The following is a 72,089-nucleotide window of genomic DNA, read 5'->3' on the forward strand; positions in this document are numbered from 1 at the left end:
CTTAACATACTCCTTTTCCTATTTGGGACCAGTCTATTGTTCCATGGCCAGTTCTAACTTGTTTCCTGAGCTGCATACAGATTTCTCAAGGGGCAAGTTAGGTGGTCTGGTATTCCCATCTCTTTAAGAATTTTCCACAGTTTGTTATGATCCACACAGTCAATGGCTTTGGCATAGTCAGTAAAGCAGATGTTTTTTTGCCCAGTTTTATTAAACATTTTTACTTTACATTGGAGTATAGCAGATTAACAAAGTTGTGATAGTTTTCAGGTGAACAGCAAAAGGGTTCAAACATACATATACACCTATTCCTTCTCCCACAAACTCCATTCATATACAAAAATAGACATTTTGATATCTAAGTTTTTTATGATAAGTAGAACTATGTCTATTTAATATGATAAATTTTAGGAAGGTAAAGGACAATGAATTTAAGAATAAGCTTTTGTTAATTTATATATCACTAAATGTATAATTTACCGTTAACTTTATTTTCATGTTAATATACCCTCTAGGAAATATTTTCTATTCCTGAGATGAAGTAATCTGGATTCAAACTCTGGAGAATTCCACTACTGAATCGGAGTGCTAACATCCTAGAGTGGGTCAGGTGACACTATGGTCAAGTCAGAAACAGTAAAAATAAACTCAAAATCTATGATGCCACTGCTTTTAAACAATGATATACATGATGTAACCATGCTATAAATATATTGCTCATTCAAATTATTAAATCATCAATGCTTTAAAAAATGAGATGCTTCGTTGCTAAGTTGAAAATATTATTCTTGATCTTTGTAACAATTTCCAATAGAGTTGGCCATTTCACCCTCAAAACTCTTTTAGATAATCATGGTTGACCTGCTGAATGACCATTATATTTCACAAAGGAGAATGTGCCAACATCACTTTTTTATTTGTAAATGGATCATTGATATGCCTCAGTTCAGTTCAGTCGCTCAGTCGTGTCCGACTCTTTGCAACCCCATGGACCACAGCACACCAGAACTCCCTGTCCATCACCAACTCCCGAAGTTTACTCACTCATGTCCATCGAGTCGGTGATGCCATCCAACTATCTCATCCTCTGTCATCTCTTATCCTCCCTCCTCAATCTTTCCCAACATCAGGGTCTTTTCAAATGAGTCATCTCTTCACATCAGGTGGCCAAAGTATTGGAGTTTCAGCTTCAACATCAGTCCTTCCAGTGAACACTCAGGACTGATCTCCTTTAAGATGGACTGGTTGGATCTCCTTGCAGTCCAAGGGACTCTCAAGAATCTTCTCCACCACCACAGTTCAAAAGCATCCATCTTCAGGGCTCAGCTTTCTTTATAGTCCAACTCTCACATCCATACATGGTCACTGGAAAAACCAAAGCCTTGACTAGATGGACCTTTGTTGGCAAATTAATGTCTCTGCTTTTTAATATGCTGTCTAGGTTGGTCATAACTTTCCTTCCAAAGAGTAAGTGTCTTTTAATTTCATGGCTGCATTTAACATCTGCAGTGATTTTGAAGCCCCCCCAAAATAAAGTGTGTCACTGTTTCCACTGTTTCCCCATCTATTTGCCATGAAGTGATGTGACCAGATGCCATGATCTTAGTTTTCTGAATGTTGAGCTTTAAGACAACTTTTTCACTCTCCTCTTTCACTTTCATCAAGAGGCTCTTTAGTTCGTCTTCACTTTCTGCCATAAGGGTGGTGTCATCTGCATATCTAAGGTTATTGATATTTGTCCTGGTAATTTTGATTCCAGCTTGTGCTTCATCCAGCCCAGGCTTTCTCATGATGTACTCTGCATATAAGTTAAATAAAAGAAAGAAAGTGAAGTCACTCAGTCGTGTCCAACTCTTTGCAACCCCATGGACTGTAACCTACCAAGCTCCTCCATTCATGGAATTTTCCAGCCAAGAGTACTGGAGTGGGTTTCCATTTTCTTCTCCAGGTGATCTTCCCAACCCAGGAACTGAACCTGGGTCTTCCGCATTGCAGGCAGACACTTTACCATCTGAGCCACCAGATAAGCAGGGTGACAATATACAGCCTTAACATACTCCTTTTCCTATTTGGAACCAGTCTATTGTTCCATGGCCAGTTCTAACTTGTTTCCTGAGCTGCATACAGATTTCTCAAGGGGCAAGTTAGGTGGTCTGGTATTCCCATCTCTTTAAGAATTTTCCACAGTTTGTTATGATCCACATAGTCAAAAGCTTTGGCATAGTCAGTAAAGCAGATGTTTTTTCTGGAACTCTCTTGCTTTTTTGATTATCCAGAAGATGTTGGTAATTTGATCTCTGGTTCCTCTGTCTTTTCTTAAACCAGCTTGAACATCTGGAAATCTATGGTTCATGTATTGCTGAAGCCTGGCTTGGAGAATTTTGAGCATTACCTTACTAGAGTGTGACATGAGTGCAATTGTGTGGTAGTTTGAGCATCCTTTGGCATTGCCTTTCTTTGGGACTGGAATGAAAACTGACCTTTCCCAGTCCTGTTACTACTGCTGAGTTTTCCAAATTTGCTAGCATATTGAGTGCAGCGCTTTCACAGCATCATCTTTTAGGATAGCTCAACTGGAATTCCATCACCTCCACTAGCTTTGTTCATAATGATGCTTCCTAGGGCCTGCTTGACTTCACATTCCAGGATATCTGGCTCTAGGTGAGTGATCATACCATCACGGTTATCTGGGTCATGAAGATCTTTTTTGTACAGTTCTTCTGTGTATTCTTGCCACCTCTTAATAACTTCTGCTTCTGTTAGGTCCATACCATTTCTGTCCTTTATTGAGCCCATCTTTGCATGAAATGCTCCCTTGGTATCTCTAATTTTCTTGAAGAGATCTCTAGTCTTTCCCATTCTATTATTTTCCTCTATTTCCTTGCAGTGATCACTGAGGAAGGCTTTCTTATTTCTCCTGGCTATTCTTTGGAACTCTACATTCAAATGGGTATCTTTCCTTTTTGCCTTTGCCTTTCACTTCTCTTCTTTTCACAGTTATTTGCAAGGCCTCCTCAGAGAACCATTTTGCTTTTTTGCATTTCTTTTTCTTGGGAATGGTCTTGATCCCTGTCTCCTGTACAATGTCATGAACCTTCATCCATAGTTCATCAGGGACTCTGTCTTTCTGATCTAATCCCTCAAATCTATTTCTCACTTTCACTGTATAATCATAAAGGATTTGATTTAGGTCATACCTGAATAGTCTAGTGGTCTTCCCTACTGTCTTCAATTTAAGTCTGAATTTGGCAATAAGGAATTCATGATCTGAGCCACAGTCAGCTCCCAGTCTTGTTTTTGCTGACAGTATAGAGCTTCTCCATCTTTGGCTGCAAAGAATATAATCAATCTGATATATAATATAATCAATATGCCTAGAGAAAAACAAACTAAAGTGAACTGAACTAGATTGGGTAGTTTCATTTCATGGAGAAATAAAAGCTAAAATTTACATTTTCATTTCTAGTAGAGGATTTTGTTACATAGTGGCTAAAACCTTAGTTGACAGAATAGAACATCAAATCATGTAAGTCAACATGCACACCATGTGGGCTAACAGCAAAGCAGGCAAAGATGTGGCTTCTCTCACTGGAACAAATCAGTGGGATTTAACTGGGAGACTAAATTGAGATTTACTTTGTACATAACTGATACACTTGAATCTTCCTTTGACATTTCTTTTGGTTCCAATTTTTTGAGCAATTTCCTCACCAGCAAATATAAACCATAAGCTGTATGCAACTCTGAGTAGTTAGCTGTATCTATAACTATGAAGCTCTGGAAAATGATTCTATTTCAAAGGCAATAAGCTTTGAAATTTCCCACAGGATTCCAGAAACAAGTTGTTACAAGATAAATTGGTCTAAGATAATTGAAAGAAAGTTGGGCACTAAGATTTACAGCCAATAGGTGCAAAGATCAACAGAACAGATATTCCTTCAAGTTGAAGAATAGATTCAGTGTTTATAAAGGAGTATGTTGTAGAACAGCTTATAGAACTTTCAGAGTGGATGCTAAAATAAAGAAGATATCATTTTTATTATGAATGTACAATTATGCCCATATGTGTATAAATATATATGTGCATTATATTTATTTGTATATAGAAAGAAAGAGAATATAACCATTTTAAATAAGAAGATGGCATAATTATTCCTATTGACATAATGGTCTTCTGTGGTAGCTCAGATATTAAAGAATCAGCCTGCAATGTAGGAGACCTGGGTTCGAACCCTGGGTCAGGAAGATTTCCTAGAGAAGGAAATGGCAACACACTGCAGTATTCTTATCTGGAGAATCCCCTGGACAAGAGGATCCTGGTGGGCTATAGTCCATGGGGTCGCAAAGAGTTGGACACACATGCATTGTCATAAAACTGTGGCAAACTGTGTACCTCTTAAATAATTGTACCTTATAAAATGGACTGCATGCATGCATGCTAAGTCACCTCAGTCATGCCCGACTCTGTGCGACCCCATAGACGACAGCCCACCAGGCTCCCTTGTCCCCGGGATTCCCCAGGCAAGAATACTGAAGTGGGTTGCCATGTCCTTCTCCAATAAAGTGGACTAGGTTTTGACTAACTTTCAACTTACTTTCACCATGCTTCATTTCCATAAATAATGCCAGTTATTTAAGTATTTGGATAGTGAGAAAATGAGATGAAAGATTTTGGAAGGAAATATGGAATGACTCACTGAATAGTCAGAGAAAGTGAATAAGACAGCTAGGTCATTATAGGACCATTTTACATAATGCAACAGCAGTACATTTTTAAACAATGGTGACAATGCTGATAGATCCTAAATTGGAAAAATTAATAAAATAATGACAAGTGATGTTTTAGTGATATATATTAGGATTAGGGGATGCTGTCTAGCTACACTACAGATGTGTAAAGAGATTTGTCACTAAATCTAATGAATATTTTTATTAGTGGTTAACTCACTCTTTCCATTTGTTGTCTTTGATGAGGACAGCATACTGAATCAAGGGACAGCTAGATAGTAGAAAGCCAGAGTATTGAGCAACATTGACTTATTCGCTAAACAATCTATTACCTGGTAGGTCTCTGGTGCTGAGCTCCTTGCTACAGGTGTAACCAACAGGGAGTAAGACAGACGTGGGGCCCTACCTCCAGCTGACTCTGTAGAGTGTGGGGAGGGAGCCACATGTAGACAGCTCCCACATAGTGTGCTGGGTACTGTAGCAGAGGGTACGCAGTCCTGTGGGGAATGAGATGAACGGCGTCAAACACACATTCTTCAGGGCCTACCGGGCATTTATGGACAAGCTGGAGTGAGCCAGGAGGACAGGAACGTGGCATCTGCACCTGTGCTTTGCTTAGCATTACTGCTGACCAGGTGCTATGAAAATCTTCCCACCCAGAAGGACTGAATTCTTTATCATGAATTTAGAAATAGGCAGGAAACAGTACTGTAAAGGCAGTGTCATTGGGGGGTTATTACTCTGCTCAACTGATGCTCTGATAAAAAGGTGAATAAGAGTAGAGACAGTTGCCAGCTAGAAGCCAAGGGTAAAAGTTCAAGGCCTCCTTGGCAGGGTATAAAGGGGTATTCATCATCTGCAGCAGAAAAGTAGAGAACGCTCCTGTGAATATCAAATTCTCAATCAAGGTAGATTACCCATATGAAGACTAGGGTCCTACTCAGAAAGCATGGCGTTGGTACATGTATGAATGGGTAAAAAGTCTTGAATCTTTCATTTTCCCAGAACTCTGTGAGCTTGCAGAAGTCACTCACTTTTATGCACTAAGGGCTGGAGCTCTGCCATTGCTGGAAGATGATGCAAGTGTCTCTTGTTTACAAGATGACATTCACTCTGTCAAGACATGCCCACACAAGGCCAGTGCATGGGTAAGTCTCAACGTAACCTGGTTGGGGATGCGGTGGGTCCAGTAAAGGAGGAAAGGCCCTGTGAAACCGCAGGACCCAGACATCACAAACTGGCAGGAGATGTGAAAGTGAATACAGAACTGAATTCTGAGGGTACTGGATGAAGAGAGGTCTAACTTAATTTTAAATAATAAGTATGTTATTGATATAAGGGGGTCCTTTTCAGATGTATGATTTAATACCCCAGCAAGGGCCCTCGAAAATGAAGCATACAGTCTAGAATATCCCATAAGGGTGGAAAAATTGTGATCTATATAAGAATAAATGCTGGCCTGATTTGGTGTGAGAGACTGTGGAAATCTGAATTAAAGGCAGAGGTGGGCAGGTTGGTATATAGGTATTAAAGTGCTTTTAATAAATTTAATTATTAACTTAATAATTAAATTTAATTTGTTAATTTAATAATTAAAGTGCATGCGAGGCTGAAAATTTACCCAAGACTATATACTTCATTATACATCCTAGATGAGGCACCATTTTTCAAAGCAATGGTGAGTTAGTATTGAGAAGGAGTGCAATTATCAATTTATGATAGGGCTGATGAGGAAGACACCATTGGAAACCTGGGCTTGCAGATAGCAAGGAAGTATATAGAAGCTGTCCCCTGCACCCCCCACTCCCCACCGGCACCAAAGGAGGCCTGACTGCAGTATTTAACTGTGGAGGCAATTATTGCAATGAAGGGAAGCCAATAACCTACAACAAGTATAGAAATACAGGAAACTTAACAATGCATGCATTCCTCAAGCAACAAATAAGGGTACTGCTCAATCTGTGAGACCAGAATTAAGGAAGGACCAACAGGTTGCTGAGGATGATCTCTCTAATTAAAAAAATAATAATAACATCACAATTATTTCTTCTCTCCCACCCTTCTTCCTTCCCTTCCTTCTCTTTTTCCTTAGATTTTTGATAGACTCTACCCACTGAAGCAGAGGCTGGTTCCCCAAAGGACTACTTTTACATGTTTTCTGCCTAGCATAGTGATAGGGGCCTTAAGATTTGGCTATTCTTTCTTTCTGTTGATTTTAATTATTTCCCAGTTCAAAACCTATGTCACCTTCATCCTCTTCACTTCTGAGGCCTATTATTTCTGAGTATTTATTCGTGTTGTATCCTTAGGTCTCATCTTCCCATTGGTTGGAGTGTGTGAGGTTAGACCCTTATAAACTAAGGAAGGCAAAGGTCAGCTGATCCCATATAGACTTGCAGCCTACACTCTCTTCCATCTTTCATACTTTGATGGACCCCAACTCTCTACCATAGCTGCTGTCTCCCTGCCCAAATCTCTCTGGTATCCTTCAAGACAAGTCATCTGTCTTCTACCCTCACACATGCTGTAGGTTACAACTGTTCCACCTAAATGAATTATCCCCCTCCATATCTCCTCTACTGCTCTCCTTGTTCTTGAGGAGATATATTGAAAAGATTTCTTACCCTCTTGCCTATCTCATCAGATTCACAAAAATAAGTATTTTGGGCGAATTAGACACTCTCTTCTAAGTGACTGTCTTTTTCAAATCTCTGCAAAGCCCTTAGTAAAGCAGAAACATGAAAGAGAGCTGATCTTTCCTTCCAGAAGTGAATATGTGGATTCTTGATAGTAAATAAAAGGAGGAGGGAACTGTCTAGGGCAGGAACCCAGTGTTCTCAAACCTTAGGTTGCATAGGACAAGACTTAATCCATATAGGTAAGCACCCTCCTCAGAACTTTGAGGTTTCAGTGTTTGAAACGCAACACTTGGTGATATTTCAGATTTAAAATAATGCAGATAAAATATATTTCTGAGGATGGAGGTATATTTTGGATAATGAAATGAAAGATCAGTGTCAATTCCAAACTGAGGGCATGGATAGACCCACCCATTGATCTATATTGAGCAAATGTACCCTGTAAGACAGTGTAGATAAATTGGGGTCTTCTCCAAAGTCTATTCTTCAAGGAGATTCTCAAAAAAAGTTTCACAGGGGGAGTTTATACTAGAATGAAATTTTATTTCCCACTTTCTCTTCTAAAGCTGTGTGCTCACTCACTCATACTTCCAAACAATGGCTGTTGCAATCTAGATTGATAAAAGTGTTTTCTTATAGGACAAGCAGATAATTTTAGTAAGTAACTTATTTTGTATTTTATATCTATAAGTGCAAAATGGGATGAGGCAAGCTACTTTACTCATTTACTCCTTCTATGGACAGGACTTTGAAGGATGTAACCTCATGATTCCAATCGTTATCCAGGAGAAACTTAGGCATTTTTGGACTGACACCATACCCAGTGGCTGGGGGGCAGGACAGAGAGAGAATTTGTATTGTGTCAGATCCAGGGATCTGTCAGATCCAGGGAAACTGTGAGGAGGGTGAAGGACAGAGGGGTGTCAGAGAAAGTTTTCCCTAACAACACTTTAAGAGATATTGATAGATTTCAGGGGAATAAAGAAGAAACCATTTTGCACCGTATCTCTTGTGTGTGAATATGATCAATCAGCTCATTAGCAATGATTTCATTTCTGGTACTGGACCATCTCTATTTGACTTTGAAATGTTACCATAATTACCAAAATAAAATAAACATCAAGTTTAATGTTGTTAGATCATTATACAATAGGGTTCTCTCACAGCATCTAACCAATATTGGCTAGAATAGCAGACGAGTGTCAGTTTGATTTGGGTTTTCTGCATTCAGAATGATGTTTCTGCTTTTTGCCTGGCAGATGTAGGCAGCATGACCTGAGTCACTTCTTGATAGTGTAGATGATTGACCCATTGGAGTCATGTCATATTCAATCCAACAGCAACTCTCCCATATCTCCAGTTTAAATGAAGAGATTGCTAGTCTTTCTGATTCTATTGTTTTCCTCTTCTTTTCACTGTTCATTGAAGAAGGCCTTCTAATCTCTCCTTATGATTCTCTGAAATTCTGTGTTCAATTGGGTATATCTTTCCCTTTCTTCCTTGCTTTTTTGTTTCTCTTCTTTCCTCTGCTATGTGTAAAACCTCCTCAGACAACCACTTTGCCTTCTTACACTCCTTTATCTTTGGGATGGCTCTGGAAACTGCCTCCTGTACAATGTCATGAACCTCTGTCCATAGTTCTTCAGGCACTCTGTCTACCAGACCTAATCCCTTGAATCTATTAGTCTCCTCCACTGAATAATCATAAAGGATTTTATTTAGATCATACTTAAATGGTTTATTGGTTTTTCCTAGTTTCTTCAGTTTAAGCCTGAGTTTTACAATAAAGAGCTCATAATGTGAGCCACAGGCAGCCCCAGGTCTTGTATTTGCTGACTGTATAGAGCTTCTCCATCTTCACTTGCAAAAAGTATAATCAATCTGATTTCAGTATTGACCATTTGGTCATGTACATGTATAGAGTCATCTCTTGTGTTGTCAGAAAAGTGTGTTTGCTATGACTAATGATTCTGTTGACAATACTCTGTTAGCCTTTGCCCTACTTCATTTTGTACTCCAAGGCCTAACTTGCCTGTTACTCCAGGTGTCTCTTGACTTCCTACTTTTGCATTCCAACCCCCTATAATGAAAAGGACATCTTTTTTTGGTTTTAGTTCTAGAAGGTCTTGTAGTCTTCACAGAACCATTCAGCTTCTTCAGCATGAGGAGTTGTGGCATAGACTTGGATTACTGTGATGTTGAATGCTTGCCTTGGAAACAAACCAAGATCATTCTGTCATTTTTGAAATTTCAGACCCTTTTGTTGACTATGAGGGCTATTCAATTTCTTCTAAGGGATTCTTGCCCACAGTAGTAGATATAATGGTCACCTGAATTAAATACACCCATTCTGGTTCATTTTAACTCACTGACTCCTAAGATGTTGATGTTCAGTCTTGCCATCTCCTGCTTGACTCCAATTTAGGTCCTTGATTCATGGACCTAACAGTCCATGTCCCTATGCAATATTGTTCTTTACAACATCAGACTTTACTTTCACTACCAGACACATCCACAACTGAGCACTATTTCCACTTTGGCCCAGCTGCTTCATTCTTTTTAGAGCTATTCATAATTGTACTCTGCTCTTTCTCTGAAGCCTACTGGACACCTTCTGACCTGGGGGGCTTATCTTCCAGTTCCATATCTTTTTGCCTTATCATACTGTTCATGGGGTTCTCATTGCAAGAATACTGAAGAGGTTTGCCATTCCCTCCTCCAGTGCACCATGTTTTCTCAGAACCCTCCACTCTGACCCATCCATATTGGGTGGCTCTGCACATCATGGCTCACAGCTTCGTGAGTATGCAAACGCCTTTACTGCAACAAGGCTGTGATCCATGAAGGGGACCTCTCAAAGTCACGTGAAATGTGCCTCAAAAACAATAGAATGTAAATTCTTAATTTTTATTATTCTCCTTGATTTTACTACTGTCTTGGATACTGCAAAATCTCACTGAAATGATGAAAAGAAAATATCCCTTAATGCTTTCCTAGTATGAGTGTTCTGAAATGCTCTATGTCAAATGTTTGTGCCTGTGTAAACATTTTCCAAAATTTTTTCGGAGGCTTTGTTGTTGTTTAGCTGCTAAGTTGGGCCTGACTCTTTCGCGACTTTATGGACTGTAGACCACCACGCTCCTCTGTCTGTGGGATTTCTCAGCCAAGAACACTGAAGTGGTTTGCCATTTCCTTCTCCAGCAGGGGATCTTCTCAACCCAAGGACTGAACCCATGTCTCCTGCACTGGCAAGCAGATTTTTACCACTAAGCCACCAGCTAAGCACTGAGGCTTTGATAATATGCTTTAAAATCTGGGCTCCTCTAAAAGCAGACCTGAGATAAAGGTTTACATGGAAAGGATTGAACTGAGTAGGAATGGGGGAGGGGTGAGTGAATGGGAAACTAGGACAGGCCATTAAGAAGGTGTGTGATTATTTGGCATCTCTAGAAATGGATGATGCAAATCAGTGAAATCGTTGGGAGACTCCATCTAGCTCTTTCCACCTCACTTTTTTTTTCTTTTTTGTTTCTTTTTTTTGCCACACCATGCAGCTTGCAGGATTTCAGGTCCCTAACCAGGGATCGAACTTGCAACCTTGGCAACGAAAATGTAGTCTTATAGTGTCTTAACCACTGGGCTGCCAGGGAATTCCCTCATCTCTCATTCTTCACATGTGCTGTTTACTCTTTCTGGGATGCTTCCTCGCTCCCCTTTCCTAATTGGCTAAATCCTGCACCACAACAGTCTCAATGGATTAGTTTGAATGTCATTGATGATGGACAATCGTGAACTTCTCTGTGGCTGTTTTGGTGTCCTCCTGACATCTCCATGGCAAGTTCTTTCCCTTCTAGCTCTTATCACACTTGTAATTGCCTGGTGACTAGTGGTTCCTGTTTACTTCCCTCACTAAGTGAAACTTACTTAGTTTCAAGTAAGTTTCAAGCATGGCAGTTTCCATGCTTGTTCTATGTGCAACAGTTAGCATCCTCCTTGTGTGTATCAGTACTCAGTAAGTATTTTTCTTTTTCTTTCCATTTTTTTAAATGATAGAAGGAATGAATGAAAGCATCATTTTTATCTCTTGTTTGTGAGCTAAGTTAACGTACCTACATACAAGTTAATGTGACTATAAAAATAAGACTGTTGATATAGTTATTGATATGATGCAGTCATATTACCTTATAGCCATATTAAGTTGAATATGTATAAATATCATCTATAATGAGATAGCTGTATATCCTTCATCACATTTCATATTGTGAAATTCATTTTCCACTGTCTACTTTATTTCTCATGATATGTCTATCTATGAAACTGTACCTAATAAATTATAAAAAAACATTTTCGTTGTTGTGCCAATCTCATTGCATAAAAGATGTCTGTTAACTAAATTGGAAGGAAAGTTATGACCAACCTAGGCAGCATATTAAAAAGCAGAGACATTACCTTGCCAACAAAGGCCTGTCTAGTCAAGGCTACAGTTTTTCCAGTGGTCATGTATGGATGTGAGAGTTGGACTATAAAGAAAGCTGAGCACCAAAGAATTGATGCTTTTGAACTGTGGTGGTGGAGAAGACTCTTGAGAGTCCCCAGGAGATCTAACCAGTCCATCCTAAAGGAGATCAGTCCTAGGTGTTCATTGGAAGGACTGATGTTGAAGCTGAAACTCCAATACTTTGGCCACCTGATGCGAAGAGCTGACTCATTGGAAAAGACTCTGATGCTGGGAAAGATTGAGGGCAGGAGGAGAAGGGGACGACAGAGGATGAGATGGTTGGATGCCGTCACTGACTCAATGGACATGGGTTTGGGTGGATTCTGGGAGTTGGTGATGGACAGGGAGGCCTGGCGTGCTATGGTTCATGGGGTAACAAAGATTCGGACATGACTGAGTGACTAAACTGAACTAAATTACTAAGCACCCGTAGGCTGCCACATTTTTATTTTTATGTTGAAATTTCTAAGATAATATGCTCCTAAAATAAGTTAAACTTTTCCCTCCATGTAGGTAAGAACTGAAGGCTAGATACAGGCAAATATTGGGAAGATACTGAAGGACTTCTACGTGTATAATTCTATTACCAATCAAAGTATCTATCAGCTTAAACAGCATGGTTCTAATTCTGCCTATAGGTAAAGTATGATGTGCTTAAAATTAGTACAGATCAGTGCATTTCAAGGCATCTTATATTTAAACTTAGCATCATAGTGGAAAATTTTAATATCTTTTTAAGGAACAACAGTGAAAAGGTAAATCTAAATATCTTATAACTGAAGTGGTCAGCTTAAAAGAAGTGTATAATGTGCGAGTCGGCAGTTAAGTTATATTTGGGGCAAAATGAGGACTGCAGCCTGGGAAGCAGTACTTCAGATAGCTCTGAGAGTCTGCTCCAAAGAGGCAGGGGGAAGGTCACTGTATATGTGATTTTGGTGAAGGTGGAATACATGCAATCAAGCACACATTTTTCCAGAAGTTTTCTGCTATTTTGGTGAAACTTTCTGCTAGTCATAAGGAACAGTCATCACCATAAAGGATTTTAGTGCTTTTTTAGATATGAGGAAATAGAAGAATTGGGCTCATAAAATCAGCTCCTGAGAAAATCTAACTATCTGAAGGCCTGCCCTACCAGTCTCCCCCTCAGCACAGAGAGCCTCACTTCTGCTCTCCACCCTGATCTCGTTTCATGGAGTGTTGAAGCTCAGCAGCTGCAGAGGCACATGATTCAGTCCCTGTAGAGGTAGATGGTAAGTGTCCATTGTTGTTGTTCATTTACTCATCTGTGTCCAGCTCTTTGCAACCCCTTGGACTGCAGCACTCTAGCCTTCCCTGTCCTTCACTCTTTCCCAGAGCTTGTTCAAACTCATGAGTCAGTGATGCCATTCAACCATCTCATCCTCTGCTGCCCCTTTCCCTCTTGCCCTCAATCTTTCCCAGCATCAGGGTCTTTTCCAATGAATTGGCTCTTTACATCAGGTGACCAAATTATTGGAGCTTCAGCTTCATCATCAGTCCCTCCAATGAACACCCAGGACTGATCTTTAGGATAGACTGGTTGGATCTCCTTCCAGTCCAAGGGACTCTCAAGAGCCTTCTCCAACACCACAGTTCAAATGCATCAATTATTCAGCCCTCAGCCTTCTTTACAATCCAACTCTCACATCCATACATGATTACTGGAAAAACCATAGCTTTGACTATACAATCTTTGTTGGCAAACTGATGCCTCTGCTTTAAAATACGTTGTCTAGGTTTGTCATAGCTTTTCTTTCAAGGAGTTAGTGGCTTTTAGTTTCGTGGCTACAGTCACCATCTGTAGTGATTTTGGAGCCCCCACCCCCACCCCAAAATAAAATCTCTCACTGTTTCCATTGTTTCACCATCTATTTGCCATGAAGTGATGGAACCAGATGCCATGATCTTTGTTTTTTGAATGCTGAATTTTAAGCCAGCTTTTTCACTCTCCTCTTTCACCTTCATTTAGCGGCTCTTTACTTCCTCTTTGCTTTCTGCCATTAGGGTGGCGTCATCTGCATATCTGAAATTATTGTTATTTCTCTTGGCAATCTTGATTCCTGCTTGACCTTCATCCAGTCTGGCATTTTGCATGATGTATTATGCATATAAGTCAAATAAGCAGGGTAACAATGTACAGTCTTAATCTCCTTTCCCAATTTGGAGCCAGTCCATTGTTCCATGTCCAGTTCTAACTGTCTCTTCTTGTCCTACATTCAAGTTTCTCAGAAAGGTGGTCTGGTATGCCCATATATTTAAGATATTTCCACAGTTAATTGTGATCCACACAGTCAAAGGCTGTAGCATAGTCAATGAAGCAGAAGTAGATGTTTTTCTGAAACTCCCTTGCTTTTTCTATGATCCAACAAAAGTTGGCAATTTGATCTCTGCTTCCTCTGCCTTTTCTAAATCCAGTTTGTGCATCTGCAAGCTCTCAATTCATGTACTGTTGAAGGCTAGCTTGAAAGATTTTGAGCATTACCTTGCTAGCTTGTGAAATGAATGAAATTGTGTGGTAGTTCAATATTCTTTTGCATTGCCCTTCTTTGGGATTCAAATGGAAACTGACTTTTTCCAGTCCTGTGGCCACTGCTGAGTTTTCCAAATTTGTTGGCATATTGAGTGCAATATTTTAACACCATCATCTTTTGGATTTGAAATAGTTCAGCTAGAATTCCATCACCTTCACTAGCTTTGTTTATAGTGATGCTTCCTAAGGATCACTTGACTTCACACTCGGAGATGTCTGGCTCTATATGAGTGATCACACTATTGTGGTTATCTGGATCATTAAGACCTTTTTTGTATAAGTCTTCTGTGTATTCTTGCCATCTCTTCTTAGTATCTTCTGCTTCTTTTATGCCCATACTGTTTCTCTCCTTTATTGTGCCCATCTTTGCATGTTATATTCCCTTGGTATCTCTAATTTTCTAAAAGAAAATTTTAGTATTTTCCATTCTATTGTTTTCCTGTACTTCTTTGCATTGTTCCCTTAAGAAGGCTTTTTTATGTCTCCTTGCTATTATTTGGAACTCCGTATTCAGATGGGTATATCTTCCTTTTCTCCTTTGCCTTTCAATTCTCTTCAAGTGGCCATGGCAAATGCCAATTTGTAGTTGACAAAGTATAAACATGAATTGGATTAAACAAGTCCTCTTAAGTATAAGAGCCTAGTTAAAGATCTACTGATCAACAGACTCCCCTGCAGGGGTTTCTTGCATACTCACATTCTGCGTCTAATGCTGGAATCCTGACTCAGCATGACTGGGGCAGATCCTGACATTCTGTAGTTTGAAACAACTTGAATATGGTTCTGAATATCTGCCAGATTTATGGTCCTTGTCTAATAGTTACACATAAAATTTGACTATTTATATATATTTATGCAAGCATATTTTCATAGGAATACAAAGAAGAAAGAAAGGAATACCAGAATGGTTATTAAGAATACTTATCATAAGTCCTTCTGTTGTTTAAGTGAAGAAATAATACTCTCCAGATCTGATTATCACTGTAGAAAATAGTACTAAAGATTTAGTTTCTGGTTGTACAATATTACCCTTTTAGTTATTTGCATTATTTTTCTAGTGCCTTCACTTTTAGCTAAAAAATAGTGAAAACATATCTAGAGGCTTCAAGTTAAAATTTTAAATATGGCTTACATTATTTGCACTCAGTTAAATTATTTGAATAATTTTTTAAAACAAATTTCACAATACTGGCACATTCTAAGAGCTGCTCACTCAGTAAGCACACATATTTTATTTCAGAAATACATGTAGCAGGATTTTTTATTTATTTTTTTTTTTTTTAGAAAACAAGTGTGATAGAAATATACAAATGATAGAAAAGAATAGTACAGCCTATTCTTTTGCAATGCTGTTGTGAATTCTTTTGGGGGCTTTTTCACTGCTGATTTTTACAACAATCTCCCATTCTGTACCAAGTGCAGCTAAATAATGGGAGAATATTTTTTGAGAAAGTGGAGGAATGATTCCTGGAGGGAATCACTGCCGACAAGAGAACAAAAATAATGATTTTCAATCTGTAAATGCATTTCATAATTCATGATTGAATCCAATTATTCTCCAGCTAAATTTAGTACATGTTAATAAGGTAAGAAAATGTTATTGTAGGACTGTGTATTGACATCTTGGTGCTTGTCAATTCTTCTGGGTGATCATCAATATAAACAAGGGATGTGAAGACAGGCTTCCTGCATTTGCTATAATGAACACAGAAACATTCACATACTCCCACAAGACTGGTTGGGCTGGCATTAGGAACAGACAATGTGGTGCTTACATGATATGATTTCTGGAGAACCCGAAAACTTATTTTCCTTTTTTCTTCCTCTTGGCTTCCTAGAGTCAGTGTACTGTAGTGTTTGTGTATGCAGATGCTGAGGAAAGTGGAACCAAATTCTAGTGTAGACGTTAATTGTGGAAAAAATCTTGAACAAATTGCGTGAATTCCCTGCTTAAAACCCTGCACCAGGGTTTCCTTTTATGTGAATTACATCTACTTGAAAATGTAAATATCTATAGAGATAGAGTAATTAAATAGTTTAGAAATCCCACTAGGGAGTTAAAGACAAAAAGGAATTTTAAGGGAGTTTGAGAGTTTGTTGTAAGCTGATGACCACTCCAGAAAAGAATCCAGTAAAACCTAGCAATAATCTAAAGTACAAGACAATAGATATGGGGTCTGAATCTTGTTACATGAAGTCAGGGAGTTAATGGTCCTTGAAGTAAGTAAGGCAGGAATATAGGTGAGAGTTAGAAAAGGGACATTACAGTGAAACCTGAGATGAATTACCATTCTTAGTGAATGGCAACATCCTTTTGCTAATATACATATGACTTAAATAGTGCCATGCGTAGTGCAGGGAGCCTGACTTGGTGCTCTGTGACAATCCAGAGAGGTGAGATGGGATGGGGGTTATGGACAATATTCAAGAGGGAGGGGACATTTGTAAACTTATGGCCGATTCACGTTGCTGTATGTCAAGAACCAGTAAAACACTGTGAGTCACCTATCCTCCCATCTGAAATAAATAAATAGAGCCACGACTGTCCCGATTAGACCACACAGGGTCAGAAGAGGAACTAATGATGTAAGCCTTAATGTCTGCCCCAGAATGAGGAAGAAGGTGGTCTTCTCCCCTCCCAGTTTTTCTTGGATTTTAAAAGTGTAGCCTTCTTTGTTCTCAGGGTTGCATTCCCTTTCCTGCCTCTTGTTATCTCTCACAAGCTTCCTAGGCTAATAAACTCACTCTTTGCCTATTGGTTTGCCTCTCACTGAATTCTTTCTGCATCAAGACAAAGAACCTGAGTGTCAGAAAGTCCTAAGACCAGGCAGGTAGTTTCAATCAAAACATAGTGGGTTAGAGTCCCCTCCTAAGTCAGGGATCATGGGATCAGTTCCCAATAAGAGGGGTAGCTGGGTTCCAGTCCCATTTAAGAGGAGTATGGTTTCAGTACCTCCCTCCTAGAAGTATTATGAGGATGGCAGGAGTCAACATAGCTAATTCACTATTTGAAATAACACAGGTCATATGAAGAGTTCAATAAAGAGTCAGTTCTTTTTTTTTTTTTCCTCTCAACCTTTGCTACTTGTTGACTGATCCTTGGTTTAAATTTCCCATCTATTCTGGTAAAAATGCACCATACTAGGGTTGGCATGCTAAAACTTGTCAGTCATTTACACCTTTACAGAAATACATATATAAAATGCTTCCTGCATTTAGTTTCTGAGGAGGGGTTGGGGACAGAGAATAAAATCATGGGGCAACCATTTGCAAGATGAATTCATGGATGTCAGCAAAGAAGAAGAAAAGATGAGGCCACAAGTATCAAGGAAACCTGAGGCCCATATGACATGTTTGCTCTGGGCCAGTGTCTGCGCTTTGTTATAAAAAGTCATGATATGGACCATGCTTACTGCACTCATGTGCCAATGGCATGGGTAGCAGTGCTGGCTTTCCCGGTCCTCTGAACACTGCATGGCTGTTCCCAAGAGGTCAGATTCTAGGCCCGATTCTCCAGTTCCACATGCTGAGAACTTAGTTATAGCTGCACTGAAAGAGTAGAGACCCACGGACTAACTGCTGCTTTTTCTTTGGCTGAGCCTTGTGACTAGAAGCAAAGATATTTGATTTTAGGCATCTGATATTTTCTCACTGACTCTCACAGAGTCAGTTTCCTCACAGAGAAAATGGGCCTTAGAATCAAAGAAAATCAGTAGATACGTAAGATTTAACCAATGAGTGTTTTTTTTTTTTACATAAAATTGCCTTAGCAGAAACATTCTTCTTTTCCCACGAATTAGTCAAAGATTTATTCAAAGTCCAAGATACTAAATGTGAAGGTGGTATTTTATATCTTGATAAAGTTGGCATTTATTTACTTGTTTCAGGAAGTCCACTTTTTTTAGGGTGGAGGAAAATGGGGCAATAAAGGATGAGATGGTTGGATGGTATCATTGACTCAATGAACGTGAGTTTGAGCAAACTCCAGGAGTTGGTGATGGACAGGGAAGCCTGGCGAGCTGCAGTCCATGGGGTCACAAAGAGTCGGACACGACTGAGCGACTGAACAACAACAGCAATGTTTTTAGAAGATAATATGCAGGACATGGCTTGTTTTACACTAGTTACTTTTTTCATATCTATACAAGATTCAGCAGTTGGCTTATTTTAAAACCCACAACACTTACCAGTTACTTGAAAATACAAATTTAGCAATTTTTCATTGGATTTAAATAGCAACTTTTTCCTGTGTATGGAGTTTGGGAGCAAGATAATAACTGTTTTTACTTTCTCTAATTTTTTGATATAGTTGAGCAATAAATACAGGTTTTATATAGATTAAATACTTACATTATAACAACAACAAAAATCCTGACCTAGAGAATATTTGTTGCCAAATAGGCTCTTCTTCCAAACTAAACTTTCTGCTCTTTGCTGAGATAAGGTTTTGCCATGGCTTTCTTTTTTCTCCACATCTGAGCAAGAAGCATTAAAAGTTTTTGTTGCCTTGTTATAGATCTTTTTTTCAAACATATTAACACAGCTATCAGCTTTGGAAGACAGATAGCTTTCTCTCTCCAGGCTGCATGGCAGGTTTGTTTCCTGGCCAAGATACTAAACAGAACATCTACCCCAGGACCGGGACTGTCAGATGTGCTAGCAGCCTTCACATAATCTGGGGGTGTCCTCAGCGTGAGGCACACCCGCCGCATGAGAAGCTTCCACTGGGCTTCTCTGCATCACCTCCACAGCACTTGGAACTGATGCAACAGGAAATGATGCTACTCGCTGGGTCAGCTGTGGTTTTCCATCTTCTGCCTCATCTGTGAGACTGGCAGGGGTAGGTTGCATGGTGCCTGACTTGATAGTGTTGACAGAGTCCAAGCTCCTACTGCGCTAGGCACAGCAGGACAGTAAATCCACGGAAGAGTTGTGGGACTAGGAATAGCCATTTTACTAGGAAAGTCAGAAGGCCAATAAGATGGTGAACCACTGTTTTTGGATGTTAGGTTCTCTTATAGAGCAAGGAGAGTGAGGGAAGGAGGGAAGGTAAAACAGGCAATACATTTTGCAAATCTTTTCTGGTTCCAGCCAGACTCCTAAGGGGATATGTTAATTCCTTCTTTCCTGCAACCATTCACAGGTGGGCATGGTCAGGATGTTTCCTGTGGCCTAAACAAAGTTTAACTCCAGATTTGAAAGTCTGGGTTCCCAGAGATGGGCTATTATTTACACTTTAAGCTGTAGGCAACATCCCTTTAGTGAGTAACTTGTAGCAAAAGCAATAGAACACAAAGTTTAAAGTAAAAGAAACAGATCTAATAATGAGTCAAATTTGTTCTCTATTAGTTCATGAAAAAAAAAAAAAAAGACCTTTATTAATCTGCATACTTCCAAGTTTACCTTCCTGGAATTTGGATGAAACTTTCCTTCAATGTTTACCTCTGAATCTTTGTTTTTTTGCCTTGAAGAGTGCCAGGACTGAAAAATAACCAGCAGGGTATCTGTGTGAGAAAATCAGGAAAGAAATGCATAGAAAACATAACCTTTCAAAATATGATCTTGCCACATAAATTGTGACTTATACATTTTCTGTACAAAATCACATAGGTGTATGTCTTCCTACCTAGATTCCTCCAGAGCACCATTTCTTGTTTCACAGAAAGCTCATATATCTTTGCAGGTTCCTTTACCACTTTCTTTTTTCTTTATTTTCTTTCTTTATTTATTTTTTTTTTTTTTTTTTGATGTTGCAGTCCTTTGTAGAATCATGATTCTAATGCCAGACTTGTGTGAAATACCAAACTGGATTTTGTGGAGCATGACTTCTGGAGTGGTTAGTGAGATGAAGGAAGCTAAGCCACTCGTGGGGTGAATCTTGTCCCATGAGAAAGTAACACAAAAGAGTAAAAATGGATAAGTTACCTTCTTTCTCTTCCTTCAAGGTGTGGATCTTTTTGTAGGCCTTCAAACAAAGTGCCTTGTACTGCTGCATACAAGTTAGGAGCCACCTGTATGTCAATAAAGCAGCTCATGAAGCATTAGCTGGTGTTGTAAAATATCTCTTCTTGATTTGCGTCTTTCCTGGCTTCACTTCCTTTTCCCCTAACTTTCACTGACTTGGGCTTGTAATTCACAAATAAAGAATTAACCTTTTAATCCACTCTTAGGCACATTCTTGGGGAGAACTCTAAGACACCAAATGTGCTTTCCAAGCTAATCAACGCTACTAGAACATTTAGACTCTTGGAAGGCCAGATCCAAACGTATGAGCATCAGAGAGAGACAGGAGCTCCTGTGTATGGCGAAGTGCATTAATAACCAGCACCTGTGCTCTCTTTTCATACCTAAGGACCTTTAGTTTACTAATTAATTAAAATGAGAATGCCTCTCCCCTTGAGGTAAGGCAAAACTAAATCTTTCCCCAAAAGTATAGTAGTTCTTAATGACCACAAGATATCATGATTAAAATTGCAAAATAAGATAGTGTATCCAAAACATATCACATGGAGTAGCCATGATTTTAAGGACAAAATTGTTGCTGGAAAGGAGAAGAGTTTGTGTCAGAAACACTTGGCTTTTTCCTCAGAGTTTCTATTTAATTTGAGGTGTTTGTTTTCAGCATTCATATAGGAAAATATATTTCAAACAAACAAATCGGTGTATTTTGGAGAAAATTGGCAAGATAAAGGCATGTGTTATCCAAAATAATAACAAACATGGTATGCTTTTCTGTTTCATTGAAATATATGAAGCCAGACAAAAAAAATTATTTGCTCATCTGTAATCTTGTGCTAGGTAACTCAAGGGTAAATTAACATGGGATTTTTATTATGCTGCCTTGACAATTGTATAAATATGTTTAATGGCGATAACACCCAAGTTTGTGATTTTACCATAAAGGAAATACAAATATTTCCTTTGGTTTCAGACAAGAAATTAAGTACTTTTAACCTAGTGCACAAGTCTATTTATGACCCAATGGCTGCTCATATCTCTGGTGCCCTCCCATCCACACTCTTTACTTTCCCCCAGCCCTTTTTGCTCCTACTGTTGTAGGAAAAATGGAATGTGAGATGTCCTGCCCCAGGTCTCAGGTGAGGCCTAGGATGGGTCACCAAGTGAAGGTCCTTGGCTTCATGCAGGAAAGAATTCAAGAGCCATAGTAAACTGAAAGTAGATTATTCAGGGAAATACATATTCCATGGAGCATGGGCCATCTCAGAAGGCAAGAGGTGGCCCCAGGACCTCCCCTTTTCTGGGTGGTCTCAAAGTGAGGGCAGTTCTGAGGTGTGGGGGTGGTTAGTTTTTATGGGCTGGGTAATTTTACAGGCTAACAAGTGGAAAGAATATGCTGATTACCTTGGAGAAGCGGCAGGGGTTTCCAGGAGTTGGGGCAACACCCAGTTTTTGGCCTTGTGTGGTTGACCTTGGAACTGTCACGGTGCTGGTGGATATAATGCTAATGTACAATGAGCATATAATGAGACTCAAGGACAACTGGAAGTCAAATCTTCTGTCGTCTTGGACCCAGCATGTTCTAACCAGTTTTTGTGGTATCCCATTCTCCTGAACGGTTGTATCCTGTCCCCTTCCTTTCTGTCTCACTACAATCCAGCCAAATGCTCTGTTGATCTCTAATTCTTTTTCTGAAATGAATTTTCCTTTCTGTATTCCTAACTAACTGCTTGTTGTTGTTCAGATGTTAAGTCATGTCTGACTTTTTAAGATCCCATGGACTGTAACCTGCCAGGCTCCTCTGTCCATGGGATTTCCCAGGCAGTAATACTGGAGTGGGTTGTCATTTCCTTCTCCAGGGGATCTCCCTGACTTAGGGATCAAACCTGAATCTCCTGCTTAGCAGGTGGATTCTTTACCTGCACATTCTTTAAGTTTCAGCTTTAAGAGAGTCATGTACAGCAAACCTCTACTGATCCCTCTGACTTTCTGCTGTGTAGTTAGATTAGAGTCTTCTGAGCTGCTTCTGTTCCAGAGTGTGTGATAGTTTATAGTTAGTGCTTGTTTCAAGCAGCAAAGTCATGAACATGAAAGAGTTTAGAGACTGCCTTTTCCAAATTATCTAGGCAAGAGAGTTCTGTGTGTTTCACAATACAGATTTAGCAGAAGTATCTCTCAGTGGCTGGAGGGTAGTGGGGACCTGGAGGTGATGAAGCTGGTGGAAGCTAGCTTCTCCTCACTGTCTGTTACCACCACACCCCTAAGCTAACGTGGGTGCCACCCCCACATCCCTCACCAGTAGAAATTCAGGTTTCAATATTGGCAGAAAAGAACAGGATTGATCAAAAAGGAAAAGTAAATATGAAAGTCATTCAGCAATAAGAATAGTTCGAGTCAGCTTACAATATTGGTGGAAAATAAAGAGATTCAACTAGAGAAAATGATTTGGACACTTGAGTTTCAGGAAAATTGTGGGTGGAAGTCCTGACAAGAGTTTCCAGAGAGGATGGAATTTTAGAGAATTAAAATGAAGAATTTAAGAAAACTGTTGATATCAGTTATGGATTATAATTTCTCTGTGTCTTTCAAAATTCCCCAGAGTTTTTTTTTTTCAAATTAATTTTTTTTTCTAAAGCAACATATGAAACTAATTTTAAAAAATACATAGAGATGAAAAGTAACAATCCTTTGTTGTTGTTGTTCAGCTGCTAAGTTGTGTCTGACTCTTTGCAACCCCACGGACTTCAGCATGCCAGGCTTCCCTGTTTTCATTATCTCCTGGAGTTTGTTCAAACTCATGTTCATTGAGTCAATGATACCATCCACCCATCTCATCCTCTGAAACCCCCTTCTCCTCCTGCCCTAGATCTTTCTATCAATAGTCTTACTGATTTTGTTTTATTTCTTCTGCTGATGTTCAAACGTATAAAAAATAGGCTAATTCAACTGTCTTTTGAATTATCTATTTTTCCTAGGCTCTTTAAATAATCCTCAGTCTTTTTTCCTACAAATTAAAGATGCTTTCTTTCCTTTTTGCAGAGCTGATATAGAGTAGAGGCTGTATCTTACGCCTTGGACTCATTTCCTTGGCTGTCATTTGTAAAGCCTATTGCATGAGATTGAACTTGTTTCTCTGTCCTCCAGCTGCTCCTCTTTCCTGCCATACACACAAAAACCTTTTTTTTTTTTTTTAAATTCATTTTCCTGGGTGGAAAAGGGATCATCTGAGATTCACCTTTACTCTCCTATTACTAATTAAAAGTTTTATTTAACATCAGAGAAAATAAGGAAAGCTTAAATTAAGGATTATATAATGGAGCTGCTTGACTATACTCTTTAAAAAAATGACAATGTCAGAAAAACCAAACACAACTGAAGACCTGTGCTGAATGATGTGGACTAAAGAAAGGTAACAACTTTAGGCAATACGTGCTTCTTCTTGGATCCAAGATTTTAGAAGATAAAGCAATAAAGAATATTACTTGAGCAATTAGAGGAATTTTAGCTTGAACTGAGTGTTAGGTTATTTGTATTATGTTGAATTACATATTATGTTAAATTTCCTGACGTGATGGACGTAATTTTGTTATGTAGCAGAACACATTCATTTTTAAGAAATGTTGAAATATTTCGTGGTGAAGGGTCGTGAGGGCTGCAAGTAAATGCATTTGAATGGCATGAAACAGTCATTTATTGATTAACTCTGAAGTAACAAGGACCATGGAGTTTGAAGAGAAAAACTCATATTTGTTTGATTCAATTCTGCTTCTAGAGCTTTGTGCTCTGAAAGGGGTCACAAACTTTCTGAAACGATGTTGTCTGAGTTGGGAAGTGAGAAGTGCAACACCACCTCTCAAGTTGCTGTGAGAGGAAGTGCAAGCTGAACGTGAAACCACTTTGTAAAAGGCAAAGGGTTCTGTGAAGCTGCTCTTCATCCTCCTTGCCTTCCTTTGTTTCCTTGTTACCATCATCGTTATCGGCATCATTCACAATCTGCTATCTGCAAGTTTAACAAAGGTAACGTAAGTCAAGGCTCTGAGATGGAAGGACGGCGTGAGTAGATGAAACGTTTGTGTCCGTGCGACCGTGTCGCGCTGTGTGCAGCTCGGCTGCTCAGCTGTGTCTGACTGTTTGCGACCCCGTGGGTTGTGGCTGACCACCTCTTCTGCTCCTCTGTACCTGTACAGTGCGAGCCTCAGGGAAGTTCCTGTGACTGCCTTAGAATGAATAAATCATACTTAGACTAATCACACCATCGAATTCTGTGACTCACACTCAGTCACTTGTTATTAACGTATCCCATTTTGAGTCTAATATTGATTAATGACTCTGTGTATATACAGAATGACTTTTTTCATTTTTTTGAAAAATAAAATTTATATATAGTCAGTTTATAATATTTCAAGTTTACAGCAAAATGATTCATATATATGTATATACACGTATACATATGTGCTTAGTCACTCAGTCGTGTCCAACGCTTTGTGACCCCATGGACTGTAGCCCACCAGGCTCCTCTGTCCACAGGAATTCTCCACGCAAGAATACTGGAGCGGGTTGCCGTGCCCTCCTCCAGGAGATCTTCCCCACCCAGGCATCAAACCTGAATCTCCTGCATTGCAGGTGGATTCTTTATTGTCTGAGTCACCAGGGAAGCCCACGTATATACACACACATATATATATATTTTCCATTATAGATTATTGCAAGGTATTGGATTTAATTCCCAGTAGGTCCTTGAGTTTGTCTATTTTTTATATAGTAATGTGTGTCTGTTAATCCTAAATTCCTAATTTATCCCTTCTCCCCTTTCATAACTTTATTTTCTATATCTGTGAGTGTATATCTGTTTTATACATAAGTTCATTTGTATTATTTTTTTTTTTAGATTCTACATATACATGATATAACATGATTTATCTTTCTGCTGACTTACTTTACTTTTTATGATAATCTCTAGGTTCATCCATGTTACTGCAAATGCCATTATTTCATTTTTTTTATGACTGAGTAATATCTCATTGCTTTTGCTCCTTGGTGCTATAGCATGAGATCCAATAAACCTTGCCTGAAAAAAATTATAATTAAAGTCATAACTGAAGCATGATGGTTGTTCCCAAAATTTAACGGGATTACAAAACACTGGCAATTGTTCTCAGCTGTAAGATAAGAAATTATCTAAATTGATAAATGAAACAATCTATCCTCTAAAAATAAAAGGCAAAGATAAAATAAAACAAATACATTTTTAGTATCCGCTCCAAAACTTTTTCCAAAATTTTGTAAAAGTGTTACCAGATTAGACATGAGACACCACTGACTCGGCTCCTGGATAAACCAAAGCCCCCCGGATAGGTCAGGGAGCTCTTTGCCACTTGGATTCACACTGCCAGTCATTAAACTGAGCTAAGTCCAAGCAAGACAAGCTTTTGTTCAGCGGCCAGAGAATGGAGAAGGGGACTCCTGCTCTAAAGGCATCATCTCCCTTAAGAGAGGATTGTTGGGGAATTATCAGAAAGTGGGGGGAAAGGGTGGAGATTTCCAGGAACAGCTGACACAGACACAGTCCCTCAGGCTCCCTTGCACGTGACACTATTGTGCCTAACAGAGTATATATCCTGTCTTGGGGTGAAGATCTTAGTGTTGCAATGAAACAAAGAAAATTCTGGGACACCCGGTCTCATCTGTGACGCTGTGTTCCTGTGGTCGAGTCAGAGTCGGTCAGGGTGTTTGGCCACTGTGTATCTCTCAAAGTGCTGCTCCAAAGCATCTCTGCCAAATACCAGGTGCTTTTGAAATAAACAGAGAGATAAACATGACAATAAAAATGGTAACTGTTAATGTATATTGCCCTCCATCTTGGACCTAGCCTGTTCAGTCTCATTGTGTTGTAGCTTTTGTGGCATCCTGTTGATAAAACACAGCTAGCCTATTTGGTTAAAAAGTTTCTGCACCTGGGATCTGGGATGTATAGCACCAGTGACAAGGTAGGTTCAAGATAGTCTTTATTGAAAAGAGAAAAAAGGCACTGGCTACATAAATTTAGAATGTACTGTGATGAAGATCAACAAAACATTTTCAAAGGAGTCAGAAGATGGTAGTTTGTTATTAGCTAGAATGGCAAATGAACCAGACTGAGCTTTACAATATCAACTGCAAGTCAAGTGTGGCCCTACGATAGCCTAGGTGAATTCCCAGGTGAGCCGTTCTTGTAACTTTCACAAGTGATCTGATTGGCAAAGCAAGGAGTAGATTCGAATGTCAGATGATGAAACTTTATGAGACATCACACATTCCAGAGAAAAGATTGTTTAGATGACCCATGACTAAGGGTAAAACAGTATGGAGCAAGGACCTCAGTCATCTGGTCTCCCTCTCACTCCCCTGGAGCCTTGAGGGGTAGAAGGAAGAAGAACATTTAGGCAGACACAGCTGCCTGAGACAGATGATTTAGGAGAGTTGGTATAGCACTAACTCTCTCTTGGGAATTTAAAGATTTTTGTTTTTAAATTCACCATTAAAGAACTAGATATTCCCTTATGACACAGTTTATTTTAGCTCAGCAACATTTATGCAGACAATAAACTGGGTAGTACAGGTATAAACTGAATAAAACACAGTTATCTATTTTGGTGACAAGACAATGGTGTACATGTAATACAGTTATAGAGAGCACTTAGATGCTAGAGGGTAGGGAATTAATTATTTTATCAGGTGGTGCCAGAGGTAAGTGAAAGAATCATGGGTTAGGAGGTATTTGAGTTTTTTGGGGTTTTTTTTTTTTTTTGGTATTTGAGTTTTTTTATAAGAGTAATAATTTATCCAGCTGACTTGGTGATGGTGATGATACTTTCTAGGCAAACTAATTACAGGCACACAAATTAAGAGTTCCCCACAATGTGTCCATATCAAGATCTCAGGGTGACTCCTAATTAATGTATTAAGAGGAAAGAGGCAAGGAATGAGGTTGCAGAGGAATCCTGGGGGTAGAATACAAAAATAACCCATTGAATCTTCCTTATCCATTACCCTATTGATGGACATCTAGGTTGCTTCCATGTCTTGGTTTTTGTGAATAGTGCTGCAGTGAACATTGGGGTACATGTGACTTTTTGGTTTATGTTTTGTTTTTTTTTTCCTCAGGGTATATACCCAGTAATGGGATTGTTGGGTCATATGGTAGTTCTATTTTTAGTTTTTAGAGGAACCTCCATACTGTTCTCCATAATGACTATATTACTCAGTCATAAAAAAGAATGAAGTTGGGTCATTTGCAAAGAAGTTGATGAACCTAGAGTCTATTATACAGAGTGAAGTAAGTCAGAGAGAGAAAAACAAATATTATATTTTGATGCATTTAAATGGAATCTAGAAAAATGACACAGATGAACTTATTTGCAGGGCAAGAATAGAGATGCCAACATAGAGAATAGTTGTGTGGGCAAAGGAGCAAAGTGGGAGGTGGGGTGAACTGGGAGGTTGGGACTGACATAAATGCACTACCGTATGTAAAACAGAGAGCTAGTGGAGACCTGGTGTATAACAAAGGGAGCTCAGCTCAGTACTCTGTGATAAACTAGAGGGATGGTAGGTAGGACAGGGGTTCAAAAGGAGGGGTATATACACATATATACGGCAAATTCACTTTGCTGTACAGCAGAAAGTAACCCAACATTCTAAAGCAACTATACTCCATTTAAAAAAGAAAAGAAAAAAATATGTTAAAAAATGAAAAAACTAAAAAAATCAACTCGTTGAGGCAGGAAAAAACATAATAAATACATAAATAAGTAATGCTGTATTCAATATTAAGAAAACAAAAACACAATTTGTGAAAATAGATTATTGTCTTCTATAATATGCTATTTGGGATGATCTATCAGAAAATCAAGATTTTCCTCAGATTTTTACAGATTCATCTAATACTGTACCTTTTTTAAGTTCTTATTTATCTGTTCATACTATATTTGATCCTTCGATTATTTTCAATAATCTCTAAAACTTTTGTTTTATTATGAATGCTCTAGAAATAAAAAGGAGAAAGTGAAAGTGAAATCGCTCAGTCGTGTCCGACTCTTTGCGACCCCGTGGACTGTAGCCTACCAAGCTCCTCCGTCCATGGGATTCTCCAGGCAAGAATACTGGAGGGGGTTACCATTTCCTTCTCCAGGGGATCTTCCCAACCCAGGGACTGAACCCAGGTCTCGCTCATTGGAGGCAGATGCTTTAACCTCTGAGCCACCAGGGAGACTAAAAAAAAGGAGAAGAGGCACCATAAATATAAGTAATCAATTGACATACTTGGTCAAGTGATTTCTATATGTAATTCATACCAAAATAAATGTTTTGGACTTTAAAAGAGAAATGTAAAGTGCTTAATTTATCACAGAATTGCATTTATTTAATAGCAAGGAAATCTCTCAAGGAATCTTCAGATGTCTCCATAACTGATGTAACTTTCTGAAGAACTTATTTTTGATGTTTATTCAGTGGTTAATACACCAACAAATTCTAACTTAATAAAGACTCATATTAATTAAATACAATTTTTTCTAGAACTGTAGGAAATTGGAAGCTATTTTCTGGGAGAAATCATAGCCTAGAATTAATAGGAACCTCTGCTATCTTCCTCTCATGAGAAAAAAAAATATCATATTGAAAGTTTCATAAAGTGTATTGGTCAAATGTTTGACAATACCCCAGGATATGTCTTCTTATGACAAATAACATTGAGATTAAAACATTATCAGAAAATGTACTGCACAAATATGGCACTTTCTGTGATGTTGATCTTATGAAATTCCTACTCATTGCCACAACTTGGTAATTTGAGAGATCCATGTATGCAAGGGAAAGTGATGAGTACTTTCTAAAAAGCAACTTTTTTAAGTGGCAAGGGGTGAAAGCTTCATGAATTTAGATTATATTAACACACTTTATACTGTGAAAAGATTACTTTTACAATCATGTATGTGAATATGCATTATCAACACCCAATCTATACCTTTATAAAACTTTTATCTACCCCATCCATCCCCTTGATGTGGAATGGTGGCTGAAGTGTTTGTAAACAAATCAAAGCAAAAATAACTAATAAAAATTAAATTATAAAAAGTCACTCATAGCAATAAAACTGTTCTTTGAAATGGTAAACAAAATTGATAAACTGATTCATTTTAAAAAGGGGGAAGACTCTAATAAATAAAATTAAAGGAAAACAAGGAAAAAGAACAAGAGATACCACAGAAGTTCAAAGGATTATAAGAGGTTTTGGTGAACAGCTATATACAAACAAATTGGAAAACCTAGAAGAAGAAAAAATAAGATTAATTCTGACAGTCATACAATCCTTCAAGACTGAATCATGAGGAAATAGAAAATCTGAATTAAACCAAATACTAGTAAAGAGATTGGAACAGTAATCAAAAATGTTACCCAGAACAAAAGTCCAGGACCAGACAGCTTCACCAGTGAATTCAACACTGAAAAATTTAATACCTACCTTTCTCAAACTGTTCCAAAAATTTGAAGAGGAGGGAATACTTCATAACTCATTTTACAAGGCCAACATTACCTTGATATCAAAATAAGACAAAGATAACACACAAAAAATAAATTACAGTTTAATATTTCTGATAAACTTAGATGTGAAAATCCTCAACAAAATATTAGCAAACTGAATTCAGCAATACATTAAAAGGATCATATATCACAATTAAGTGGGATTTATTTCAGGGATTCAAGGGTCATTTAATATCCATAAATCAATCAGTGTGATATACATTAACAAAATGAAGGATAAAAGCCATATGATCGTCTCAATAGTTGCAGAAAAAGAATTTCAGAAGATTCCACATTTATTTATAATAATAATTTAAAAAAACCTCCCAGTGAAATGGGCATAGAAGAAACATAGTTCTTAACAAAGGCCATATATGACAAACTCACAGTTAACATCATACTCTGTTGTGAAAATCTGAAAGCTGTCCCTCTAAAATCAGGAATAAGACAACGATTCCCATTCTCACCACTTTAATTCAACATAGTTTTGAAAGTCCTAGTGAGAGCACTTGGGCAAGGAAAAGAATAAAAGCCATCCAAATTGGAAAATAAGTTTTCATTATTTTCAGATGACATGGTTTTATATACATAGAAACTCCTAAAGACTCCACCAAAAGTCTATTCAAAATGAATACAATAAAATGGATGGGTACAATATGAACATATAAAAATCTGTTTCATTTCTAATAATTAACAATGAGCTACCAAAAAGAGAAATTAAGAAATGAATTCCACTTACAATTGCAACAGAAAGAATAAAATACCTAGGAATAAATTTAACAAAGGAGATAAAAGACCTATACACTGAGGACTAGAATATATTGTTGAAACTGAAGTAGACAAAAGTAATGGAAAGATATTTCATGCTCACATATTGAAAAAAAAGTAGCACTTATAAAATTTAAATGTTAGCTAAAGCAATGTGCACAGATTAAATATAATCCCTATGAAAATCCCAAGGACAATTTTCATAGAAATAAAACAAAAAAATTCTAAAATTTATGTGGAACCCCAAATAGCTAAAGCAATCCTGAGATAAAAGAACAAAGCTGGAGACATCACACTCCTTAATTTCAAGCTATAATACAAAGATACAGTAATCAAAACAGAATGCTATTAGTAAAAAAAATGCACATAGATCAGTGAAACCTAATTGAGACCCCAGAAATAAACCTACACATAAATTGACAATTAATTTGTGACAAAAGAGCAAAAAGATACAGTGGATAAAGGATAATCTTTGCAATAAGTGGTGTTGGGAAAACTAGAGAGCTACATGTTAAAAAAAAAAAAAAACGGAACTATCTCATTTCTTGTTGTTCAGTTGTTAATTCATGTTGGACTCTTTGCCATCCCATGGACTTTAGCACACCAGGCTTCCCTGTCCTCCACTACCTTCCTGAGTTTGCTCAAATTCATGAGTTTGCTCAAACTCATATCCATTGAGTTGGTGATGCCATCCACCTACCTCATCCTCTGTCAACCCCTTCTCCTGCCTTCAGTCTTTCCCAGCATCAGGGTCTTTTCCAATTAGTCAGCTCTTCACATCAGGTGGCCAAAGTATTGGAGCTTCAGCTTCAGCATCAGTCCTTCCAGTGAATATTCAGGGTAGATTTCCTTTATGATTGACTGGTTTGATTTCTTTGCAGTCCAAGGGACTCTCAAGAGTCTTCTCCAGCACCACAGTTTGAAAGCATCACTCTTATGCACTCAGCCCTCTTTATGGTCCAACTCTTACATCTGTACATGACTACCGGAAAAATCACAGCTTTGGCTATATGGATCTTTCAGCAAAGTGATGTCTCTGCTTTTTAATATGCTATCTACAGGTTTGTCATAGCTTTTCTCCAAAGGATCATGTCTTTTAATTTTCTGGCTGCAGTATCTCATACCATACACTGCTGCTGCTGCTGCTGCCAAGTTGCTTAAGTCGTATCCGACTCTGTGCGACCCCATAGATGGCAGCCCACCAGGCTCCCCCGTCCCTGGGATTCTCCAGGCAAGAACACTGGAGTGGGTTGCCATTTCCTTCTCCAGTGCATGAAAGTGAAAAGTGAAAGTGAAGTCGCTCAGTCGTGTCTGACTCTTCGAGACCCCATGGACTGCAGCCTACCAGGCTCCTCCATCCATGGGATTTTCCAGGCATGAGTACTGGAGTGGGGTGCCATTGCCTTTTCCACATACCATACACAAACCCCACTAAATATGGATTAAACATTTGGAAGAAAGCCTCCAAACCACAAAATACCCAGAGGAAATCATAGGCGGTATTAGTTTGACACTAATAGTTTGACACTATTTGATACTGGTCTTTGTGACATATTTCTGGATATTGTCTCCTAAATGCAAGGGAAATAAAAGCAACAATAAACAAATGAGACTACATCAAACTAAAAAGCTTTCACAGAGTGAAAGAAATTATCAACAAAATGAAAAAGCAGCCTACCGAATAGGAGAAGATATTTGTAAACAATATGTCTGATAAGGGCTAATATTAAAAAAACATAAAGAACTCACATAACTCAACAGCAAAACCCCTAATCCTCCAACTAATATAAATAAATGGAAAAAAAATAGGCAGAGAAGTTAAATAGACATTTTCCCAAAAGAGACATACAATAACTAATAGGCACATGAAAATATGTTTGGTACTTTAAACTCATCCAACCAATAGTATTTATAAATGACAATTGACAAAATATATAATATTTAGAAAGACAGATTATCAAGCAGTTTGCTGTATATCTTCAGTTAGGCATAGTTATTTTGAATATGTTTTTATTTAATGTGTACAAAACAATTTTTAACTGGTAAAATTACACTAAATTTGCCATCTAAGTTGTCTGAGACTTCAAAGGAGGGATCAGTGATGAGCTTACTTTTCAACAGAACAGAGATGAATTTGATGGGATTGATTAGAACTCATAAATTATTTGAGATAAACAGTTTTAAATAAGAAAACTCATCATTAGTCACTGTAAGACATCTGTTGTCATGATAACACCTTTAGTGTGTCTGACATCTATTTGATAGTCATGTCAGTTACTATTATAAATCATTTACGATCAAATGTGCATATAAAAGTGAAATGTGATTTTTAACAGTTTAACAGCTTCTTTTAAACTTCCTGATCATTTTTGTAATGAAATTTTTATTTCTTTCAATATTAATTATCTTCTTTTGATTCCTGAAGAGTTTACAGTTTGCAGAAAATAAAATTATTTTACAGTTCATAGTGTTTTTAATACTCCAGTGAAAGTACAAGGCTTTAGGTAGTCCAAAGACAGTTAGCCATCTGGTATGGAAAGAGAAACCTAATTCCTCTTAGGTAACTGCTTTGAAAGATTGAATCAGGGAAAGATTGAAGGCAGGAGGTAAAGGGGACGACAGAGGATGAGATGGTTGGATGGCATCACCGACTCGATGGACATGAGTTTGAGCAAGCTCTGGGAGTTAGTGATGGACAGGGAAGCCTGGTGAGAGGGCAACAGGCAGGAAGGTCAGGGGTCTCCAAACGGAGGAAATAGGCTGCAAGCGCCAGACATTTTTTCTCTCTTAAGCGGCAGGAGGAAACAAACAAGCAATATTTTTTTCCATCTCTATACAAATTTAAAAGGAGGTTTCTCTTAAAATGCTGTGTTGCCATGACACCTGGTTTCACCTGAAGCTAACTATTCGCAAACCTTGAGTTAACCAGTACATTTTTTCTTATGGAAATGTTTGTCTTAAGCTATGTTAATGTACCCCAGACTGTCTTCAATCCACCAAATGGCTCAGAACCAGATATCAGAATCAGATATTGTTCTCCTAATCTATGTAAATGAAACCATTTGTATGGTAATATGCCCTTCTACAAGATTCAAGTCAATCGTTTTATGGCCTGGGATGAATTATCTGGTGCCATTCTGAGTTTTAAGACATTCCTTTCTTTCATTAACAGACTGCTAGTGAGTATATAACATACAGCTAAAGACTAGCAGGGGGGTACTCTTTCTGCTTCTGATGCCTATGTCAGAAGCTTTCTCTATCTCCTTTGTGCTTTAATAAAACTTTATTACACAAAAGCTCTGAGCGATCCAGCCTCGTCTCTGGACAGAATTCGTCTCTTCCGGAGGCCAAGAATCCCGGCGTCTTATCGTTCAGCAACAACCTTTCACTGACATGCTTCAGTCCATGGGGTCAAAAAGGGTCAGAAAAGACTAAGTGAACTGAACTGAATAGTTTTGAAAACTGAATCTAACCTACTATTCTTAACATTTATAAGTAAGAAAAACACTAGCGTATCATTTAACAAAGTTGATGCCCAATGGGATCATTGTGCTACATACATACATATATATATATACATATATATATATATATATATAGTTGTTGTTGTTGTTGTTTAGAAGCTCAGTCCTATCTGACTCTTTGCAATCCCATGGACTGCAGCACTCCAGGCTTCCCTGTCCTTCACTATCTCCCTGAGTTTTCTCAAACTCATGGTCACTGAGTCAATGATGCCATCCAATCATCTCACCCTCTGTGCCCCCTTCTCCTCCTGCCCTCAACTTTCCCAGCATAAAGTATTTTCCAACGAGTTGGCTCTTCACATCAGGTGGTTATAAGTATTGGAGCTTCAACTTAAGCATTAGTCCTTCCAATGAATAGACAGAATTGATTTCTTTTAGGATTGACTGGTTTGATCTCCTTGCTGTCCAAGGGACTCTCTAGAGTCTTCTCCAACATCACCATTCAAAAGCATCAATTCTATGACACTCAGCCTTCTTTATGGTCCAAATCTCCCTCCATACATGACTACTGGAAAAACTCTAGGTTTGACTAGATGGACCTTTGTCAGCAAAGTGACACCTCTGCTTTTTAATACACTCACTAGGTTTGTCATAGCGTTTCTTCCAAGGAGCAAGTTTCTTTTAATTTAACAGCTGCAGTCACTGTCTGCAGTGATTTTGGAGCCCCCAAATAATGTCTGTCTCTGTTTCCATTTTTCTCTGTCTATTTACCATGCATAAAGTGATGAGCCCAGATGCCATGATCTTAGTTTTTGAAAGCTGAGTTTTAAGCCAGCTTTTTCACTCTTCTTTTTCACCTTCATCAAGAGGCCTTTTAGTTCCTCTTCACCTTCTGCCATTAGGGTAGTGTCATCTATGTAACTGAGGCTATTGATATTTCTCCCTGCAATCTAGATCCCATCTTCAGCTTCATCCAGCCCAACATTGTGCATGGTGTGCTCTGCACAGAAGGTAAATAAACAGGGTGACACATACAGCCTCACTGTAGTGCTTTCTCAATTTTGAATCAGTCCTTTGCTCAATGGCTGGTTCCAACTGTTGCTTCTTGACCTGTATACAGACTTTTCCTGAGGCAGGTAAGATGGTCTTGTATTCCTATCTCTTCAAGAATTTTCCACAATTTGTTGTGATCCACACAGTTGAAGGCTTTAGCATAGTCAATGAAGCAGAAGTAGATGTTTTTCTGTCATTCCCTTGCTTTATCTATGATCCAATGGATGTTGGGAATTTGACCTCTGGTTCTTCTTTCTTTTTCAAATCCGGCTTCAAAATGTGGAAGTTCTCAGTTCACGTACTGTTGAGGCCTAGCTTGAAGGATTTTGAGCATTATTTTGCTTGCATGTGAAATGAGTACAATTGTGTTGTAGATTAAACATTCTTTGGCATGTATTGCCCTTCTTTCTGATTGGAATGAAAACTGAAATTTTTTTGTCCTCTGGCCACTGCTGAGTTTTCCAAATTTGCTGACATATTGAGTGCATCACTTTAACAACATCATCTTTCAGGATTTGAAATAGCTCAGCTGGAATTCCATCACCTCCTCTAGTTTTGCTTATAGTTATGCTTCCTAATTGGAGAAGGAAATGGCAACCCACTCCAGTAATCTTGCCTGGAGAATTCCATGGACAGAGGAGCCTGGCAGGCTACAGTCCATGGGGTTGCAAGAGTCAGACACAACTTCGCAACTAAACAACCAACAATCAATGCTTCCTTTTTTAAAAACATTAATTATTTATTTTAATTGGACACTAATTACTTTACAATATTGTGATGGTTTTTGCATACATTGACATGAATCAGCCATGGGTGTACATGTGTTGCCTATCCTAAACCCCCCTCCCACCTCCCTCCCCATCCCATCCCTCAGGGTCATCCCAGTGCACCAGCCCTGAGTGCCCTGTCTCATGCATCAAACCTGGACTGGCTATCTATTGCACATATGATAATGCCCACTTAACTTCACACCCCAGGATATCTGGCTCCAGGTGAGAGACTACACCGTTGTGATTTTCTGGGACATTAAGACCTTTTTTGTACAGTTCTTCTGTGTATTCTTGCCACCTCTTCTTCATCTCTCCTGCTTCTGTTAGGTCCTTACTGTTTCTGTCCTTTATTATACCCATTTTTGCATGAACTGTTCCCTTTGTGTCCCTAATTTTCTTGAGGAGATCTCTAGACTTTCCAATTCTATTGTTTTCCTGTATTTCTTTGCACTGGTCACTTAAAAGGCTTTTTTGTCGCTCCTTGCTGTTCTCTGGAACTCTGCATTCAGTTTAGTTTGTTGTTCCCTTTCTCCTTTGTGTCTCACTTTTCTTTTCTCAGCCACTTGTAAGGCCTCCTCAGACAACCGTTTTGCTGTTTGCATTTCTTTTTCTTGGGCATGCTTTTGGCCACCACCTCCTGTAGTGTTACAAACCTCTGCCCACAGTCCCTCAGGTACTCTGTCTATCAGATCTAACATATATGCAATGAGAAATATATCACTGAAATCAGAATAGAAAAAGCTAGATTCAATGGCAGAACATGAGAGTTCCCTGAAAAGACAGTAATATAATAATAAGCTTAAAAACTTCCCCAGATTTCTCCCTGATGCCTTTCTCAAACTGACTGAAATAACCAAATGGAACACATTTTACATTATTTTACTGTACCTATGAGCTAGCTTCAAAATTATTTAATGTTGTTTTTGTCTCTTTACTCATCACTATTTATCATATATTCGTATGAATTAATAATGAAGGGGAAGGTCGGAGAGCTGACAGCCTGAAGCCTGTATATGAACCCACCAATCAGACATGTTTATTAATCTTGTATTACTGTGTACGTGTCATGTCCCATGCACTGCACTGAGAACAAAGAAGGCAGTGATTATGTAAAAGACATGATCCTTGCTGCTAAAGTTTAGGAGAGTAAGGTTGAGACAGCAAATACATAAACAGATTAATAACACTCCTGGAACTATGTTATTTTCTTGAGATAACAAAATCAATATAGTCCTTACCTTCACAAGATGCTCTTTACTAAGCTTTTTAACAGAAATGGATAAAGAGATATCTGAGAAAGAAATTATGATTAAGATCAAATGAGTCTGATCCAGCAGAGTTTTCCTCATTAAAACTAGAGGAAAATGTTGATGTCAAAATCCATTTCATTCCAGAAACTCAGGGCTATGGAAAGGGTTTGGAGGAAATGGCAGACTGTGTATGAGTTGAAAACATAATACGACCAGAAAGCTGTATCACTTGGGTCCAGACAGTCTTCTCCATTGAGAGACACACATGGTTATCACACAGCACAGAAGATGGGAACTCACTCTGTAGAAACACCTTTGCCTCCTGGGATAAGCAGCTGTTTACCATGAGGTTAGTTTGAGGACACACACCTAGCAAAGACCACACTCTGCAATGGGTTTCTAGATCTGGAATGCTGAGGGTGCAACAGGAAAAGTTATGGTACTAGCATGGCTCTGAATTTTCTCTTGGCATTTTAGTGACCAAGGCAGATAAGATTAACAATGTGCTTCATGAGTGTGTGTGCGTGTGTGTGTGTGTGTGTGTGTGTGGTGTGTAGGAGAGATAGAAAGAGAGAGTCGGAGACAAAGAGACATAGAGAGACAGATATACAGGCAGATAGACAAAAAGATATTATCAGGGACCAATTCCTTAATCGTGAAACTTGAATTAAAGAACTCAGGATATATAAAAATAAGAGCTTTGGAATTACATTTTCTAAATGTTAAATGAAAACAAGAAATATAGTTTGTATAGCCTTAAAAGACAAATATGTCTTTTTTTATATCTGAGAAAATGTAAGTGAATATATAGCATCAGTGAGCAAAGCATGTTTTGAATAGTAACTAACTTGTTGCCAAATACTCTTTGTTTAAATAGAATTCTGTGTAAAAGTGAAAATCCTAAACAATTTAAGGTGAATGTCATCCAGGTAATAGAATAGAAAATTAGTTCTACCCCTCTAGTAGTCCAAAGGTATTGAGTAAGGAAAAAGTCAGATAGACAGCCATTGTGCACATCCTTAAACAACCTTAAAAGAATGTGGAGGAAATTTTGGACACATACATCATTTATTATAGTAAAGGGGTGGAGATAGTTCTGGATATTAACTTCAATCTCATTCACAGTAAGGAAGTCTTGAAGTGCTATTTATATTTACCTTGAGGAAAAAATGCAGCATTAAAATCAGTGTGGAATGAAAATCATTTAGTAGAAACTGCAGGCAATTTGTGCCATGTATGTCATATTTAGAGGAAAATGAAACAGGACATCATAATTCAAGATACAACTGCCTCCCAGAGGGAATGAGAGAATTTTGAAAATTAAGAAGTGTTAGTCGCTCAGTCATGTCAGACTCTTTGTGATCCATGGACTGTAGGCTCCTCTGTTCATTGGATTCTCCAAGCAAGAACACTGGATTGGGTTGCCATTCCCTTCTCCAGGAGATATTCTTTACTCAGGGACCAAACTCGGGACTCCCGCACTGCAGATAGACTCTTTATGGCAAATCATAAGCACTTCAGATGCTCAACTGAATGTAGAAAAGACAGAGGAATCAGAAATTAAATTACCAACATCTGTTGGATCATAGGAAAGCAAGAGAATTCCAGAGAAACATCTACTTCTGCTTCATTGGCTACACTAAATCTTTCGACTGTGTGGATCACAACAAACTGTGGAAAATTCTTAGAGATGGGAATATAGGACGACCTTACCTGCCTCCTGAGGAACCTGTATGCAGGTCAAGAAGCAACAGGTGGAACCAGACAAGGAACAATGGCCTGGTTCCAAATTGGGGAAGAGGACTTCAAGGCTGTATATTGTCACCCTGCTTATTTAACTTATATGCAGAGTACATCATGCGAAAAACAGGGCTGAATGAAGCACATGCTGAAATCAAGATTTCAGGGAGAAATATCAACAACCTCAGATATGCAGATGACACCACCCTTATGGCAGAAAGCGAAGAGGAACTAAAGAACCTCTTGATGAAACTGAAAGAGAAGAGTGCAAAAGCTGGCTTAAACTCAACATTCAAAAAACTAAGGTCATGTTATCCAGTCCTATCACTTCATGGAAAATAGATGGGGAAACAGTGGCTGACTTTACTTTCCTGGGCTCCAGAATCACTGCAGATGGTGACTGCAGCCATGAAATTAAAAGACACTTGCTCCTTGGAAGAAAAGCTATGACAAACCTAGACAGCAGAGTAAAAAGCAGAGACATTATTTTACCAACAAAAGTTCGTCTAGTCAAAGCTCTGGCTTTTCCAGCAGTCATGTATGGATGTGAGAGTTGGACCATAAAGAAAGCTGAGTGCTTAAAGAATCGATGCTTTTGAACTGTGGTGTTGAAGACTCTTGAGAGTCCCTTGGACTGCAAGGAGAACAAACCAGTCAATATTAATGGAAATCAATCCTGAATATTCATTGGAAGGACTGATGCTGAAGCTGAAGCTTCAGTACTTTGGCCACCTGATGTGAAGAACTGACTTACTTGAAAAGACCCTTATGCTGGGAAAGATTGAAGGCAGGATAAGGGGACAACAGAAGGTGAGATGGTTGGATGGCATGACTGACTCAATGTACATGAGTTTTAGCAAGCTCTGGGAGATGGTGATGTACAGGGAAGCTTGGCATGCTGCAGTCCATGGGGTCATAAAAAGTCAGACACAACTGAGTAACTGAACAACACCACCCAATAGTAAAGAGTGTATATGGAATTATAGGTAGAATATAAAGAATTTTGGATAAAATGCATTGGAAGTCTTTTAAATACCACCCATTAAATACCACAATTGATAATGATCTGCAGACTAAATTACAAGCTTATAAGAAAAATACTAGTTTTATCTGACATGGGTAGAACTGCAGTGCTCTCATCAATATATTTGGCCATAGAAATGGTGGGGAGCAGTGCTCTTGGAGGTACTTCCACACTGATTTTACTGAAGAAAATGCTTGCGGACTCACTAAACTAAAAACAAAACTAAATATTTTCCTTATAAGCCTTTGTATCACTGTGGCCAGCTATTTCCAAATCAGAGGAGCTATTCAGAAATTGAAATGGAACCTTGCTATAAATATAAAGGATGGGCTCAATCAAATCTTATTGAATCTGTATAGTATAAAAGGCTACTCAGTGGTGTACAGATTAGGATCTGCAACAGTAATAGTACCTTATTATCACTTCCATAAAGATACTGAGACTAAATATAACTTTATTTTGTGGCCCTTATGATTATATTACAGAAGCCTAAGTGGAATGTTGCTGAAATAAATGTGAAAAACAAAGTAAACTTCATTCACATTATTTTGGAGAAAATCAAGCTTTCAGACACATTTAGAGTTATCTTGATTTATAATTGTTGTTGTTAACTTGCTAAATACTCTCCAACTCTTCTGTGACCCTATGGACTGTAGTCCCACAGGTTCCCCTGTCCATGGGATTCCCCAGGCAAGAAAACTGAGTCCAATTCAGTTCAGCCGCTCAGTTCAGTTCAGATCAGTCGCTCAGTCATGCCCAACTCTTTGCGAGGCCATGAATCGCAGCACACCAGGTCTCTCTGTCCATCACCAACTCCCGGAGTTTACCCAAAGTCATGTCCATTGAGTCAGTGATGGCATCCATCCATCTCATCCTCTGTCGTCCCCTTCTCCTCCCTCCTTCAATCTTTCCCAGGATCAGGGTCTTTTCCAGTGAGTCAGCTCTTTGCATCAGGTGACCAAAGTATTGGAGTTTCACCTTCAACATCAGTCCTTCCAATGAATGTTCGGGACTGATTTCCTTTAGGATGGGCTGGTTGGTTCTCTCTGCAGTCCTAGGGACTCTCAAGAGTCTTCTCCAACACTACAGTTCAAAACCATCAATTCTATAGTCCAACTCTTACATCCATATGTGGCCACTGGAAAAACCATAGCTTTGACTAGACAGGCCTTTGTTGGCAAAGTAATGTCTCTGCTTTTTAATATGCTGTCTAGGTTGGTCATAGCTTTTCTTCCAAGGAGCAAGCATCTTTTAATTTCATGGCTGCAGTCACCATCTGCTGTGACTTTGAAAGCCAAAAATATAAAGTCTGTCACTGTTTCCACTGTTTCCCATCTATTTGCCATGAAGTGATGGGAGCAGATGCCATGATCTTAATTTTCTGAATGTTGAGCTTTAAGCCAACTTTTTCACTATCCTCTTTCACTTTCATCAAAAGGCTTTTTAGCTCTTCCTCCCTATCTGCCATAAGGGTGGTTCCATCTGCATATCTGAGGTTATTGATATTTATCCCAGCAATCTTGATTCCAGCTTTTGCTTCATCCAGCCCAGCATTTCTCATGATTTACTCTGCAGATAAGTTAAATAAGCAGGGTGACAATATACAGCCTTGACGTACTCCTTTCCTGATTTGGAACCAATCTGTTGTTCCATGTCCAGTTCTAACTGTTGCTTCCTGACCTGCATACAGATTTCTCAAGAGACATGTCAGGTGATGTGGTATTGCCATCTCTTGAAGAATTTTCCACAGTTTATTGTGATCCACACAGTCGAAGGCTTTGGAATAGTCAATAAAGCAGAAATAGATGTTTTTCTGGAACTGTCTTGCTTTTTTGATAATCCAGTAGGTGTTGGCAATTGGATCTCTGGTTCTTCTGTTTTTTCTGAATTCAGCTTGAACATCTGTAAGTTCATGATTCATGTACTGTTGAAGCCTGGCTTGGAGAATTTTGAGCATTAATTTACTAGTGTGTGAGATGAGTGAAACTGTGCAGTAGTTTGAACATTCTTTGGCATTGTCTTTCTTTGGGATTGGAATGAAAGTTGACCTTTTCCAATCCTGTGGCCACTGCTGAGTTTTCCAAATTTGTGGCATATTGAGTGCAGCACTTTCACAGCATCATCTTTTAGGATTTGAATTAGGTCAACTGGAATTCCATAACCTCTACTAGCTTTGTTTGTAGTGATGCTTTCTAAGGTCCACTTGACTTCTCATTCCAGGATGTCTGGCTCTAGCTTGGTGATCACGCCATCATGATTATCTGGGTCGTGAATGTCTTTTTTGTATAATTCTTCTGTGTATTCTTGCCACCGCTTCTTAATATCTTCTGCTTCTGTTAGGCCCATACCATTTCTGTCCTTTATTGTGCCCATCTTTGCATGAAATGTTCCCTTGTTATCTCTAATTTTCTTGAAGAGATCTCTAGACTTTCCAATTCTATTGTTTACCTCTATTTCTTTGCATTGATCACTGAGGAAGGCTTTCTTATCTCTTCTTGCTATTCTTCGCAACTCTGAGTTCAAATGGGAATACTGAAGTTGGTTGCCATTTCCTTCTCCAGGGGATCTTTCCAACCCAGGGATTGAAACTGCATCTCCTGCATTGGCAGGTAGATTCTTTTCCACTGAACCACTAGGGAAGCTACCAGAAGAGAATATTAAAGCTACTTATAAACCATTTTGCAGTAACAGAAGTACATAAAGAAGGCATGCAAAAATACTTGAAATTCAGCATATTTTAAAAAGGATTTTCCTGAAGTAATAAGCTACTTTGCACTTTTAATACTTTAAAACAAAATTTAAGTATTTATAATCAATAACAACAACAAAAACACAAGCCAGTTGAAAATAAAACAGAAATAACTTAAAACCTGTAGATTTTGCAGTAAAAGCAGTATCATTACTATGGAAAATATAATCAGTACTTCACAGTCAAAATTCAAAAATACATTTTAATTTCAGAGAAGAGGAAAAAGGAGCCAAGAAAGAAATTGAGGAGATATTGACAGCTATGAGGGAGAGATGACAAATCTAATGTCAGATTTCCTAGAAAAAGAAACCTAAACAAACTGATTATTAAATTGATAGTTGATAAAGAGATAAACAGAATAATGATAGATAGCTGATATATGATACATAACTATGTTGATTATATAGATCTCTATTAGATATACACACAAATATAAGAAATATATGGATGTTTATTAACTGATATATGTAAAATTCAGAAGAACTGACATAAAAAATTTAAAAACAAATGGCAAAGAATCTTTCAGAATTGAATAAAATTAAACTGTTAGATTACCTGCAGAACAGGATAAATAAAATAAAGATATGCTTGGAACTGACAAACACACACTACCATATATAAAATAGATAGCAATAAGTTCCCAGCCATATGGCATAGGGACATCCACTCAGTGCTCTGTAATGGCCTGTAAGGGAAAAGAATCTTTTAAAAAAGTGGATATATGTATATGTATAATTGATTCATGTTGCTCTACATATGAAAGTAACACAACACTGTAAATCAAATATATTTCAATAAAAAATAGGTTATCGTAAAATTTAAGCATCAGTGAGAAAGGGAAAAATTTTAAGCTTTCAAAGAGATTTTCTGTAAAGGAAAAAAAAAAGTATACCTGATGGCAAAATGGTCATCAGTAGCAGTAAATGCCAGAAGATTATGAAATACTATTTTCAACTTCCTAAGACTCTGCTACTATCAACCTAGTCCTCTATTTTCAGGATAAAAAAAATTTTATCAAGATTGATGATATGACTGAATCATTTCAGACATTAAGGACTAACAGCAGGTGCCACTCTCTTTGAGAGAAAAACTGTGGGCTCAAAGAAGTATGTTGTATAGTCATGAACAAAGTCATATACATCATAAAATATGTGTTTATTGATTTTTTTTCATTTAAATATAAGTGTAGGGGATGAAAAGAGGCAAACTATTAGATATAAAATAAGCTACAAGAATATATTGTACAATACTTGGAATATATCCAATCAATTCAGTTGAGTCGCTCAGTCGTGTCCAACTCATTGCAACTCCATGAACTGCAGCACGCAGACCTCCCTGTCCATCACCAGTTCCCGGAGTCCACCCAAACCCATGTCCATTGAGCCAGTGACGCCATCCAACCATCTTATCCTCTGTCATTCCCTTCTCCTGCCCTCAATTTTTCCCAGCATCAGGGTCTATTCAAATAAGAGAGCTCTTCGCGTCAGGTGGCCAAAGGATTGGAGTTTCAGCTTCAACATCAGTCCTTCCAATGAACACCAAGACTGATCTCCTTTAGGATGGACTGGTTGGATCTCCTTGCAGGCCAAGGGACTCTCAAGAATCTTCTGCAACACCACAGTTCAAAAGCATCAATTCTTTGGCGCTCAGCTTTCCTCACAGTCTAACTCTCACATCCATACATGACCACTGGAAAAACCATAGCCTTGACGAGATGGACCTTTGTTGACAAAGTAATGTCTCTGCTTCTTAATATGCTGTCTAAGTTGGTCATTACTTTCCTTCCAAGGAGTAAGCATCTTTTAATTTCATGGCTGCATTCACCATCTGCAGTGATTTTGGAACCCAGAAAAATAAAGTCAGCCTGTTTCCACTGTTTTCCCATCTATTTGCAATGAAGTGATGGGACTGGATGTCGTGATCTTAGTTTTCTGAATGTTGAGCTTTAAGCCAACTTTTTCACTCTCCTCTTTCAATTTCATCAAGAGGCTCTTTAGTTCTTCTTCACTTTCTGCCATAATGGTGGTGTCATCTGCGTATCTGAGGTTATTAATATTTCTCCTGGCAATCTTGATTCCAGCTTGTGCTTCATCCAGCCCAGCGTTTCTCATGATGTATTCTGCATATAAGTTAAATAAGCAGGGTGACAATATATAGCCTTGATGTACTCCTTCTCCTATTTGTAAACAGTCTGTTGCTCCATGTCCAGTTCTAACTGTTGCTTCCTGACCTGCATACAGGTTTCTCAAGATGCAGGTCAGGTGATGTGGTATTGCCATCTCTTGCAGAATTTTCCACAGTTTATTGTGATCCACACAGTCAAAGGCTTTGGCATAGTCAATAAAGCAGAAATAGATGTTTTTCTGGAACTCTCTTGCTTTTTCAATGATCCAGTAGATGTTGGCAATTTGGTCTCTGGTTCCTCTGCCTTTTCTAAAACCAGCTTGAACATCCGGAAGTTCACAGTTCGTGTATTGCTGAAACCTGGCTTGGAGAATTTTGAGCATTACCTTCCTAGCCTGTGAGATGAGTGCAATTGTGTGGTAGTTTGGCATTCATTGGGATTGCCTTTCTTTGGGATTGGAATGAAAACTGACCTTTTCCAGTCCTGTGGCCACTGCTGAGTTTTCCAAATTTGCTGGCATATTGAGTGCAGCATCATAGCATCATCTTTTACAGCATCATCTTTCAAGATTTGAAATAGCTCAGCTGGAATTTCATCACCTCCAGTAGCTTTGTTCATAGTGCTTCTTCCTAAGGCCCACTTGACTTCACATTCCAGGATGTCTGGCTCTATGTGAGTGATCACACCATCATGAATATCTGGGTCATGGAGTCTTTTTTGTACAGTTCTTCTGTGTTTTCTTGCCACCTCTACTTAATATCTTCTTCTTCTGTTAAGTCCATACCATTTTTGTCTTCTATTGAGCCCATCTTTGCATGAAATTTTTCCTTAGTATCTCTAATTTTCTTGAAGAGATCTCTAGTCTTTCCCGTCCTATTATTTTCCTCTATTTCTTTGCATTGATCGCTGAGGAAGGCTTTCTTCTCTCTCCTTGCTATTCTTTGGAACTCTGCATTCAGATGGGAAAATCTTTCCTTTTCTCCTTTGCTTTTTGCTTCTCTTCTTTTCACAGCTATTTTTAAGACCTCCTCAGACAGCTATTTTGCTTTTTTGCATTTCTTTTTCTTGGGGGTGGTCTTGATTCCTGTCTCCTGTACAATGTCACAAACCTCCATCCATAGTTCATCAGGCACTCTGTCCATCAGATCTATTTCTCACTTCCACTGTATAATCTTAAGGGATTTGATTTAGGTCATACCTGAATCGTCTGGTGGTTTTCCCTATTTTCTTCAATTTCAGTCTGAATTTGGCAATAAGGAGTTATTGATCCGAGCCACAGTCAGCTCCCAGTCTTGTTTTTGCTGACTGTATAGAGCTTCTCCATCTTTGGCTGCAAAGAATATAATCAATCTGATTTTGGTGTTGGCCACCTGGTGAAGTCCATGTGTAGAGTCTTCTCTTGTGTTGTTGGAAGAGGGTATTTGCTATGACCAGTGCATTCTCTTGGCATAACTCTATTAGCCTTTGCCCTGCTTCATTCTGTACTCCAAGGCCAAATTTGCCTGTTACTCCAGGGGTTTTTTTTGACTTCCTACTTTTACATTCCAGTCCCCTATCATGAAAAGGACTTCTTTTTTGGGTGTTAGTTCTAGAAGGTCTTGTAGGTCTTCATAGAATCATTCAACTTCAGCTTCTTCAGCATTACTGGTAGGGGCATAGACTTGGATTACTGTGATATTGAATGGTTTGCCTTGGAAACAAGCAGAGATCATTCTGTCATTTTTGAGATTGCATCTAAGTACTGCATTTCAGACTCTTTTGTTGACTATGATGGCTACTCCATTTCTTCTAAGGGATTCCTGCCCACAGTAGTAGATATAAAGGTCATCTAAGTTAAATTCACCCATTCCAGTCCATCTTAGTTCACTGATTCCTAGAATGTTGATGTTCACTCTTGCCATCTCCTGTCTGACCACTTCCAATTTGCCTGAATTCATGGACCTAACATTCCAGGTTCCTATACAATATTGCTCTTTACAGCATTGGACTTTGCTTCTATCACTAGTCCCATCCACAGCTGGGTGTTGTTTTTGCTTTGGCTCCATCCCTTCATTCTTTCTGGAGTTATTTCTCCACTGAGCTCCAGTAGCATATTGGGCACCTACCGACGTGGGGAGTTCATCTTTCAGTGTCCTATCTTTTTGCCTTTTCAAACTGTTCATGGGGTTCTCAAGGCAAGAATACTGAAGTGGCTTGCCATTCCCTTCTCCAGTGGACCACATTCTGTCAGACCTCTCCACCATGACCCTCCATCTTGGGTGGCCCCACATGGCATGGCTTAGTTTCACTGAGTTAGACAAGGCTGTGGTCCTGTGATCAGATTGGCTAGTTGTCTGTGATTGTGGTTTCAGCCTGTCTGAAACCACAAGGAGCAGCAGCTGTGCTTTGCTGGAGCAGCCGTGAAAAGATACCCCACGTCCAATGTAAGAGAGACCAAAATGAGATGGTAGGCACTGAGAGAGGGCATCAGAGGGCAGACAGACTGAAACCACAATCACAGACAACTAGCCAATATACCCAATATTGTACAACAGCTATAAATGGAATATAAACTTCAAAAACTGTGAATTACTACACTTTATACTTGTAACATATAATATTTTTTAAAACCTTTATTGGAGTATAATTGATTTATGATACAGCTTTTCTGTACAACAAAGTGAATCTGTTATAGCTACACTTATCTATGTGTGTGTGTGCGTATGTATGTATGCATGCATGCTAAGTCACTTTAGTCCTAGCTGACTCTTTGTGACCAGACTCCTCTGTCCACAGGATTCTCCAGGCCAGAATACCGGAGTAGGTTGTCATGCCCTCCTCCAGGGGATCTTCCTGATACAGGGATTGAACCCACTGTCCTTGCTTCTCTTGCATTGGCAGCCAGGTTCTTTATCATTAGCACCACCTGGGAACAGCACAACAGTATATATAAAGCGTATATATATATGTATATATATATAGCCTATATATATATAAAGCCTATATATATATATGTATATATATATATGTTGCTTCTAAGTGTTGACTATTGTAAACTGTATATATATATATTGGCTATATGTGTATATATATATATATATGTTGACTTGTAAACTATGTATATATATATAGGCTATATGTATATATGTTGCTTCCAAGTGTTGGCTATTGTAAACTGTGCTGCAATGAACACTTGGTGCATGTACATTTTGAATTATGACTTTCTCCAATATATGCCCAGGACTCAGATTGTTGGATTATATCATAGCTCTATTCTTAGTTTCTTAAGGAATCTCCACTCAGCTTTCCATAGTGGGTGTACTAATGTAGGAGGCTTCCATTTTTTCCACACTCTCTCCAGTAGTTATTGTTTGTAATTTTTTTTGTAAAAATAAGCATTAATCAAGTTTTATTTTATAAAGTTAAACAACATTTAGCGGTGGAGCTACAACAAAGAAAAATACTTGATGGTCCAGGCCATTCTCAGTTTGCCCAAGAGAGACAGTCTTACTGTTTTTGTAAGAGCTTTGGGTTGCAATCCTCTCAAAATTTATACTTACCCATAGTTTCAGCACTTTAGATTACTCACAACATCTCATTCTCTCATAATTCCCATGATTCTGTACCCACACTCTATCCTCCACTTAATATATCTCTAACATGATTCTATGATTCTATTTTATGACCTCTCTCTCAACCCTGTCTCAAAGCTCCACTTGTTTTTGCTACCTGTCTTATCTCCTCCGTGCTGCCTATTTCAAATTCCAAAGAGAGAACAACTAATGGAGCATGGTTATGTTTTCAGGATATGACACATTATCTATTCAGTTTAGTTACATAGTCATGTCTGAGGCTTCCGTCTATCACCAGTTCCCAGAGCTGGCTTAAACTCATGTCCATCGAGAAGGTGATGCTATCCAACCGTCTCATACTCTGTTGCCCCCTTCTCCTCCTGCCTTCAATCTTTCCCAGCATCAGGGTCTTTTCAAATGACTCAGTTCTTTGCATCAGGTGGCCAAAGTATTGAAGCTTCAGCTTCAGCATCTGTCCTTCCAATGAATATTCAGGGCTGATTTCCATTAGTATGGACTGGTTTGATCTCCTTGCAGTCCAGGGGACTCTCAAGAGTCTTCTCCAACACCACAGTTCAAAAGCATCAATTCTTCAGCACTCAGCTTTCTTTATGGTCCAACTCTCACATCCATACATGACTACTGGAAAAGCCAGAGCTTTGACTAGATGGACTTTTGTTGGCAAAATAATGTCTCTGCTTTTTACTCTGCTGTCTAGGTTTGTCGTAGCTTTTCTTCCAAGGAGCAAGTGTCTATTAATTTCATGGCTGCAGTCACCATCTGCAGTGATTTTGCAGCCCAGAAAAATAAAGTCAGCCCACTGTTTCCACTGTTTCCACTGTTTCCCCATCTATTTGCCATGAAGTGATGGGACTGGATACCATGACCTTAGTTTTTTTAATGTTGAATTTAAGCCAGCTTTTTCACTCTCCTTTTTCACTTTCATCAAGATGCTCTTCAGTTCCTCTTCGCTTTCTGCCATAAGGGTGGTGTCATCTGCATATCTGAGGTTGTTGATATTTCTCCCTGAAATCTTGATTTCAGCATGTGCTACATCCAGCACTGCTTTTTGCATGATGTACTCTGCATATAGCTTAAATAGCACAGTGACAGTATACAGTCTTGACATACTCCTTTCCCAGGTTGTAACCAGTCCATTGTTCCATGTCCAGTTCTATTTCTTGACCTTCATACAGATTTCTCAGGAGGCAGATAAGGTGGTCTTGTATTACCATCTCTCTAAGAATTGTCCACAGTTTGTTGTGATCCACACAGTCAAAGCCTTTAGCATAGTCAATGGAGCAGAAGTAGATATTTTTTTGTTTAATTCCTTATTCCTTTGATCCAACGGATGTTGGCAATTCCATCTCTGGCTCCAATGCCTCTAAATACAGCTCGTAAATCTGCAAATTCTTGGTTCACATACTGTTGAAGCCTAGCTTGAAGGATTTGAGCATTACCTTGCTAGAATGTAAAATGAGCACAATTGTGTAGTGGTTTGAATAGTCTTTGGCACTGCCCTTCTTTGGGATTGGAATGAAAACTGACCTTTTCCAGTCCCATGGTCACTTGAGTTTTCCAAATTTGCTATGATATTGAGTGCACCACTTCAATAGCATCAGCTTTTAGGATTTGAAATAGCTCAGCTGGAATTCTGTCACCTCCACTAGCTTTGTTTGAAGTGATGCTTTCTAAGGCCCACTTGCCTTCACACTCCAAGATATCTGACTCTAGATGTGTGATGATACCATCGTGGTTATCTGGGTCATTAAGGTCCTTTTCTGTATAGGTCTTCTGTGTATTCTTGCCACCTCTTCTTAATATCTTCTGCTTCTGTTAGGTCCATACCATTTCTGTCCTTTATTGAGCTCATCTTTGCATGAAATGTTCTCTTGGTATCTCTAATTTTCTTGAAGAGATCTCTAGTCTTTCCCATTCTATTGTTTCCCTCTATTTCATTGCACTGATCACTGAGGAAGGCTTTCTTATCTCTCCTGGCTATTCTTTGGAACTCTGCATTCAAATGGGTGTAATTTTCCTTTTCTCCTTTACCTTTTGTTTCTCGTCTTTTCTCAGCTATTTGTAAGGCTTCCTCAGACAATGATTTTGCCTTTTTGCATTTCTTTTTCTTGGAGATTGTTTTGATCACCACCACCTGTACAATGTTATGAATCTCCATCCATAGTTCTTCAGGCACGCTATCTCTCAGATCTAATCCCTTGAATCTATTTGTCACCTCCACTGTATAATCATAAGGGATTTGATATAAGCCATACCTGAATGTTTTCATTAGTGGTTTTCACTACTCTCTTCATTTTAAGTCTGAATCTGGCAATAAGGAGTTCATGATCTGAGTGATAGTCAGCTTCTTGTCTTGTTTTTGCTGGCTCTATAGAGCTTCTCCATCTTTGGAGGCAAAGAATATAATCAATCTGATTTCGGTATTTACCACCTGGTGATGTCCATGTGTAGTCATCTCTTATGTGTTTGAAGAGGGTGTTTGCTATGACCAGCATGTTCTCTTGGCAAAACTCTGTTAGTCTTTGCCTTGTGTCATTTTGTACTCCAAGGCCAAATTTGCCTGTTATTCCAGGTATCTCTTGACTTCCTACTTTTGCATTCCAGTCCCCTATCATGAAAAGGACATCTTTTGTTGTTGTTGTTGTTTTTGGTGTTAGCTGTAGAATGTCTTGTAAGTCTTCACAAAACCATTGAGCTTCTTCAGCATTAGTGGTTAGGGCAAAGACTTGGATTTCTGTGATATTGAATGGGTTGCCTTGGAAACAAACAGAGATCATTTTGTCGCTTTTGAGATTGCACCCCAGTACTGCATTTTGGACTCTTTTGTTGACTATGATGGTTACTCCATTTTTTCTAAGGGATTCTTTCCCACAGTAATAGATACAATGGTCATTTGAATTAAATCCACTAATTCCAGTCCATTTTAGTTCACCAATTCCTAAAATGTCAATATTCACTTCTGTCATCTCCTGTTTGACTACTTCCAATTTACCTTGATTCATGGACCTGACATTCCAGATTCCTGTGCAATATTGTTCTTTACAGCAATGGACTTTACTTCCATCACCAGTCACATCCACAGCTGAACATTGTTTTTTCTTTGGCTCACACTCTTCATTCTTTCTGTAGCTATTTCTCCACTCTTCTCCAGTAGCATATTGGGTACCCAGGTCCTACCGACCTGGGAAATCCATCTTTCAATGTCATATCTTCTTGCCTATGGCTTGCTAATATCCTACAGGTTAAAACTCCCTGTATAAGTACATTTCATGGCCCCACGGCTCCCTAATAAAATGGGAGTTTTAATGATGGCCATTCTGACCAGTGTAAAGGGATATGTCACTGTTTTGAGTTACATTTTTTCTAATGATTAGAGATACTATCATCTTTTTATGTGGTTTTTAGCCATCCATATATTTTCTTTGGAGAAATATTTATTCAGATCTTCTACCCATTTTTTTGTTTGGAATGTTTGTCTTTTGATATTGAGCTGCATGAGCTATTTGTATACTTTGGAGATTAATCAATATTGCTTGCTTAATTTGTAAATATTTTACCCAATTTTAAGTGTGGTCTTTTCATTGTGTTTATAGTTTGTTTTGCAAAAGTGTCTAAGTTCAACTAGGTACAATTTTAGAAGATAAAATATAATAATTATCAGAATGAAAATCAATGTGTAAGATTAAAAATTTGAAAAAAAATGTTATTAAGGTAAATAAGAAAAAGCAATAAATATAAAATTATTTCTAAGACATATACCAGAAAACTTGATTCTCTAAATTTAAGATCTGATTATTTGAAAGGAATTTATAATGTCAACCTCAATGTCTCTATTTGAGGGAGAAAACAAAATACCAGAGGCATACACTCTTACTCAAATTTTCTTTTTTTAGTTTCCATCGATCTTGAAAAATATAGGGATGAACAATTTTACAAACATTAGGACATTAAAGTATGTTAATGATTTAAAGACGACCATGTGTTTGCCAGTCTGGAAGTGTCTGAGAAGCATGAGACAGCAGCTGCTTCCTCTAAAACTAACAAAGTGGGGGGAAGGAAAATTATGTAAGATTGCCTTCTGGCTGGCCTCCCATAAGAGAACTGACTTTCTGAAAAAATCCATAGAAACTAACCAGAGCCCTGTGCTTCAGAATTTCAGTCTCAGTCAACAGCAATGTTTGAGTCCAAGCTCCATCCCACCTGGATGGTGCCTGATGCATCCTCCAAACATATAGGCTCTACCAGGCCACTGAGCTGCAGCTGTGAGCCTCAGACATTGGCGTGTTATAGGTCTAGGGGGAGGCCATTTTCCCACCGAACATAAAGCCTGAGATGGGATGATGGGCTAAATCATATTCTTTTTCCTCCATATCATATTGCTTGTGCCCTGTATTCAGTTTCACCAGGAAAACAGCTAGTGTTTCCTTGGTTGTTCTCTTTCAAAGCCCAATAACCAAAGGTTCCATGTCCAGGATCTGATGTCTGGCCCTGCTGCCCATATCTCTGTGCACTGTTGTAGAAAGCTTTATGAATACTTCTGCTTTTGTCTATGAAATTTTTCCCAGTTAGTGTTAATGCTTCAGGAATTCAATACAAAAAATTAGAACAAAATTATAACTTTTGCTATGAAAAATGAGTCATCAAAACACAGGGAAGAGTTTGGTTTCTTTGGTAGGTTTCTACTCTCAAAATTTCTCTGTGCATCATTCCCTTCCTACCCCCTTCCACTTCTCCTCTTATTCCTTTCCTTCCTTTCCTACCTCTTCCTTTTCCAAACCATGCATGCTATTCATTTTCTTTAAGTTGAAGATTTTTTCCATTTTCTCTAAGCACTCAAATATAAATGAATCTTTTTACCCCCCACACATACGCCTAAAACCTTAGTTAATATTTAGCAATATAGACTGTAATATCATTTTGTAGAATTACTTAGACTTCTTTATTTTTAAAAATTTTATCTCAAATTTCTGGTAGAGAAGTATCACTAGATTTTATGTCTTCATTTAAAAAGTTGTAATAGCAGCAGTGTTTATGATAGTAGTATTTATCAGAAACCAGAAGCAAGGGCTTATAGCATCTTATTTAAATTAAAGAGGAAAAAGATTTTAAATAGTCTTTATTACTCAAAATTATATCCAGTCATTAGCCATTTAGCCACCTATGTCTCTGCTCTTTCTTCTTAAATCAATATGAAATGACATCTTACATTTCAATCTTTTAATTATTTAACTTTATAACTAGACAAAGTCTCAAGTCCCAGACCATTCTGTTCTGCCTTTTGGAATGGTTTTAGGAAACCTTTGTTGCATACTTGGGAGAGAGGATTAAGGAAAATAGATGAGGGAGTGAGTAATGGGATGAGACAGGTAATATTACACTGGCAAGACAGGTTCATGATTGGAATAAGAAAACTAGATGGGGACAAAATGAGACATAGATGAGAGAACATGTGTTTGCTTGTATAAAGTGATACTGTCTATAGAGGGAGCAGAAAAAATACTGATTATCAAATGAAAAAATTTAACTTAGATTCACATAAGTAATTTAGTATAAAAAAAGATTTGTAAGGCTTGAGTGTGGGAGGGCAATAAACCTAAAAGAACTGCTAATTTCAGTACTAGAGTGTGTAGAAGGAAATATACAAAATATTTTTAAAAATTGATTTTACTAACAACAAAATACCAGAAAGATAAATTAAGAAGGTGATTACATTTACAATGGTATCAACAAAAAATAAAATACTCAAGGATAAATTTACTTAAGAAGGCAAAAATCTGTACTCCAAAAACTATAGCATGCTGATGAAAGAAACTGAAAAACACACAAATGGATAGAAAGATACACCCATGTTCTTAGATTGGAAGAATTATTATTGTTAAAATGACACAAGGCAAGCTACAGATTCAATGCAATCCTATCAAATTATCAATGCCATTTTTTCACAGAACTAGAGCAAAAAGTCTTTCAATTTATATGGAAACACAAAAGACATCAAAAAGTCAAAATAATCTTGAGAGAGAAGAATGAAGCTGAATGAATCAGGCTCCCCGGCTTCAGACTGTACTACAAAGCTACAATAATCAAAATATGGTACTGGCACAAAAATAGACACATTGATCCATGGAATAGGACAGAAAGTCCAGAAATGCATCCAGGCATTTATGGTCTACAGAAAGGTGCTAGTGGTAAAGAACAAGCTTGCCAATGCAGGAGTCGTAGGAGATGAGGGTTCGATCCCTCTATTGGGAAAATCCCCTGAAGGAGGGCATGGCAACCCACTCCAGTATTCTCTCTGAGAGAATCCCATGGACTGAAGAGCCTGGCAGGCTACAGTCCATAGGGTCACAAAGAGTTGGGCAGGACTGAAGCAACTTAGCATCCAGGCACACTATTGATATTGTGTATAAAATAGGTAAGTAATGAGAACCTACAGTATAGCTCTGGGAACCCTACTCACTTCTCTGTGGTGACCTAAATGAGAATAAATCCAAAAAAGAGAAGATATATGTACATTTATAGTGACTCACTTTGCTGAACAGTAGAAACTAGCATAACGTTGTAAATCAACTATATACTAAAATAAAAATTAATTTAAAAAATATACAGTGGAGGAAAGACATTGTCTCTTCAGTAACTGATGCTGGAAAAACTGGATAGCCACATGTAAAAAACTGAAATCAGAACATTTTTTTAAATATTATATATATAAAAATAACTCAAAATGGACTAGACCAAAATGTTAAAACCAGATACTCTAAAACTCCTAGAGGAAAACATAAGCAGAACACTAGTTTGACATAAATTGTAGCAATGTTTTTTTGGATCCATCTCCTAGAGTAATGACAATAATAACAAAAATAAGCAAATTGGACCTAATCAACTTAAAAGCTTTTGCACAGCAAAGAAAGCCATAAACAGAAAATACAACCAATGGAATGGGAAAAAAATATTTGTGAATGATGCAACCAACAACGGATTACTTTTCAAAATACACAAACAACTCATACAACTTATTGTAAAAGCAAAATAAAGCAAAAAAGCAACCTAATCAAAAATGGGCAGATACACTATATAGACACTTCTTCAAAGAAAACATAAAAAATGCAAAAAGACATATGGAAAGATGTTCAATATAGCCAATTATTAGAGAAATGCAAATCAAAACTGCAATAAGGTATCACCTCACTTCAGTCAGAATGACCATCATCAAGAAATCTACAAACAATAAATCCTGGAAAGTGTGTAGAAAAAAAGGAACCCCACTATATTGCTGGTCAGAATATAAACTGGTGCAGTCACGATGGAGAACAGTATGAAAGTTCCTTTAAAAATTAAAAATAAAGTTACCATATGATACTACAATCCAACTCCGGCATGTATCCAGAGAAAAGATATATGCAACCCAACTTTTATTGCAGCAATATTTGCAATAGCCAAGGAATAGAATCAACCTAAATGCTGTCTAGGATTGTCATAGCTTTTCTTCCAACAAGCAAGCATCTTTCAATTTCATGGCTGCGATCATTGTCCAAAGTGATTTTGAAGCCCAAGAAAATAAAATCTGTCACTTTTGCCATTTTTTCCCCATCTATTTGTCATGAAGTAATGGGACTGAATGTCATGATCTTAGTTTTTTGAATGTTGAGTTTTAAGCCAGCTTTTTCACTCTCCTCTTTCACCTTCATCAAGAGGCTTTTTTGTTCCTTTTCACTTTCTGCCATTAGGATAGTGTCATCTGCATATCTGAGGTTATTGATATTTCTACTGGCAACTTGATTACAGCTTGTGATTCATCCAGCCCGGCATTTCACATGATGTACTCTGCACAGAAGTAACAGGTGACAATGTACTGCTTCCCCAATTTTCAATCAGTCCATTGTTCAATGTCCACTTTCAATTGCTGCTTCTTGACTTGCATACAAGTTCCTCAGGAGACAGGTAGGGTGGTCTGGTATTCCCATTTCTTTAAGAATTCCCCACAGTTTGTTGTGATTCACACAGTCAAAGGCTTTAGCATAGCCAATGAAACAGAAGTAGATTGTTTTCTGGAATTGCCTTTCATTTTCTTTTATCCACTGGGTGTTGGCAATTTGCTGGAGACAAGAATGGCAATCCACTTCAGCATTCTTGCCTTGAAAACTCCATTCCATATTATTAAAAGGTCTACAAATGACAAATGCTTCAGAGGGTGTGTAGAAAGAGAAAACCTTCTATACCACTAATGGGATTGCAAGTTGGTGCAAACACTGTGGAAAACAGTATGGTAGGTCCTCAGAAAACTAAAAGTGAATCACTTTAAGATTCAACAATATCACTCATAGGCATATATCTAGACAAAACTATAGTTCAAAAAGATATATGCACGTTATGTTCATAGAAGCTCTATTAACAATAGACAGAAATATAAACAGCCTAAATGTCCATTGACGAATGAATCAAGAAGTTGTGGTACATACATGCAACAAAATACCACTCATCCATGAAAAGGAATGAAATAATGCCATTTTCAGTTACTATTATAACACAGATGCAACTTGAGATTGTCATACTAAGTGAAGTTAAGTCAAAAGTGAAAAACAAATGTCATATGATAAAATATACCATATTTTATATTCCATATAAATCTAAACCACAGAGATCAGACTTGTGGTTGCCAAGGGGAAGGGGTTTGTGAGAAAGATACAGTGGGAGGTCGGGGTTAGCAGATGAACTATTATCTATAGAATGGATGAACAACAAGGTCCTATTGTATAATATAGGAAACTATAGCCAATCTCATGTGATAAATAATAACGGAAAAGAATGTAAAAAGAATGTATATATATACATACATATAACTGAATCACTTTGCTGTGTGGCAGAAATTAACACAATTCTGTGAATCAACTATACTTCAATAAAAATAAAGAATAAATAAACAGGCAAATAGAGCTAAAAGTGTTACAATAAAAAGAAACATTTCAAAAATTCCTCCTATTTACAGGAAAAAGCTGATTTTAAAGTCAGGACCAAGATGGTGTATTATATGTATACATATAAGATACATATTATGTATAATGTATAATTATTAATTATATATATTATTATATTATATTATATTATATAATTACTTATATATATGTATTACTTTTATATATATACATATTATATGTAATATGTATATGTACATATACACATATTATATATATTATATATGTAATATTATATATTATTTTATATAATTATATATTATATATAACATATTATGTATAATATTCATTATATAACATAATAATATATATGAGATATCTTATAAAAATAATAATATACATATAGTATATATAATGTATTATAGTATATAATATATTATATATTATATTAAATACTATATTTATATATATAATATAATGATATAATATATAATTATATATATTTTATATGATATATAATTATATTTATATTATTTTACTATAAATATATAATTATAATATATAATATATAATGATATAATATACAATATATAATAATATAATTACATATAAATATATTTTTAAATATATAATTATATGTTTAATAATATGTAATAATATAATATAATATATTGTTATACACATTATAATATATTATAATGTATAATAATATCATTATATATTATAATATATGTTATATAATATACATTATATTACTATCTTATATTGATATTATATTATATTAATTATATTATATATATTTATATAACATAATTTATATATTATATAATAATATATTGTATTATATATATTAATTATATATTTATATTATTTATATTATATATTAATATATAATTGTAAGTTCGTACCTCTTAATTTCCATCAACTATGTCACTCATCCCCTGATTTCTCTTTCCTCAGACAGTGGTTGATTTGTTCCCGATATCTATGAGCTTGTTTCTGTTTTGTTATATTTGTTTTACCTTTTAGATTGCACATGTAAATAAAACCATATGATATTTTTCCTACTCTGACTTATTTCTACCTAGTGTAATACTCCCTAGGTCTATCTATGTTGTCACAAATGACAAGATTTCATTCTTCCTTTGTGGCTGAGTATTATTTAGTTGTGCATATTTACCACTTCTGTATCTAATAATCTATTTATGGACCCTTAAGTTGCTTACATATCTTGCAGTGAAGATGGGGTGCATATGTATTTTTGAACTAGTGATTTTTTTCTTTGGAAAGTTACTCAGAAGTGAAATTGCTGGTTCACATGGTAGTTTTGTTTCTAAATTTTGAGGAATAGTATGTTTTCCACAGTGGCTGCATCAATTTACATTCCCATCAACAGTGTACAAGGTTCCCTTTTTATCATATCCTGGCCAACATTTTGTTTTTACAGTCTTTTTGATGATGGCCATTCTGACAGGTGTGAGGTGATATTTCATTGTGGATTTGATTTGCATTTCTCTGATGATTAGCACTGCTGAGCATCTTTTCATGTGACTATGGGCCACCTTTTGTCTTCTCTGGGGAAAAAAAAACCTATTCAGGCCTTCTGCCTACTTTTTAATTGAGTTGTTTGTTTTGAATTTGAATTGTATGGGGTTTTTTGTATATTTTGGATATTAACCTCTTATCAGAGATATATTATCCACAAATATTGTTTCCCATTTAGCAGGGTGCTTTTTGACTTTGTTGTAGTTTGCTTTACAAAAGCTTTTCTGTTGATGTAGTTCCATCTTTGCTTTTATTTCCCTTGCCTGATGAGGCAGATGAAAAAAAAGAGAAATCATCATCATTAAGACCAATGTCAAAAAGCCTGCAATGTTTGCTTTCTTCTAGAAGTTTTATGGCTTCAGATTTTACATTTGAACATCTAATCCATCTTGTAATTGTTTTTGTATATAGTGTGAGAAAGTAGTGCAGTTGGATTCTTTGTATGTGACTGTTCAGTTTTGTTAATATCATTTTTTGAAGATACTGCCTTCCTATTTTTGCCTCCTTAGTATATTTGTGTATGTATATTTGTATAGTCTTTGTATTCTATACATCCGGATATTCTTTGCATCTGTATATTCTTTGTATAATTGTATATTCTTTGTACTTCCATAAATGTATGGGTTTATTTCTGGGCTCTATGGTCTATTCCATTGATCTCAGGATCATGTAATTTTCTAGGGATTTATTCATTCTTCTAGGTGTCTATGTTATTGGAGTATAGTTGTTCTTGGTAATCTCTTATGACCCTTAGTGTGTCTATGGTATTGATTATAACTTCCCTTTCATTTCTGATTTTACTTATCTGGGCCTTCTCTCTTTAGGCCAGACTCCCTTCTTGTTCAGTCTGACTAAAGGTTTATCAATTTTGTCTGTCTCTTCAAAGAACCAGTTCTTAGTTTCATTTATCTTTCCTATTGTTTTTTAGCCTCAGTATTAGTTACTTCTGCTGATATTTATTATTTATTTTCTTCTAGCTACTTTTTTCTAGTTCTTTTAACTGTAAGTTTAGATTGTTTATTGGAAATTTTTCTTGTTTCTTGAAGTAAGATTGTATCTCTATAAATTATCTCTTAGAATTGCTTTTGCTGTGTCTCTTAGATTTTGGTTTTTAAAGGTTTTTTCCTGTGAGTCCCTTAATAGTCAATCATTGGGATTCCATTTTCATTTCTCTCTAGGTATTTTGTTCATTTCCTCACTGATTTCTTCAATGATTCATTGCTTGTTTGGTAGCATATTATTTATCCTCCACTTCGTTGTGGGGTTTTTTCAGGTTTTTTTCTGTAGTCGATTTTAATTATTGCATTCTTCAGCTATTTATGGTTATTTATATTATCTAATCTTTGTGACTTTGTCACTGTGTTCATCCATCCCTCCCCCAATTTCATTAAGTATCTTATAATCATTACCTTGAATTCTTTAACAAGGAGGTTGCTTATCATTGTTTAGATCTTTTTCTGAAGTTTTGTTTTTTTCTTTCATTTAGAACATATTACCCTGTCTCCTCAATTTGTCTAATTCTCTGTTTCTTTCTATGTATCAAGTAAATCTAGTATATCTCCTGGGGCTTCCCTGGTGGCTCAGAAGGTAAAGAATCTACCTGCAATGTGGGAGACCTGGGTTCAATCCCCAGCTTGGGAAGATCCCCTGGAGGAGGGCGTGGCAGCCCACTCCAGTATTCTTGCCTGGAGAATCCCCATGGACAGAGGAGCCTGGTGGGCTACAGGCCATGGGGTCGCAGAGGCAGACCCGACTGAGTGACTAAGCCCAGCACAGTATATCTCCTGATTTTAGAAGAAGGACATCTTATGGGACCCAGCCACACATTCCCTTCTGACCGTCAGAGCTAGATGCTTCAGAGTTGTCCCTTAGGTGGGCTATGTGAACCCTTCTACTGGGGAGGGCTGACTAAGTGGATGCAGCGAGGCTGGCCCCCCACCAGGCAGGCTGCAAGGCCAGGCCTTCTGGCTGCTGCAGCCCCTGGCGGGTGAGGCTGCTTTCCTGAGCAGGCAGGCTTGTGGCCCATTGCTGCTTGGCTGCTGTGGACTCATTGGTGGTTGGGGCTAGCCTGCAGCGCTGACAGGCTAAAAGAAGGATTTCAAATTCGCACTTGACAGCCAGTGTTACCAGAGCGGCGCCCCAAACGGCTGACACCAGTGTTTCAATCACCAGGGTGCGGCCAGCCCTCTCCTGACTCTCAGGAAGCTCTCCCAAGCTCCCTGCTGGGTGTGTCCCCAGCTCCTTTCAGACCAGGGCCTCTGTACTGGGACTCTGAGTGTGAGATTTTGCGAGCAGAGTCTCTGTTTATCATAGCACTGCGGCTCTCCTGAACATAAACCCCACTAGTTTTCAAAGGCCGACTTTCTGGGGGTTGGCATTCCTGGCGCAGAACCTGAGAGGTGGGGGTCCCACGTGTGGGGCTTGGACTCCTTGCTCCTGTGGGGGAGAGGGGGAGAATCTCTGTAGTGGGGGTGTCTGTCCAGCCCGAGGGTCACACCTGAGTGGCCTGTGTCTTTGCCCCTCCTGCCTGTCATTGTCACTCTTTTATGTCTTTAGTTGCATAAAATATTTTCTATTAACCTTCAGCTCACTCTCACAGATAGCTGTCCTCTAAATAGTTGTAATTTTGGTGTGCCTGAGAGCAGAGGGCGGCAGAGGGTTTCCTACTCCACAGTCTTGCTCTCCTTCCCACAACACATCAATTTTAAATGTTTAAAACTTTAAACTTAGACATGGCAGTATAAGCAAGTTAATTTGTAATATGAAACAAATCCAAAGAATTAAAGGCATATATATAGCTACATGAAGGAACCATAGCCAACTCCAATGAGGAAGCCTGTGTTTAAAGAAAGATGAGGCAGAGGACTGATGCTTTTCTTTATAAATCCTATTTTACAGGTACTGTGTTTAGCATTTGAGTTGGATAGGACTGAAGTGACTTAGCATGCACACATGCACATATTCAGCAATTACAGCATCCTATTTTTGTTTGTTGGCACTTTTGTTTTGTTTTTCCATGTTCTGGTATTTTTTTAATATTCTTTTTCTTAATCTATAAAATCTTGTCTCGAAGAACATGCACTTTCCACTACTCAGACATTCATTTTAAGGTACTACATTGGAACTGGTAAGGAAAGATAGAAATCATTATGTACTTGCTTCTGTCCTTAAAAAGACTAAAATTTAGTATGGAAGCTAAGACATACATAAAGTATGCATAAAACGAAGTAGAAGTGGAAAATTGCTAAACAGTTATAACAAGAATTTAGAAGTGGAAGAAATTCATTATGACTGAATATACTATAGGCAGTGATGGATTTGTTTTTTATAATAACAATTATGCAGCATCTTCTGTTTTTGTTATTTTTACCAGCTTCCTTAGATTACAATCAGAAATTGGGGCAGCGATTTTACAAACTGATGATCCAAATTAGAATGAAAGTTTGGAAAGCAATAGAAATAAACTCGCTGAATCCAAGGTTTCAGCTGCAAGAAAAGAAAAGCAGAAGTGTTAACTAAAACATTATAGGAGGTATTCTGGAGAGACCATCGCATCTGGACACAGCAGAAGCCCACTAGAACAACAGAGTAGACTGTATGAATTACACGGATGCCAAAGGAAGACAAGCTTTGCTGATATCAAAGACCTAAGAAAGCACTAATGTATTCCAATATTATAAAATAACAGACATTCATAGTGAAATTCTTAAAATGCATGCGAAAATACTTTTTTCAGTGTGCTTTATTTACTAAGAGCAGAAATGTTTTTCTTTAAAAATCTTTTTGTTTCTGTAAAAAGATAATCTGAGGCATATTAATAGCTTATTTGGATAAAAATTCATTTCAGTCAGGTAGCATCAATAGTAAGTGGTTAGGAGGACTCCACCCATAGGATCCTCAGAGAGAGAATTTAATAGAGAAAATGTGGAAGAAAAGTTAAGGAGATTACTGATTGGCTATCAATTAAAGTCTGGCTGGCTATGATTGGTTGTCCTCGGTTGGTTGGTTGTTTAGTCACTAAGTCGTGTCTGACTCTTGCGACCCCATGGACTGTATGTAGCCTGCCAGCTCCTCTGTCCATAGAATTCTTGAGGCAAGAATACTGGAGTGGGTTGCCAGTTCCTTCGGTTTCCATTTCCTAACCTTGAGGCTTTTTGTTTGTTTTGGTAGCCTGGGCTTCCCGAGTGGTGCTAGTGGTAAAGATACTACCTGCCAATGCAAGAGACATAATAAACGGGGGTTCAGCCCGTTGGTAGGGAAGATCCCCTGGAAGAGGAAATGGCAACCCACTCCAGTATTCTTGCCTGAATAATCCCATGGACAGAGGAGCCTGGTGGGCTAGAGTCCACGGGGTCGCAAAGAGTCGGACACGACTGAACACATAGGCAAGCCTTTCAACTTAACGGCCTCTTTAATTAATTTAATACTTCCTGATGTGTTAAAATGACAGCACGCATATAATTTCTCTTATTTAGGGATAAGACTGAATAAAACACATTCTGGTAAAATGACATGCTATTTTCAAAGACATCAGCCAGCAAATGAGAGGAGCTAGAAAGAGTTTTTCCTTATTTCTGTATCAGTCTATTTAAGACTTGTTGTGCTATTCATAGAAGAAAAAGATGATGGATCTTCTCCACTGGTCTCTATCATTATTAAGTCCCAAACTGTTTGGAGCACTTTCACTTAGGTTTGTTAACAAAAGTGAATGAAATGACTTCTTCCTTTATCTTGTTTTGCTTGTCCTTTGAAGTAGGCTGGAGTAAACTTTCATTGTGCACATTGCTTTCATGTTTAATTTCAAATAGAGAATAGGACTTTTGAAAAAAACTAGCTGTTGATTGCAGTGATTTTTTTTTTTTTCCAAAACGTCTGTGGTGATTGGTTCAACAGTTAATTAGTGTGTTGTGAAAGGAAGTAGGTCAGTAAGTGGGGTTTTCAATATGCAAAGATTTGGTAGTGCTCCTTACAGGAATGACTGAATTATATCTTCTGTAATGTAATATATGTTCTCTGGGATCCTGTGTGTGAAAACAACAGTGTCCATTTTTTTGTGTGTGTGATTTCTGTGCTTGGCTTTGATTTGTAAAACCCAATTAATGTGCTTTGCAATTTCCAATGTGACAAATCGCTCTATCTCAGAGATTATATAGATAATAAAAGAAAAGAAAGATACCTTCTTTAAAGGTACTTATTTTTAAATTTTAGATTCATATTTGTTCATTTATTTGGCTGTGCCCAGTCTTTGTTGAGGCACACAGGATATTCGTTGCAGTGGCATATGAAATCTTTAGTTGTGACATGTGAATGCTTGGGCTTCCTTGGGGCTTAGATGGTAAAGAATCTGCCTGTAATGTGGGAGACCCAGTTTTTATCCCTGGATCTGGAAGATCCTTGCAGAAGAGTATTCTTGCCTGGAGAATTCCATGGAGAGAGGAGTTCAGCAGGCTTCAGTCTGTTTTGTGGCATATGAGATCTAGTTCCCTGACCAGAGTTTAAACATGGGTTCCCTGCATTGGGTGTATGGAGTCTTAGTTATTGGACCGCCAGTGGAAGTCCCATGGTGTTCTTAAAGGGACATTTCAACTCTCTCTCTCCTTCCTCTACATATCTTTACCTATACTACAGTTGTAAATAAAACGAATATAAAGTGAAGGGAGGGGAATACCATCTTACTTACCAAATGTTGGGCCATGAAGGCAAGAGCTGTTTGCTTTTGATGAAGGTGGGGGAGGAGACACTATGAGAATTAACTTCTCTTGAGCTGTGTTCAGAGAGAGGACCCTCTGTGGGATTCTAGGTAAAAGTTGGATGTGAAGCTGTTCTCTCTTTTTTGGTTTGCTCAAGCTATTCTCAAACTGGAATAAGACTGACCTGATGTGTGTGCACACCTGTGCTCAGTCATGTCCGACTTTTTGCAACCCCATGAACTATAGCCTGCCAGACTTCTCTGTCCACAGAATTCTCCAGGCAAGTATACTGGAGTGGGTTGCATTTCCTTCTCCAGGGGATCTTCCCAACCCAGGGACTGAATCTGAATCTCCCGTGTCTTCTGCATTGGCAGGGGGATTCTTTATCACTGCACCACCTGGGAAGCCAATATGATCTGAAAAACAGACATCTAATTCATTAATCCCAGCCGCTTGGCCCCCCTTAAGGAAGGAGTCTTACTCACCAGTGAGTTTGGGGTGTTCCCGGTTATCTTGTATGTTCTCTGGCCATGGCTTAGATGGATGAAGCATTCGCTGGCCACTGTCATGGTGTTTATGTTATACATAATATTTTAGCCAATGCTGGTCCTTATCACTATCTACATAGCATAGAGTATGTACTTTAGAAATATGTATGATGTTTACATAAAACAGTATCTTCTTTTCTATTTTGATGCAAATATGATAAGTGACACAGAATTTTGGATGTAATGGGAAGAAGAACAGTAAAGGGCTTTGCAATTTCCCTAAAGCCATGTTTATCACAGTTTCTTTTCAGGGAATTATCTGATATACCAAACATCTTGTTCCTTGGAATTGGTCTGAGTAGATTTACTTGTTTTTGTGCGTGAACAGAATGTGTGGAACCTGGGAAAAACTTTCAGACTGATATTACTCTCTAGACTAAAAAGTTTTTTGGGTGTGAGTTTGAGGTACATTTTTCTGGCTCTTTTAGTGAAACGTATTGTCTAGATGGAAAAAAAGTAGGCCAGTACAATGAACTATTATAAGATGTGATCAAAACTAAAAATGAAGAAGGAATTCATAGGGCCCAGACTCCATCTCAGGCCTATCCATGCTAGTCGTGCGAGGCCACCTCTCCAGTGGACTCTGAATTCTGTGCTAAGCGCCTGTGGGAATGACAATGGAAGGATAAGACCCCCTCTGGGCAGGGGACTCTTGAAGATCACATCCAGGTTACTCATTGCCTAAGAGAAAACAGACACTAATCACCCCTACCTCCAGACAGTAGCTATTGGAATGTAACCCCAGGCTTATCGGTTATTAACTGGTTGGAATGTAACCCCGGGCTTATTGATTATTAACTGTTTGAATACATAACACGTGAATGATGGGGTTATTGTGATTGTATTTAGCCTTCCTTTGTAAGCCTCAAGGGATTTGGGGTGGTGGGTTTAGACACGTACACATGGGGTATAAAAGATTTTCACAAATGCTGGCCGGGGTCCTTGGCTAAGAGGAGACTCTACATTGGGCCCGCCGGTGTAATAAACTGCACTCCACTATCTGCATTGTCCTTCTGAGTGCGTTTGTTTCCTGGAAAGCATGGCTATAACAATAAAAATAAGATGGTCTTTGAATCTAAATTTTTTTGAATTGTAATATCTTATATTGAGGTCATCAAACTCAACTATAATGAACCACCTGGAAGTGATGTAAAATTGGAATAGCATATAATATACTGGAGTTGGTAGCCATTCCCCTCTCCAGGTAGGAGAAAATAACGAAGTCTAAATAATCTTGGAAAAATGCAACTTAAGTTGTATTACAGCTAGCCTTGTGTGATGTTTATGATAAATATAGACATACATCACTTTCCTGTTAATGCAAGGCACACTTTTTTAGTAAATTAACCTCTATCAGAGCACAGTAATACAAGTAGTATCCATGGATTGTTTTTAAAAATATTAAGAAAAATTCTTGCTTATATTTACAAAAGACTACCCGTCATAGCCTAACTCAGTAGTGAAGATGAAAAAGAAAATTCAGAGGACTCTATCACAGGCCTATGATAGGTTTTGGGGAACCTTCATGGGCAATTACTGATCAACTGAAAATCTAATTATAGCAGTTAAAAATTACTATATGTAGGTAGGATGTGGTAGATCTACTGCCTGTGTATTTTAATAAAAAAAAAAAAATAACAGTACTAGGAATGCTAAGGTAGTATTTAATTTGATGGAAAATCATGGCAGAGTTTCTCAAATTTCAGCAAGTGTCTTGTCATACTATTCTTTTTTAAAAAAATATTTATTTCTTTATTTTTATTTTTGTTTCATCAGGTCTCAGCTGCAGCATACATGATCTTTGTTGTAGGGTGAGGGCTTCTCTCTAGGTGTAGCATGTGGTCTCAGTATTTGCAACACATGAGTTTAGTTTCCTTGCAGCATATAGGATCTTAGTTCCCCAACCAGAGATTAACACATTAATTTTTAACTGTTCTTATACAATTAAAGTACTGACTCTAGCTGCAGTGAACACATCTGAGGATAATTCTGTCTGGAGAGTGAAAGTGTTAGTTGCCCAGTCGTGTCCGACTCTTTGGCTCCTCTGTCCATGGAATTCTCCAGGCAAGATAACTGGAGTGGGTTGCCATGCCCTTCTCCAGGAGATTTTCCCAGCCCAGGGATCAAACTGAGGTCCCTTGCATTGCAGGTGGATTCTTTACCATCTAAGCCACCAAGAACAATGCAATTCTGTCTGGAAGTAAGTAAAAAATTAAAAAAAAAAAAAAAAAAATCCAACCATGGAACTAGTATGTTTTCCTTTTCATCTTGTTTATTTGATGTCAGCCTCAACAAAGTCTGCTCAATGTGTGTGTGTATTTCTTTTTTTTTTTTTTTTTTTTTGATAGGTTTATTTCTTGAGACTCTTAAGGCTATGGTACGTGAAATGGTGTGGGTGTGGCATTACACCTTTACGTAGATTCTTTCATTTTTTTGCACAACCACATGTCTTCATACATGTAAATTCATTGTTTAGGTATTACGGGGTGACGAGGAAGACAATGATGTTTAAACCATGCTACTACCTAGTTTGTGGTAAAGAAACATATGAAAAATGTCACTACCATACAAGCTTTCATGTACTAGTGATAAAGATACATAGTTAAAAGATGTAAGGATTCAGAAGAAAGAGAAATCACATTTGGAATGTCAGCAGGAAAGACTGCTAGAGTCTTTTATAGCATTACTGTGTGGGAACTAAGTGTAGTGAGGAAAGCCAAAGCACAAGGGTCTTTAGGAAAGAGAAGCAATCAAATATTTTCAGAAACAACAAATTTTATGAAGATGGCTGTAAAGCTCGAAAAGCAGTTAAGTTCATATGGTACAAGTCCGTATATTCCAACTTTCACAACTTATACTGAATATACTGGTCTTTAGAAAGAAAAGTCATGACAGGAGCAAGGGACCACAAGGTAAAATATCATTCAGACACATTGTTTAAAATACTTCAAAACAACTGGACATTACTTAGCAACAGGAATGACAGAATGGTTCCCTAACTTCCAAAACAGGTGGGATGTTACACCTTCTCCCCTGTTTGGTCATTAAGTGTTTCTAAGCCTTACAGGATAACCAAGTTTATACACAATGCTTGACATTTAGTTTTCTCTTTTTAATTTAGTTCAACATGAATGTTTCTGATGAGAAATACTGGAGTCTTTGTTACTGTCTATCTTGAAAAATCTAGGCCTACAGAGTCTTTTAAAGTACTTTTCACCTGCAAGGAAATGAATTCTCTAAGATTATTAAATATGACTATACAGAAAAATTTCCAGAGAATTGCAGAAGTGTCACAAAAGTAAGAGCCACCTTTATTTTCTTTTTGAGCACATTGTTACTCAGTGATACTAACAGCTGATGCCATGGTCTATATCTTTTTAAACAATCTCTCTTATTTTTGAAAAATAAAAATGCACACATAAAAATACGATCAAATGTTATATTATCCCAGACACTTCAGGGAAACACACACACAAACACGGATACATACCCCAGAAGGCTTTTATAGAATGTTGATGAAGGCATGATTTATATCAGCCTCAAACAGGAAACTGCCCAAATGCCCATAAATATGAGAAAAATGGAAAATTGGGGTAAGGTTATGCAATGCAATTCTTCCCAATGTAATTCTAAATATGTTGTAAATAAGGAACATATTTCACTTCAGTTCACTTCAGTCACTCAGTCATGCCTGACTCTTTGTGCTCCCATGGACTACAGCACGCCCAGGCCTCATTGCCCATTACTAACTTACAGACTTTACTCAGACTCACTTGCATTGAGTCAGTGATGGCATCCATCCATCTCATCCTCTGTCTCTGTCGTCCCCTTCTTCTCCTGCCCTCAGTCTTTCCCAGCATCAGGGTCTTTTCCAATGAATCAGTTCTCCCCATCAGTTGGCCAAAGTATTGGAGTTTCAGCTTTAGCATCAGTCCTTCCAATAAATATTCAGGACTGATATCCTTTAGGATGGGCTGGTTGGATCTCCTTGCAGTCCAAGGGACTCTCAAGCATCTTCTCCAACACCATAGTTCAAAAGTATCAATTCTTCGGTGCTCAGCTTTCTTTATAGTCCATTTCTCATATCCGTTCATGACTACTGGAAAACCCATAGCTTTGACTAGACGGGCCTTTGTTGGCAAAGTAATATCTCTGCTTTTTAATATGCTGTCTAGGTTGGTCATAACTTTTCTTCCAAGGAGTAAGCGTCTTTTAATTTCATGGCTGCAGTCCCCATCTGCAGTGATTTTGGAGCACAAAAATATAAAGTCTGTCACTCTATCCACTGTTTCCCCATCTATTTTCCATGAAGTGATGGGAACAAATGCCATGATGTTAGTTTTCTGAATGTTGAGTTTAAAGCGCACTTTTTCACTCTCCACTTTCACTTTCATCAAGAGGCTCTTTAGTTCTTCTTCGTTTTCTGCCATAGGGGTGGTGTCATCTGCATATCTGAGATTATTGATATTTCTCCCGGCAATCTTGATTACAGCTTGCGCTTCATCCAGCCCAGTGTTTCTCATGATGTACTCTGCATATAAATTAAATAAGCAGGAGTGATATTATACAGCCTTGACATACTCTTTTCCCTATTTGGAGACAGTCCTTTGTTCTACATCCAGTTCTAACTGTTGCTTCCTGACCTGCATACAAGTTTCTCAAGATGCAGGTCAGGTGGTCTGGTATTCCTATCTCTTTCAGAATTTTCCATAGTTTGTTGGGATCCACACAGTTAAAGGCTTTGGCATAGTCAATAAAGCAGAAATAGATGTTTTTCTGGAACTCTCTTGCTTTTTTCGATGATCCACCAGATATTGGCAATTTGATCTCTGGTTCCTCTCCGTTTTCTAAATATAGCTTGAATTTCTGAAAGTTCATGGTTCACATATTGCTGAAGCCTGGCTTGGAGAATTTTGAGCATTAGCTTCCTAGCATGTGAGATGAGTGCAACTGTGCTGTAGTTTGAGCATTCTTTGGCATTGCCGTTCTTAGGGATTGAAGTGAAAACTGAACTTTTCCAGTGCCGTGGCCACTGCTGAGTTTTCCAAATATGCTGGCATATTGAGTGAAGCACTTTCACAGCATCATCTTTTATGATGTGAAATAGCTCAATGGAATTCCATCACCTCCACTAGCTTTGTTCATAGTGATGCTTCCTAAGGCCCACTTGACTTCACATTCCAGGATATCTGGCTCTAGGTGAGTGATCACACCATTGTGATTATCTGGGTCATGAAGATCTTTTTTGTACAGTCCTGTGTGTTCTTGCCACCTCTTCTTAATATTTTCTGCTTCTGTTAGGTCCATACCATTTCTGTCCTTTATTGAGCCCATCTTTGCATGAAATGTTCCCTTGGTATCTCTAATTTTCTTGAAGAGATCTCTAGTCTTTCCCATTCTATTGTTTTCGTCTATTTCTTTGCATTGATCAGCAAGGAAGGCTTTCTTATCTCCCCTTGCTATTCTTTGGAACTCTACACTCAAATGGGTATATCTTTCCTTCTCTCCTTTGCCTTTCGCTTCTCTTCCTTTCACAGCTATTTGTGAGGCCTCCTCAGACAACCATCTTGCCTTTTTGCATTCCTTTTTCATGGGGATGGTCTTGATCCCTGCCTCCTGTACAATGTCATGAACCTCCATCCATAGTTCTTCAGACACTCTGTCTAGCAGATCTAATCCTTTGAATCTATTTATCGTGTCCACTATACAATGGTAAGGGATTTGATTTAGGTCACAACTGAATGGTCTAGTGGTTATCCCTACTTTCTTCAGTTTAAGTCTGAATTTGGCAATAAGGAGTTCACGGTCTGAGCCACAGTCAGCTCCTGGTCTTGTTTTTGCTGACTGTATAGAGCTTCTCCATCTGTGGCTGCAAAGAATATAATCAATCTGATTTCAGTATTGACCATCTGGTGAAGTCCATGTGTAGAGTTTTCTCTTATGTTGTTGGAAGAGGGTGTTTGCTATGACCAATGCATTCTCTTGGCATAACTCTATTAGCCTTTGCCCTGCTTCATTCTGTACTCCAAGGCCAAATTTGCCTGTTACTCCAGGTTTTTCTTGACTTGCTACTTTTGCATTCCAGTCCCCTATCATGAAAAGGACATCTTTTTTGCGTGTTAGTTCTAGAAGGTCTTGTAGGCCTTGATAGAGCCATTCATCTTCAGCTTCTTCAGTATTACTGGTCATGGCATAGACTTGGATTATTATGATATTGAATGGTTTGCCTTGGAAACAAACAGAGATCTTTTTGTCGCTTTTGAGATCACATCTAAGTACTGCATTTTGGACTCTTTTGTTGACTATTATGGCTACACCATTTCTTCTAAGGGATTCTTGCCCACAGTAGTAGATATAATGATCATCTGAGTTACATCCACCCCTTCAGTCCATTTTAGTTCCCTGAGTCCTCAAATGTCGATGTTCACTCTTGCCATCTCCTGTTTGACCACTTCCAATTTGCCTGAATTCATGGACCTAACATTCCAGGTTCCTATGCAATGTTGCTCTTTACAGCATCAGACTTCACTCCCATCACCTATCACAACCACAACTGGGTGCTGTTTTTGCTTTGGCTCCATGTCTTCATTCTTTCTGGAGTTATTTCTCCACTGATCTCCAGTAGCATATTGGGCACATACTGACCTGGGGAGTTCATCTTTCAGTGTCCACCATAGTTTGGCCCCAGGTAAATAACAAGGAAGGAACACAGCCCCACTCATCAACAGAAAATTGGATTAAAGATTTACTGAGCATGGCCCTGCCCATCAGAAAAATACCCAGTTCCCCCCTCAGTCAGTCTCTCTCATCAGGAAGCTTCCATAAGCCTCTTATCCTTCTCCATCAGAGGGCAGACAGAATGAAAACCACAATCACAGAAAACTAATCAGTCTTATCACATGGAACACAGCCTTGTCCAACTTAGTGAAACTATGAGTCATGCCTTGTAG

The sequence above is a fragment of the Cervus elaphus genome, chromosome 17 (genome assembly GCF_910594005.1).
Source record: "Cervus elaphus chromosome 17, mCerEla1.1, whole genome shotgun sequence".
NCBI classification, from domain to species: Eukaryota; Metazoa; Chordata; class Mammalia; order Artiodactyla; family Cervidae; genus Cervus; species Cervus elaphus.